The following is a 60,948-nucleotide window of genomic DNA, read 5'->3' on the forward strand; positions in this document are numbered from 1 at the left end:
CATGGTGCACACGGATGCACAACATAATTTGCCTATGTATATAAAGCCTTATTGCATGGTTTCTTCATAAATGATATATAGGACATTGAGATTATATTCCTCCAATTAGTAATGATAGGACATTGAGATTTTTGAGAGCCCAATCATAATTGGAATTATGTCTACAGGATGGGCAATTATTATATGTGAATCATGGTTTATATTATAAAGTGGACCAATAATATATTAGTTCATTTTATTATATTAGCAAAAAAATAATAATAATAACATTCAATAACCACAAAGCATGGTTGGTTGCTCAGGCATTAATGTTTTAAGTCGAACAATTGTACGTGCAGGCCAAAGTCTCAAGGATGTGGGAGTTATGCAAGTACATTACACGATGGCATAGCCGAGAGGTCATGTTCCTTGGCATGCAATATACTAGGATAGTATTAAAGTAGCTCATACAAAACCATTAAGTAAAAACACCATTATTGACATGATGATGAAGACAATACATGCAACGTACGTCAATATTGGTAAAATTATTCTTTTCAACTGTTTGGTAAAATAGTTAGCATATAAATCAATTTTGACTTATTTGACCACTATTAATTATTTGACTTGGTTTAAAAATCAATATAAGTGTTTGATTAATTAGCTTTTTGTACACCAAAATGCTAAAATTTAAAAAGCTACTCAAAACAACTTTTTCAATTAGCTTTTTGAGAAAAGAAATTATACCAAACAGCTATCAGCTAACAGCTAATTTACCAAACACCTTTCTACAATCAACTAATGTTATTAACAAGTTATACCCTCTAATTAACCCAATCAACTAACAGTCATTTACCAAACATGACCTATATTACTTTCATAGGCTTGTACGAGTTAATTTCTTCACGAAGCAGATTTTCCCATAAGCACAAACATCAAAGCTTGTTGAGCATATAATATATAAATAGGGTTAATTTCACCAAAAGTCCCTTGTTTTTTGTGACAATTTCAAATTTAGTCTTAGACTATTGTTTTTGTCATTTAACATCCTAGACTATTATTTTTTGGACACTTATAGTCCTTCTCATAATTTTTTCTATTTTTAGTAAGGACATTTTTGTATTTTCATTGGTTATTTTTTCGGTTTTAATCGGTTTAATTGTTTTAGAACTTTTACTAAAAACGGTTGAAAAATATAGTTACTAAAAATCAGAGGTTACCTAAAGTTCTAAACCGGTTGAAACCTAAAAAATAACAAAAGAAAAATATGAAAAGACAAAAATGTCCTTACTAAAAATAGGAAAAGTCATGAGAATGACTAAAAGTGTCCAAAAAATAATAGTCTGGGATGTTAAATGGCAAAAACGATACTCTGGGACTAAATTTGGAATTGCCACCAAAGACAAGAGACCTCTGGTAGAATTAACTCTATATAAATATAAATGTGCAATTTAACTATCAGCTTAGACTTTTAGTTGAGATGGAGCACATGCTTCAATTTGGTATCAGAGCCAACTCCATTCCAACGTCCAGACTGGATAGTATGATCATCAGGGTGCCAGACTGGATAGTATGTTCATCAGGGTGCTGAACTATTTGGTTGTATTTAATTAAAGGGAAAATGGTCAAATAGGCCCTCGAACTTTAGCTTAAAATTCAATTAGGCCTCTAAACTTTTTAACGGTGCAATTACACCCCTCAACAATTCATTTAAGTGCAATGAAGTCCAAAAACAAATTAATGACCTGCTATCACAAGTCATTAGGGTTCAGGCCACCTTCCGGCGAATTTTCCGACAAAAAAAAAAAAAAAAAGTGACCGGCGAAATTTTCAACAAATCTGGGTCGGTTGCTGGTCACTTTTTTTTTTTTTCCGGAAAATTCGCCGGAAGGTGGCCTGAACGCTAATGACCTGGGATAGCAGGTTATTAACTTGTTTTTGGGCTTCATTGCACCTAAATGAATTGTTGATGAGTGTAATTACACTTTTAAAAAGTTTAGGGGCCTAATTGACTTTTAAGCTAAAGTTCGATGACCTATTTGACCATTTTCCCTTAATTAAATGTTGTATGTTTTACCTAATGTTTGAAAGGTTTCGATCTCAAGCTGATAATGGATTTTAAAATTTTTTCAGAGATCAGTTTAATCAACACAAAAAAGTGTTGGAAAATGTTATAATGATGTCCGCCATGTGGTATTACTGCGTGGAAGGGCACTGTAGCCTTTTCCCTTAAATAAAGGGAGGCGAGGGGATGAGGGCATTTAGAAACAGGGCATATAAGGTGTATTCTACCACCTAACAAAAACCATGTGGTGTGGTATCACTGAAATCAAATGTCTTTTCTGGTTGCATTCATTGGCTTCTGAAATTGAAATTTTGTTCAGATTTATGGCTTATCAAGCACAAATCCATTGTCAGTTCATCACATGTCTCCCTAACTTGGCAGTCTAGGGAATACAATGGTGTGGGGTTATCTCATGTCAGCACCAGGTCCTCATATGGTACAATATCATAGACCTAATGTTAGTGGAGTAATCACATACGGGATTACTACAGCAATGCAAATACCATATCATTCAGGTATTGTAGCTAGCTAGCATCGGTGCTTCATTTTTCCTTCCATCTTCATTTCCACTTACATAGGGTTTTGAGCATTGAAATAATGAGTGGTGGGTCAGGTATTGTGATGCCATCTCCGGGTCAATCACAAATTGCAGTTCGCTCACATTTACCCAGTTCCCTCAGGGTAGTGCCTCTAATCAAATGTCATGTTGAATTGCTGCGGGAGATGCACCATATCTTCTTCATCTTCAACATGTAAGCTTCATCCCTCTCCCCCTCCATGTTTATGTTGGTTTTGCCTAATCTAATCTTCACATGTATTATTAATATGGTACTATACCTACCTCCTTTTGATTTTCGACTAATCCTACCTTTATTGATGGTCCTTGTGGTGGATACAGGAAATCGCTGATACAAAATTTCCCCAAAACCCTAGCCCATGTTTTTTTTTCCAAAGACTTACCTAAAAACCACGGAATTTTCTTGTTTATTGTTTCAAGAAGCATGACGTCTTTGTTGTCTCTTAGCTGGAAACTAAAGAAGTTATTGGAAGAATATCAATCACTTTTTCGAGATAGTCACCGATCTCTTCTTAGAGGACATAGGAGTCCGCGACCGGGTGGACTCCCTCTTTGACGCCGCCATGGAGTAGTATATAGTTGTTCTCGTCACTAGACTCTTATTTACTATCAAGAGGAGCACCGAAAAACAAATAAGAGTTCGTTGTTTTACTTTGCTAAAATGTCTTCTTGGAGTAAAATGACCCCACATCCACCCTTCATTCCAAGAAATGTGCAAAGACATTTTTAATTTAGCTACTCTAGTGGGAAGATGGGTGAGATCTTATCAAAGTGTAGTGTGAATGCCTGTCCAACATTACCTCTCAGTATTTATGTCCAGAATTGATAGATATGATATGTTAATTGTTATCTCCCAATAACAAAACACTAACTAAATCCGTTGCAGGTATTTTGTTTTTCCAAATTATTTCAAAATGTTGTGAGGCTTTTAGACCAGTTGCGGGTTGGTGGTAAAATATCATAGCCTAGGTTTGTTTCTGTTTTGGTCTACTTTGTGTTACAAAGTGGTATGAAAGCCTAAGTTAGGCCCTTGACTTAGCGAGTTTAAGTTGCGAAATCTTGGGCATAAGAAATAGAATTTTTAGGCTCTGATACAAAATGGTATCAGAGCGGTACGAACCTTTGCAATATAAGAATCGTTATGCTATGGACCCGTGTCCAGCATACATTGTGGACACAGAACGGTGCCGTAAGTGGCACCGTTATCTTCCACCATTTTTTTTTTTAATTTCAGACCGCTTCGTTATTGGAGCATATGTTCATAATTTTATCACTATATGTTATAATTGTAAGTTCATAATGTTAGAGCTCTGTGTTCATAATTCCATAATTGTACATTCATAATTTCATAACTGTACATTCATAATTCCGTAACTATACATTCATAATTCAATAACTGTAAGTTCATAATTTTCGAAGATCTATGTTCACAATTTTAGAGTTCTATGTTCATAATTTTATCACTATAAATTCATAATTGTAAGTTCATAACATCAGAGCTCTGTGTTCATAATTCCATAAATGTACATTCATAATTCAATAACTGTACATTCATAATTCTGTAACTGTACATTCATAATTCTGTAACTGTACATTCATAATTCAATAACTGTACATTCATAATTTTCGAAACTCTATGTTCACAATTTTAGAGCTCTATGTTCACCCCTCGTTGGGATAGAGATCGAATTTCCTCATCGAGATCGAATTAAATTGACATTCATAACCCTTATATATCCCATTATTAGTTTTCAAATATGTGTGATATTTTTTTTATTCTTTTTTTTTTTTGAATATAATGATTCAAAACAATTTATAATTCAAATTCATATATATATGATAATACTTTTTGAGGGATCATTTTATGAACGAAGTCTTATTAGAACTTACTTAGATTAATCTTATTTTGTGAGATGCAAGTAATATTATAAAATAATAATGAAATGAAAAAAAAAAAAAAAAAAGTTGACTATTCAAACTCTAAGCTACTAGTCGAATTATGCACGTATGTAGGCATATGTAGCAATCGTGACAGCTATCCTTATGTACCGTAGCTATACTTATAGCTACAGTACCCCTTTGCTGGCAATGGAATTGGATGTATGCATATGCTCAATTTAAATTAAGAGTTTTAACTAAACAAACACATAAAATGATTTCTTTTAAATTTTTAGTGCTCGGGAGATGGTGAAAAATTGAAGTTTACGAAAATAATTTTTGGTTAAATAAAAAATAGTTTAATATTTTTTATTTTGAAAAAGAGTTAATTTCATATTTGGTCTTAGATTTATAAGTGACCGTCCATTTTTTAATTCTTTTTTTATTAGAACATTTTATTTTGGTCCTAGTATTATTGTGATATGACCAATTTTGGTCCTCTATCAACAAAATCGTTGAAATTTCGTTAAATTGAATGACATTTTGATCTTTTTAATTCAAATTGCATTAATCCGTTATATTTTTTATGTTTATTTTTTGAAAAAATCATAATTGAAGAGCTAAATGGCCTTGTGTTTAACGAAATTTCAACGATTTTTTTGATAAATGACTAAAATTGGTCATTTTACAATAATACTAGAAACAAAAAGAGATGTTTTGATAATAAAAAAAAAAAGAATTAAAAGTGAACTGTCATATATAAATCTAGGATCAAAAATAGAATAAATTCTTTTGAAGAAGTTAATTTTTTAGGGGAAGTTATTTTCGAATCCAACTACTTCTTCTTCATGACTCTTTTTAAAAATACTTCCTCGACTTTCTTCCACCATCGTCCACTTTTTACCTAAAACAGGATTAAAATAACGTCTTAATCACTTTCTCAAAAACATCATTAAAAAATCGTAGGAAGAAACAAGTGAGTCTCCTCTTTTACGGATTAATGAGAAAACATTGATCGCTGTCTACTGCTTAAATGTTCTGTCCGATGTACACAACCCTCAAAAATTGGGCACGTTAGTACTTAATCCCCAATCTTTTTAATTTTTTTTGGTGAGTAATCCCCAATCTTTTTGCCCCACACGCCAAGTTACATCATCTTCAAAAAGCCGCCTTGATTTTTCAAACAACATTGTTTGAAAAATCAACGCCTTTTGAAGATTATGTAACTTATATATCGTTCAGATAAGAACAGATGTTTATAGGACAAAATTGAAAATCAGTCATAACTATCTACGTGTCAAGATTTAATAGATTAGACGTAATTTTTTTTAAAAAGATGCAGTGATATTTTTGTAAATAACTCAAACATTGATGTAAGTAATATGTGATAAAAGTGCAAGTAAATGGTGCAAGTAAAATTACTTAAAAGTGCAAGTAATTTACTTTTTTAACTTTGATGCACTTAATGATAACGTTAGGTGCACTTAATATTGATACTCAATGTACATTATTTGTTACACTTTTAATACATTTTACTTGCATTTAGGTGTACTATATGAAACCGTTACTTGCACTTCAAAGTTCAATTATTTATGAAAATGTCATCGCGTTTTTTTAAATAGTATTTCTGATCCGTTAGATCTGGACATGTGGACGACTGCGATTGATTCTTAATTCTTTCCTGAGCATGTGGTTCTCACCTGAACCGTCTCATATATATATATATATATATATATATATATATATATATATATATATATATATATATAACACTGTTAGTCCACTTAATTATAAGATAAATATAGTTTTCATCCTTAACTAATTAATATTCATATAAAGTTGTAATAGTGTTACCTAATTAATCACTAAGGTAGTTTATTTAGTTTGAATGGATATTGTTATTTTGGATGGAAATTAATGGTGGAAACAGGACATATCGAGATAAACCTCAACAAATTAACATTGAGCATGTTATAGAATCTAAGGCCTAAGCCGATAAGTAGCAATCATTATTGTATGGACCATGGTCCACACAAGTTGTAAGGACCATATTTTGTCTACTGTAAAATAATGTACACTCAGTACAAAAATAATGTATATTCAATACAAAAATAATGTACATTGTATTCAGGGGATGTACATTATTTTTGTTCTGAGTGTACATTATATTGTATAATATACATTCAATACAAAAATAATGTACATTTAGCATATTAAAAATGTATTTTTTATTATAGTCCACATAACATTGTGTGGACCATGGTCCACACAATAATTTGCCGATAAGTAGGTATTTTAGGGTTAAATCTGAACTTTTTAAAGGCCGACTCAATATATGGGCTATTTAAAAAGTATTGGAGCGTTATGTTCTGTGTGCACCATGCAAGGTGCACACAGAATTGAATCCATAATTTCTATACTATAGATCCATAATTTCTATATTATAAATTCATAATTTTTATACTATAAATTCATAATTTCTGTACTATAAATTCATAATTTCTAAACTGTATAGTTATCAAATTATGAATATATAGTTCAGGAATTTGTGAATACAGAGTCCAACAATTGGAAATATGAACATTGAAAATTATGAACATAGAGTTTTGTAATTGTGAATATAGGGTTCAATAATTATGAATTTATAGTATAGAAATTATGGATCTATAATATAGAAGTTATGGATCCAATTCTGTGTGCATCATGCATGGTGCACACGGTTGCACAACATAATTTGCCAAAAGCCATCGTTATGCTGTAGAACCGTGTATACCTTGCAAGGTGGACACGATTCTATATTCATAATTACTGAATTATATGTTCATAATTATAAAATTATATATTCATAATTTTTGAACTTCATATTCATAATTATTGAATTTTATATTTACAATTACAGAACTCTATGTTCATAATTACTGAACTATATGTTCCTAATTATAAAACTATATATTCATAATTTTTGAACTTCATATTCACAATTATTGAATCTCTATATTCATAATTACAGAACTATATGTTCATAATTATGTTCACAACTCTATGTTCATAAATATAGAACTACATATTCGTAATTATGAACAGTTTTGAAACCGTGTCCACAGCATAATTTGCCCCTTTTAACGGGAAATTATGATGTGCATGGTGCACACGGTTGCAAAAATGGCGCCGTTTTACTTTTAAAAAAAAAATCATTTTCAATTGCCGTTAGTTACGTAAATATATGTTCATAATTTTATAATTTCACATTCTGAATGTATAGTTATGAAGTTATGGATGTGTAGTTATGCATGCAATTTTGAATGTATAGTTATGAAGTTATAATTTCACATTCTGAATGTATAGTTATGAAGTTATGGATGTGTAGTTATGCAATTCTGAATGTATAGTTATGAAGTCATGGATGTGTAGTTATGCAATTCTGAATGTATAGTTATGAAGTTATAATTTCACATTCTGAATGTATAGTTATGAAGTTATGGATGTGTAGTTATGCAATTCTGAATGTATAGTTATGAAGTTATGCAATTCTGAATGTATAGTTATGAAGTTATGGATGTGTAGTTATGTAATTCTGAATGTATAGTTATGAAGTTATGGATGTGTAGTTATACAATTATGAATATATAGTTATAAAGTTATGGATATAGTTCAAATTATGCACAACATAACGCTGCTAACGGCAATCAAAACTATTTTAAAAAAAAATTAGACATCAAAATAACGTCATTTTTGTAACTGGTACACACGATTGCACAACATAACGCTCCCCTTTTTACTTAACAGGCATAGTCAAGAGAGGCCCAAACTCAGCCAAGTCGTGGGCCCCTTGATAGGGCCCAACCTATTTCCATTCCCTATTGGATACCTAATAACACTAATATAAAAATGACAAAAATTGTATTTTCAAGTAAAAGTTTATTCTTTATTGATTGTAACTCAAATTAGAGATTGTCATTTTAACTATGCATCCTCCATTTTTGTAATTCAATATTATTTTAGTTGATCTAGGGACTACTATTGTATTTTCCATACTTCTAATCGATTGCAAAAATACAAAATTTTCATTGTACAAACTCACACATATACATATAAGTAATTTGCCTAGATATAATCAGTTGCAAAATTGAAAAATATAATATCAATCCTTGTATCAAATAAGAAAGTACTACCCTTCAAAAAAAAATTACTAAGGGTCTGTTTGGAATTATGGTGTTTGACTAGACTGAAAATTGAGAAGTCAAAAGAAAATGGGGTCTGGTCAAATGAAAAATGATCTCATTTTTTCGGAAAATGACTTCCCTTTTTTTTGGGAGAAGTCATTTTCCATCTCCTTAGACACGCTCTTCACTCCCTTCGGCCTTCCCCTTCAACATTCAACAGACAAAACTCAACCAACACCTCCTCCTCCAACAATCCAACAACCACAAAAGCTTCACCAATAGATCTCTACCAACACTAGAAAAGCTACAGAAATCCTTTTCCAGTTTGATTTTTTTTTTCTCAGAATTTCATAGATCTAAAAAAAGTGTGTTATTTTCCAGAGAAAGTTCCAGTGTTCGTCACTGATTTCCTCGCCCGGAAACCAGGTCCGGCTGAGGAAACCAGTGCGAACTGGTTTCCGCTGCGAAACCAGTGAATTGGTTTCCGCGAAAACCAGTTCACTGGTTTCGCATCAGAAACCAGTGCAGAGTGACTCTGCACTGGTTTCCGACTGTGGAAATCATTGGTGTTTTCCGATTGGTTCAACTTCTCATTGTTTATGCTTGCTATGCAGTTTTTATTAGTATTAATGATGTGAATTTTATTGGTATAACAATTAAAATATTTAATTATACTATTTTTCTCATTTTTCAATTCATTTTCTGTAAAATGAACTAAACACCAAAAGACAGTTTTCCATTATGCAGCTAAATACAGGAAAGAAAAATGACTTCTGGAAAATAACTCATTTTCCAAAAGTCACTTTCCTACTTTCCAAACAGACCCTAAATTACATAAGAGTGATGCTACAAATCCCTTCTAAATTGATAACAAAAATGACATGTTAACATCATTGGAAGAAGTACAAATTGTATTATTTCAGAATAAAACATATCTTGTGACTATAGATTATATATAATTGGTAAATGATCACAAGAAATAAACCAGCTTTATTAATTCATGCATATTATATTCTTAATTTCTTATATATAGTTCTTTCATTGGATCCAAATTTCATAACCCCCATCCACTTCAAAAGCATAATTGGGGAAAAAAAAATGAAGTTTTGCTTAGTGTTAGCATTGTTTTCGATCGTGATATTAGCATCCCAAGCACAAGAGCAATGTGGGCACCAAGCCGGCGGAGCATTATGCCCAGGCGGACTATGTTGCAGCCAATACGGCTTTTGTGGCGACGAGCCTGAATACTGTTCGCCAAGTTCCGGCTGCCAGAGCCAGTGTTCCTCCTCCTCCGGCGGCGGCGGCGGCGGCGGCGATGTTAGTAGCATAATCAGCCAGGCTATTTTCGATGACATGCTCAAGTATCGCGACGATTCACGCTGCCACGCCCCATGGTTTTACACCTACGACGCCTTCATCGCCGCCGCGAAATCCTTCGGAGAATTTGCGACGACTGGGGATTTGGATACTAGGAAGAGAGAAGTTGCCGCTTTCTTGGGCCAAACCTCCCATGAGACTACTGGTTAGTTTCATTTTACTTTTCTTCCTTATTAATTATTGATTGTTACAATTAGAGCTTTCAAAATGGTTTGGCCCTCACCTGTCCCGTCATATAATAAGGGTAGGTTAAGTTAAGAATTTAATAATTTATGATAACATTAATTGTTTTGTACAGTTGTCAATTTTGATAGGTTAGTCGGTAAAATAAGTTATGAGTGTTGTAATAATACTTGTAACCCTTGTTACATAACGTTTTGGTATGTTTTGTAAAGGTGGGTGGGATGCTGCACCAGATGGTCGGTATGCATGGGGATATTGCTTTTTACGAGAGGGCACAGATGATCCTTATTGCAATGTAACTCAAGAGTGGTCATGTGCTCCCGGCCAGAAATATTTTGGACGTGGTCCTATCCAAATTTCTTAGTAAGTATATAATATATAATTAATGTTCGAATCATATATATTCACTTATTTTTGCAATTCAAATAACACCAATATTTCATTTTGCAACTTTTTAGCAACTACAACTATGGTGCCGCCGGGAAAGCTCTTGGATATGATTTGATAAGTAACCCGGACCTTGTAGCGACGGACCCAACGGTTTCTTTCAAGACAGCATTCTGGTTCTGGATGACACCTCAGGGAGCCAAGCCATCTTGCCACGACGTGATCACCGGAAAATGGAGTCCGTCGCCGCCTGACACGGCGGCGGGGCGTGTTCCGGGGTACGGACTGGTCACCAACATCATCAACGGTGGGGTTGAGTGTGGGCCGGCGGGCGAGCATGATAAAGAAGCGGACCGGATTGGGTTCTACAAGCGCTATTGCGACATATTTAGTGTAGGCTATGGTGACAATTTGGACTGCTCCACTCAAACTCCTTATAGTCCATAGGAGTTATTAGTGACTTTATAAAGAAATAAAATCATCTCTATGTCTTGAAAAAAAAAAAAAAGTAGTGGGGGTATTAATATTCCAGTAAGAATATTTAAAATAATATACAGAGTATATATTTTGCGTATACTTATGATATTATATAGTTGGTATTTCTATATTGTATTTTCACGTTTTATATCATGATTTGCTGAAACTTATTAATAATACTAGTTTTTATTTTCTTTTATACGTCCATTGCGCGACAGCTTTAATGTTCAATGTTTGTATTTAAATAAATAATTCAAAGTATATCAATGCAATATTATACATGAGAAGTTCATTATAGCTGACATTAAAATTAATGTTTACTCTTTCCTCAAAAAATTATCTAAATAATTATTGTAGTTAGTATAGTATTAAGAATTTTGTTCGATAAAAAAAAAAAAAAAAAAAAAAAAAGAGAAAATGGTCAAATAGACCATCGAACTTTAGCTGAAAAATCAATTAACCCCCTCAACTTTTTAAAGGTGCAATTACACCCATCAGCAATTCATTTTGATGCAATGAAGCCCAAAAACCAGTAGTGACCTGCTATCACAGGTCATTAGGGATCCGGTTACCCTCCGACAAAATTTTCAGGAAAAAAAGTGACCGGCGACCGACAATCACAGAGAAGGAGATCAAGGTCGCCTTCTCCGTAGAGAAGAAGACCACTGGGCAATGTTAAAAAAAAACGATGTCGTTCTGGAGAATAACCTTAAAAAAATAATAATAATAAAATCCCGGGGATGCCTAGACCGCCTAGGCAGCCAGCCGCGGAAGAGGCCGATTTCGGCATTTCTCAACGCGATCGGGCGCCGCCTAGCGCCTAGGCACGATTTTTACAACCATGCCACTGGGTTGCCTTCTCCGGTTGAGAAGGCGACCCCTTCTCCACCCTTTAACCATTTTTTTTTGAACACATCCTTTAACCATTTAATTATTAGCTTTTAGTCATTTTAGCTCCTAGCTATCTAATGGTTTTATAAAACCCTCATTGGAGTTGGGCTGGCCTTTTTGGAACAAAAGTATCGAGTATAATTATACATGTATAGTATGCTTGTTTGTACCAACCTACCAAGTAATGTGGGGATTAGGTATCAAGTACAAATTTTATATATGTACAGTATGCTTGTTTGTACTAGCCTACCAGGTAATATGGGGATTAGATATCATACAAACTATATATAGTATGCTTGTTTGCAGGAACAAGTTAAGGGCTCAAGTACAATCATGCATAGTATACTTGTTAATATGAACAGTGCCATTACTATCACACTTTAGACTAAACTTAGTAATTCGGAATTGTCAGAATTTTTTCTTTTAAAAGCAATTTTAACCATTTAATTATTAGCTTTTAGCTATTTTAGCTCCTAAGCTAGTTATCAAATGGTTTTATCAGGACCAAGTCCACCACAAATCGGGTACGAATGCATAAAATCGGGATAATAAAATAATAATATTATTGCTTGGGGCGCTAGGCCTAGAAAAGTATGTATAATGCCAAAAATAACCACCTAAAGAATAAATAAATAACAAATATTATAGCCCCGATGCTTAACTTCGGAGTTAGGACCACAAGCCACTGGGTTAAAAGTATTGTAAGGATCAGAGAATGATATCCAAATGAGAGACAAGAGTGTCATTTTTATAGTACTGAAACCCTTTCATGGTTTAACAAATGTTTTGTCTTCATTGGCCTCTCATCTTAGCTATATACATGTATCCCATCTTCACTCAACTCCCACTACTTTAATTTGCTGCTAGCACCCATCAACTGAAATACTAAATATGTATAACATGCTAATTTATTAACCCAGACGGAGCTTCTTCAATTCAATTCAAATTGTTAGCAATACAATTGCTCATTCATAATAATTAAAAGTTAAAATGACTAAATGCTAACATACATCAATAAAGGACTAAAATCACACTTTTTTCAACCAAAAAAAGGGGACAACTAGTTAATATAGCTTGGCAATTGAGACAATAAATAGATCATTTCCCTCAACTTGATTAGGCTAGAAGGAAATTAAACATACTATGTTACAGACTACTAGATTACTAGACCACTGAACACAACATTTTTTTTATTAAAACATGATTTAAACCTCCTAATTAAATAGATCGAGATATAATTTATCACCAAATTACACCCCGACCTCCATAATTAACACAAATATAATGCTGTACAGATTATGTGCTTTAACTACGTACCCCCATCCAATTTGACAGCACCTAATCTAACAACAATTCGTTTAGTCCGTCCAACAGCTTTATGAAAATTAGTGAACGTGGGTCCGACCGTACGATGGTCGGAATTATCTCAGTACATGGCAAACAGGCTCCAATTGTCCCGGTCCCGGTCCCGGACTTGATGAAATAGGTTTCCCAGCGAGCCCACTACTTCCTCTGACAATACATCCTCCTCCTGCTGCACAAAACCGTGTTTGGCACACATTTTTTGGGTATTGGATTCTTGATCCGATGAGAATATTGTGGGGACGTGGAAAAACGTTGACCCAAAGTCCTTTTGTGGGACCTCGTACCCCAGTCTGTCGCCCCCTGACGCGGGACTGGGATAGGCGGCGCCCGCGTATCCTTGTTCTTCCTTCAGGGACTTTTGTTCCAATTCTTTGAAGGAGGTTGCCTTCCTGTACACTTTGCACAGTACCACATCCTCCTACAATAACAGTATTGTTAATAAAGATTCGAATCCATAACCTTTGGTCTGACTCTGATATCAAATTGAAGTATGTGTTTCATTTCAATTAAATGCCTAAGTTGATAATTGGATTGCACATTAATAGTTATATGGAGTTGGATGTACTATACCTTGAGTAAGGTGCAAGTAGTATCAGAGAGTCTGAACTCATTCATGACCCAATCTGTTCTGCGCCCTCTTGGAGCTCTTCCTTGGTAGAACACCAGAGTCTTCCTCATCCCCAACACCTTATTCTTCCCTTCCGACGGCGAGTTGCTTCGAATTGGCCGGTCCGAGCCCGTCGCCTTCCAGAACCCGTTTCCGGTCGTCCGGTTCGCCTTCCCGCCGCCGTGCTTCCTGTCCCGAGCCACAAAAAAATACCATTCCCGCTCCCCCTGCCCTTCGCTCGCTTTCCCTGCACCCATATTCAAATTAATTTCTCACTTTACAGGCCGCCCGGACAATTCAAAAAACCTTAAATATACTAAGAACACGTAGAAATTAGTTTGAGGATGGAATTATTGGAAGTACCTGGGAGGTCCCAAGGGTCATGCTGATAGATGTTGAGGAATCCGATGATGTCGGAACGGAGCTTTTTGGCATTCACAGCACCCCGGAGATAGAAATTCAGAAGCTCTTGTTCCGTCGGGTGGAAACGGAACCCCGGCAGCTGCACTTCCATGTCGGAATTTTGATCCGATAATGTTTTTTTTTTTTTTTCTGTGTTTTGGGTGGTGGTTTAATTCTCAGAATCTATACTATTTTCTGCCCACTGTAGTATATAGGCCACAAAGTGGTGATGATATTGATGAACTATAAATGGTTTCCATCGTTTTCGTTCCATGTCCCCTTTAAATAACGGAATATTTGTGAAATAACTCTCATTTTCTGCCCATTACTTGTTAGTTGACTTGACTTGACTGACTTTTCAAAAAGGAATTTTCCATCAAATTATTTATTAAGCTAATAACAACTTGGGCATTTTTTAATAGTTTAACTTTAATTTAATTATCATGGTGCATAAAAATGTAAATATACCGGTATGATGCAATTTTAGCTATTTTTGCTATTAAAGGAGGTATAGCCATTAGCGAACATGATTCAAACTTCCAACCTCAACTCTTCAAGCATGGTAATACAAGCCCCAGTACACTAAGTTACTTTATATCTCATACACTACTTGTGAAGCATCTAGAGGGGTTTTCAACGCTATATAAGAGTATCATGTTTCACCTTTAGACATCATTTTTAGTTCATTATAATTCTCATAACTTGATGGTCACTTGTCCTAATTTTATACAAAAATATGATTTTGACCCTATAGCACATGCATATTATTTATTTATTTATTTTTTATTATTATTATTCTTCGTGTCGCCAGTTTGAACCTGATGTGGTATATACTCTTGAGTATACAGATACAAGTATAAATTACAGATACGAGAAGAAATTATAACATAGCAGCTCGGGGTAGTTAGGATCGATGATCGAGGGTTAGAGGGTCTCGAGCTTATAAGGATTTTGGAGAGAAAAATACTTAAAAGTCCATTCTCAAAGCATTCAATGCATTATTTATAGGAGTGCTATGGGAATACATGCCGGATGGTCGACATATGCGCCACGTGTGACACATGGACAAGGGGAAGGGGAGGGGAGGGGGGGGGGGGGGGGGAGGGAGGAGACATTGCTGCTACCTCCATGTGTGCAAAAGTTCCTAATGTTCGCATTCTCTTTGTGATCGGGTTGACATTGAGAAATAAGGCTCATCTCTCTAAGTGGCCTGGCTCCGGATAATCGTCTCGACTTGCAGGGTCGGTTTCGATCCCAAGGTTGGGTGAAAGGTATACACTAATTAGTATACTTGCTCAGCCTATGCATGGTGGTCGGGGTCGGTCTATGGAACATGATCGATTCTAGTCAGAAATTTCTTTCTGCACCTTAAAGAGTACATACCGAGTAAGTATAGGACCATACGTCCAAAAATATATTCTTTATCAGGATCGTTATTCAGGTATTTATAGTAAATTCGGTCCTAATAAAACAACCGATAATATAATCACTTTTATAAATTCTTAATCACTTACGCATATATAACATAGAGAATTATTGTTAAGTCTATAGTAGTGTCCTCTGTGGATCGACTGTGGTACAAAAAATTATTTCACATTTTGATTTCCTTTCCCATTATGGTACGCGACTACGCGGTTCCACACCTTTTTAATTTACTTTTTACTTTTTAAGCTTTGCAAAATGCAATAATGAATCACAAATTGACTTAAAAATCATTTTTTATTCACATATGGTTGAATAGTTTTTTACCTAAATTTATTATTACTGTGTAAATTAACTTTACTTTTTAGGTAAAAGGGTCAAATAGGCCCTCAAACTTTAACTTAAAAAGTCAATTAGGCCCTTAAACTTTTTAAATGTGCAATTACACACATTAACAATTTATTTAAGTGCAATGAAGCCAAAAAATAAATTAATGACCTGCTATCACAGGTCATTAGGGTTCAGGCCACCTTCTGGCGAATTTTCTGGCCAAAAAAAAAAATGACCGGTGAAATTTCCGGCAAAAAATTGACCGGCGAAATTTTTGGCAAATCTGGGTCGGTTGCTGGTCACTTTTTTTGTCGGAAAATTCGCCGGAAGGTGGCGTCAACCCTAATGACCTGTGATAGCAGGTCATTAACTTATTTTTGGTCTTCATTGCACCTAAATGAATTGTTGATGGGTGTAATTGCACCTTTAAAAAGTTTAGGGGCTTAATTGACTTTTAAGCTAAAATTCGAGGGCCTATTTGACCATTTTCCCTACTTTTTATTCTAGAGTTGATTTCATTTTAGTTCTAGTCCTAGATTTATCATTGTCAATTATTTTTAGTCATTTGTTTTTCCAAAACATCTCTGTTTAATTTTAGACTATGTTTGGCAAATCTAGTTGAAAGGTGAAAAACTATAAATTAGAAGCTAAAAACTGAAGAGATGTTAACTAGCGCTTAAAAGTATTTGGTAAAATTAGTTTTTTTGATAAGCTGATAAATGTAAAAAATACTAAAAAGGACATTTTTCTAAAATTTAAATGATGTGATTATTATATCGTTTTTAAAAAATTGTTAATTGCTAAGGGTAAATGATATCATTCTTCCAATAAAGGCACCCCGGCCCGACAGAGCATGCAACATCGTTTTTAAAAAGTTGTTATCATTCTTCCAAGGCACCCAGCCCGACAGAGCATGCAACTGAACATGAACTACAGATGCTAGACCGGTGCTCACTGCGCACAAGGAGCCCCACACTGCCGCTGGTGACACTCGAATCCTGGTCATTCTTCCAAAGTTTCACCTCTATGACCAGTTGAGCTACCCATGCGGGCGGGTAAATAATATCATTTATTTATGAACGGATGATTGCAGTTAGAAATTTAAGGAATTGCTGGGTGGTAAAGAGTTGCGGAAAAGGATGAATAAAAATATAGGAGAAGAAAAAAAGGCCAAAAAGATTTTAATTGGAAAGGGTAAAAGATGTCATTTATTTAAAATAGTAAAGATAAAGATAGAAAAAAAATTAGAAAGTTCCTAATTTATTTTTGAAACGTTACCTAAGATAACTCTTCTGAAATAAGCTCTTATTTTAAACTACCAACTTATTTTGAGAACATTACCAAATAGAACTTATAGTTTATTAGTAATTTAAAATAAGTTATAAGTTCTTAAAAAAACTCTACCAAACACAGCCTTATATTATTGTGGCATGACCATTATAATTTTATCTAACATGCTCATTGTAATTTGTTTTAACACATGATTCCAGAATATTCCATGGGTGTATGTCTCACGCCTTCGCACAATTTCAAGCGTAATTTCAAGATGATTTCCTACTAGCAAATAAAAAAAGTGTGTGTATATACAATTATTACATTATATAAAAGTATTAAGTCTTTTACCAATAAATCTTATAAATAAGTAAAAATAAAATATCTCCAAACAGTTCAAAGTAATTAAAATATCATAGATAACATTATTTTCAATAAAGTTAAAATTTCAAAAAAAAAAAAAAAAAAAAAAAAAACTACCCAATTATTGGTGATGGAGAAATATAGTTATTAGCATTTATCAGCCTTTTAACTGGCAATAATGGTAAGATGCGACAGGTTCACCTTTAAAAAAAAAATTATAAATACACGAAAATTAATTTCAAAATTTTACATAAATCATTCGACTATTGGAAGTTGACAAGTTCAAATTACTTGTTTGTCGTCATTAATGCATCTAATTCCGTTATATCAGGAAGCACAATTATGAGCGTGGAAATGCACGTTGTAACCCAAAAGGACTTTCGAGGATTTCTATTCGTTCACAATTATTATTAAGTTTAAGAATCATACATTTAAGAAGCTGGTGTGGTTGGGTGAGAGGGACTCATCCATCTTTAATTAAAGGTCAAGAGTTCGATGGTATATATGGAGCAGTCTTAAATTTCTAAGCCAGTTGTCCACCCAAAATAGATGCTTACAATTCGGCAAATTATATCATGGATCAGGGTTGATATAGCATTATAGACTCTGGATTGAAACAATGAGGTACAAAATTTCATAACACAGACACATAGCATACCCGATTGGATTAAAAATACGAGGTACATAATTTCATAACACATGACAAAAAATCATAACACATACACATTATATATTTACTTAATTATTTTTCAAATATGACTTAAGTACATAATTTGTGTTCATAGACACAGAATTTCATAACACAAGACACAGAAATTCATAACATAAGACACAATTACTAATTTGTTCCAGGTACAGAATTCATACGCCTAAGGTATAAAATTTTATAACGCAAGACAGAATTCATTCTTAAAGTACAGAATTTCATCATGTAAGACACAAAAAGTCACAACATAAAACACATGCACATAAACCAGGATCCATAGTGCAGTGTGAACCTTGGTCCATGGTATAAGGATTGCTACAATTCAGCGGGGAATTAGTCGTTGTGTCAGACAGTGAAAACCCTGGATAAACAAAAAATCAAAAAAAAAAAAAAGAATCAGAGCATATACTTAATATTCTTTTTTTTTTTCTTTTTTTTTTTTCGAAAACATATACTTAATACTCTTGGTCCATGGTGCAGTGTGAACCTTGGTCCATGGTATAAGAATTGCTACAATTCAGCGGGGAATTAGTCGTTGTGTCAGACAGTGAAAACCCTGGATAAACAAAAAAACAAAAAAAAAAAAAAAAAAACAAAAAAGAATCAGAGCATATACTTAATACTCTTTTTTTTTTCTTTTTTTTTTCCCGAAAACATATACTTAATACTCTACGACTATTAACAAAATAAAATTTATTAACTTATTTTGAATTAATTGACTAGTTAAATAGAATACGTTTCGAGAACTATATATACAGACAATTATTGTTGATATTATTAGAAGATGAGAAATTTTGACTTGGGGTCAACCCAGAAGACTCCAATACATGACTATCATGCTTATTCATACCCCTTTCCTCATCTTGAATTAATGCTGCACACTTGTTTTAAATTTATTCTACAGCCCTGCCCTACACATCTCTTGCTTTGATTTTTTCTAAATAATTTGGTCTCTAATCGAAAATGATAGACCATGACATTACAGCTTCTGGTTTATATTATCACATTATTATTTTGTCTTATTAGTAGAAAGACTTCAGCTTTTATGGGTCGCCAGAATTATATTTATACTTTTACGGCTTAATAATAATTTAATTAATAAGAGAATGCCAAATAAGCTCCTAAATTATTTAAGAAAAGTTAATTGTATATTTGAACAACAAAAAATTTTATATTAGCCATTAAATTCTTTAAAAAGTAGAATTAGAATCTTTTTACCTGTAAGTTACTTGCTATTGCATGTTATGTTGATGTGACTTTCACGTCTAATTTTCTTTGTATCATGTGGGAATTATATCTAATTATTGTTATATCTAAACCTAACAGGGCGTTTGGTTGCAATAAGGGAATTAAGGGGAAAAAGAATTGCAATTTCTTGAGAGAGGCCAGAAATTAATGATGTGGAATAAAATAGAAATCAAATTCTATTATTTGGGTTGTAGGAACACAATTGCTAGGAATTCATATTCTAATGTTTAGTTTACATGTGAATTGAAAATGAATAAGTATAGTAAGACCAAAATGTCGAAATTGCAATTCCTTCTTCCAAAAAGTTAAATCCCTAATCCCAAGGGTCCCCACACCGACCCGACATATATAGCATTTGGGAAGATGTAAATCACGGTGACTTAATGGCTCAACAGACATGGCCAAATGACGGTGCACACAAGAGATCTACTCACTTTGATTATAATCCTCACGCTGTTGCTACCGAAGTTCCAACATTAGTCAACGAAATTGCAATTCCTAGATGAGGATGTGGGATTACTAACGAGGGATAATTTAGTCCTCACAACCTAACATTTGTTCCCACATACCATGAAGTTGAAATTCCTAGCTAGGAGAGGTAGGATTTGCAATTCTTCAAAATTGAGGAATTGCAATCCCTTTCCACCAAAGTATGAAATTGTTCATTTTTTGAAATTAAGTGAAAAATGAATTGTAATTTTTCTCTATCAAATACGCTGAAAAAGTTTAGATATAACTGTTATATCTATAATTAGATATATGATTGTTACACTATACAAAATTATAGTATTAAATTGCCAACTTTAAGAGGTGACAAGGGATAGTTTGGTTTGAGATTTTTGGAGGATCCACTAATGGGATTAAGTCGCTTTTAGCAACTAATTTGCGAGTGTGGTTCGTCCCTGCTTTATTTAAGTTTGTTGTTTAATTATTTCTTTTCCCACTGTATGAAAAAAGAATGTCAAAATTTAAGAAGTTTGGATATAATTATTGTAAGCCATAAAATTAGTTTTTGTTTTCCCAGTAATAAGCCTTCCAATTTTATATTCGCACTATTGAATTGGTAAATAGCTATTAGTTGATTGAGTTAATTAAATTGTATAACTAATTGATAATATTAGCTGATTGTATAAAGGTGTTTGGTAAATTAACTGTTAACTGATAGATGTTTGGTATAATTTTTTATTTTATTTTTTTTCAAAAGGTTAATTGAAAAAGTTACTTGAGTAACTTTTTAAATTTTAGCATTTCGGAATTACAAAAAGCTAATTAATTAACTAAACACTTGTATTAATTTTTAACTAAGTCAAACAATTAATAGTGATCAAATAAGTTAAAATTGACTGATAGGTTAACTATTTTACCAAACGGTGCCATTATTTAAGAATTTCCAAGAATGAGATTCCAAATTACCTTCAAGACACTCAGTACCTGTGGAAACCAAGTTGTACAAGTTATGGCATTATTTTAGTGATGTAAGATTTCTAAGAACATAATGTGAACCTAATGCAATTAATTTAATTTTGCATGGTTATATCATTGATTAGGATTTACGTACCATGCGTATGGTGAATCTTATTCAGATTATATATTTGCAGTTAATAATATATATATATATATATATATATATATATATATATATATATATGATATATTTTGTCCTTTCAATTTATTTATAAATATATAATTGTTAATTAAAAGTAGATAATATGTTAACAGCGCGCAGACATACAATTTGGACTAGGATTTACTATTCGCATGCGTATAGTGAGTCTTATCCATATTTTACACTTGCAGTTAACATATATGTATATATAATTGATATATTATGTCCCTTCAATTTATTTACAAATACATAATTGTTAATTAAAGGTAGATAATATGTTAACAGTTAATAACTTAATATATAATTTGGACTAGGGTTTACTATTGGCATGGACAACTGTGGTCCATGATATAATCTCCCTTTTTGTGAATCATTCATATTTGCATGTAAAACTTGATTGACAAGCTAAGGTGTGTATGTATTGCAAGTATGGTTGTTGTGTTTATATTTCATGAGGAATGGAGAACCAGTCAGACCGGACCAGACTTGGGCAAAGGACCAATTGTATGACTCAAAATGTTGAACAACTTTAATTTACAATACTTCACTTTGTTTCTCAAAGGAATTGAACATATATATTCAACAAAACTGACTTCAAAACTGCGTGTAAATTATTGGGAAGCTAGCTATGGCAATAGTTTGAACATACATATGAAAAGGTTGAACCCAACTCGAAATGTCGATCAGTCTATTATCCCATTCTTAGGGTTAAGTTTTGTGTACAGAAAAAAAAATCGCAGTATATGTGTCTCAGTGAGTAATAATTGAGAAGTTTGCTGAGATTTATCTTAGTTTTTTAATTAAATATGTGTTTCATTATAAAAACAGTTGTTGAATTAATTAAGTTGAAGGATTAGACGAAGTGTATTATATTGAATGTGGCTTGGTGTATAATGTATAGTAGCAATTGAGTCTTGTAGACTTGTAAGTTGGTTCATTGGATTCTAGATTTGGTATGTAAGAGAAGATCTAGATTAATAGACTACTAGAAAAAAACAAAGAACCATATATATGACAATGATATATCATACATGTGATTGTACAATAAAGATAAATGGTGTAATTGATATTATCGATCAAATGCATAGATCAAAATGTTTACAAGAATTTGAATAGTGATACAAGAGTATGAGGGTAAAGTGTTACATAATTTTTTTTTTTTTTTAAAACAACTATTAAGATAATCTTACTAGTGTTTTATACATTATTGAATGACAAAATAACAAATGTTATATGTTTTAAGCAAATGAAGTGTGTTAATGTATTCTCTAATCGCTTTTTGGTTTCCCCTTTCCCTAGCTTCTTGATAAGTGTTTAAATACACTTATTTCTAATACCCTATTAATAATGTTTTTGCTTGTATCTCATTTAGTTTGATGGATTATGCAATGATACTTAATTCATTACTACTTGGTTTTCAAACAAAAAAAAAAAAAAGAAAAAAAAAAAGAAGCAAATATGGCCAAACATACACTTTGTAACATGATGAGGCTATTCTGGTTGTATATCTATCGTACGAAGTTCAATACAAGTGGTTCAAGTTTTATGGAAAGTTAAGACATTCCTTTAAAATTTTCATGTTAATAGTTTTTTAGGATAGATCATGGTAAAAAAACAAGTGGACAAATTTTGATAGGCCTAGTGACACAGTTCTTTAACAAGTAGATAGTATTTGGTCATCTTTTTTTTTTTTTTTTTTTTTTTTTTTTTAATCCAATATAATTGAGGTAATTCAAGTGTTCATGGAAAGCTAAGATAGTCCTCTCTATAATTTTCATGTTCAAAGTTTTAAGAGATGACTTGACCTAAATTATGGAAAAGAACCCAGAGAGATTTTGACACGACCGTGTTGCAAGGTATGTGCCGATTGTTACAACTCTATTTAAATAGTGATTTCAACACTTTTGAGGAATTTTTTGACTTAAACTTCAAGGAAATGATCCAAGGAACTTTTAGGGCTTCAACCACTCTTTGGAAGACGCTTTTACTCCTCGGAAAAGTTTGGACACAAGATTTCTTCACGAAATAAAGGGATGTTGCAAAAATTCCGCCTATGCGCTGGCCGGCTGCCAAGCCTATCACCATAATCGGTGGTCTAAGCGGCCGACTAGGTCACCTAGTCAGTCGATTATCTATTGTTCCTTTTTTTTTTAAATGAGTTATTTCACTCAAATCGACATCGTTTTGAGCGAAATAACCCTAAATTGTTCAAACTTTAAATTTTTTTAGGTTAATATTTAATATTTTAATATTTTAATATTAAACACTAAAGTATTAAATAGTTTATAATCATCAAGTCTTAAAAATTAAAAATTTTTAAAAAAGAAAAAAGAAAATAAAATATACACAGGCGCCCGAGAAGCACCTAGCGATATATATGTTGGAAAAAATAGCTTAAAATGGCATGTGTGCACGGGGGGGGGGGGGGGGAGGTGGAGGTGCAAATCAAATTCCAACTAGAAGAGATTGAAGAAGGCTTGATTCAAGCTCGAGTGCGCGGGCACGAATATCGTCCGGAAATTGATGCCAAACTTTAGAACTGTGCTCTCGGCCTAAGACGCCGAGACGAGCCACACTGCCAGTGCTCTCGGCCTAAAACGCCGAGATGAGGAAAGGCACTAAGGCCGAAACTGGAAACTGCCACACTGCCAGTGCTCTCGGCCTAAAACGCCGAGATGAGGAAAGGCACTAAGGCCGAAACTGGAAACTGAAAGTCTCGGCCTACACGAACCTGTGCAGTCTGTGATCGTTGGGTGTTCAATTCTATCGTTACATTGGTAATGGCGTTGGGTGTTCAATTCTATCGTTACATTGGTAATGGCTGCTGTTACCAGGGGGGGGGGGGGTGGAGGTGCAAATCAAATTCCAACTAGAAGAGATTGAAGAAGGCTTGATTCAAGCTCGAGCTCGTGTGCGCGGGCACGAATATCGTCCGGAAATTGATGCCAAACTTTAGAACTGTGCTCTCGGCCTAAGACGCCGAGACGAGCCACACTGCCAGTGCTCTCGGCCTAAAACGCCGAGATGAGGAAAGGCACTAAGGCCGAAACTGGAAACTGAAAGTCTCGGCCTACACGAACCTGTGCAGTCTGTGATCGTTGGGTGTTCAATTCTATCGTTACATTGGTAATGGCGTTGGGTGTTCAATTCTATCGTTACATTGGTAATGGCTGCTGTTACCAGGTGTAGTGGGGGGGTGCCTTAAAGTGCCCTATTAAAAGCTATTGACTCCTCCACCCCTATATAAGAGAGGCAATGAGAAGCAAATTTTTATACACAAGAGCACAAGCACTCTACACGAAACTTAGAGTTTTTCAAGCCTCAAAATTTCTGCCTCTACTCCTTCTCTTTCTAAGCCTACTGTGTTCAAAACCTTGTCTTGCTCGCCAGATTCCTTGTTTGAATGCTCAAACATTGAATCATAGCAAGTTTTATCCTGAGAAGCCTAGGCCACAACGCTCCTAGCATCTTTGGGAGGTGGCAAATAAGGTTTTAAGGAAAGAGTGCTCACTTGACTCTTGCAAAAACCCAACACCAAACACTAGCCAATTTTTTTTCCTTCCCTTCTTTCCAGAAAATAATAATCTTATTTTTATTTGATTATTATTTGGTTTTCTACCAACGGTACCAACAAAATATATATATATATATATATATATATATATATATATATATATATATATACACACACACATATATACGGAGTATTTTTTTTTTCAACCATGAAAAGAGTGAATTGCAACCCTAGCAATAAGATGACATTAATCCTCTATGTTCGAATCAAATAATTTAGTAGAACTCACAAATCTTTAATGTAATATTTGGATGTTTTAATATGGAAAAGATTTTGATTAATCAACCTAGGGATTAGTGTTGGAAAAATAGCTTAAAATGGCATAAAATGACATAATAAATGTCTATGTTGTGGTGCAATTATTAGTGAGGTCCAGTTCCGATTTGGGTCGGGCGAAGTGGATTCGGGTTCTTCATATTAAGGCGGAGAGATTGATATATTATATTGTACGCTCAAAACGGATAATGAGTGAATGAGAAATTGATTCTCAAAGTAGACCCATTTGAGTTGGAAAAATGAAGGGAAAAAGCTTTAAAGTAGCATTTGTCCCACATTCATTTGGGAAGTGGGTTTGCACCACTATTTATACAAGAGTATTTCTAGAACTTATTAAATTCTATAGCATAGAAGTTCTCTTTTGCGCGCAGGGGGTGCAAATAGTACGTTTTATCCTGAGGGACCGTTTTCTACTAGTGTTCATCCCAAAGCTCTATCTTGGGGAACCTAGGCCGTAACGCACCCTTGGGGGACGGCAAATAAGGTTTTAAGGAGAGAGTGCAACTCGACTCGTACTTACAACCTACCCTTAAAATCCCTTTGTCCTCATGGTTACTTTCTTCCCAGAAATTTTCAGTTTTTTCTCAGAAAATAATAATCTTTTTTTTTTTGTATGACTATTGTTGTTTTTCGTGTATTTTGTACAACAATTAGTTATTATACTCTTGAAAAAGATATTAGGATTAATTAGGTCTTGTAGTTACAAACATGAGCAATTGTTTTAGACATTTACGGAGTATTATTTAGTGTGGTCGGTGATGTCGTAGGGGACGGGAATCAAAGGTTCAAGTACCCTTTATTCATTAGTTCATTTTCTTAATTGTGTTTTAGATTCTCTTTGCTCTTCTTGGTCGTTAATTAGTTATTTATTTTATTATTTTTGTTATTACACCGATCCCTCAATATATATCTACGACTTGATAATAAAATCGTAGTTAGTATTAGTATCCTATGAGATACAATACCCGTTACTCACTTTTCAAACTAAAAAAATAAAAATAAAAATTATAAGTATACTTGCCTAATTGAATTTGTATAATTGCAAGTTGAGTATTACTGCTACAATACTTTTGTTGGATTTTAGACCCGAGGTATAAACAATAATGATGTAATTAAGATGATAAAAGAAAATAATACAACATAATAAGAAGGGGTTAGGAGCCATGGTTTACTTTAATTTGTCCAAGCTACCAGACTACCATGGAAACACACTTAAGAGCTTCTGGGAAGAAGAGTTTGGGGCAGAGGAAGGCCAGAACCCCCCCCCCCCCTCCCCACCCCCTATCCTTATTTCTTAATACCTCCCCATTAAAGAATAATAGAATATATTTCATTTTAATTAAATCTTAAGATAATAGTTAGACTGTACATTTATTATTTATTTATATTAGAGAAACGTTTACTTTTCGCTCCTAAATTATAGTGTGAGTGTAGAATTTATCTACGAGTGTTAATCATACTCAATTTTTGTTCCTAAGTTATAATTGACCTTGCACTTTTTGCCCCTTTGTGCTCACTTTTTGTCCTTTGAGTTATACTAAAATTGTAAATTTTATCCCAAATATTTTATTAATAAAGGGATGAAAATTATAATGTGACTTCATGACCAATAAATTCGGTATCACATAGCCTTATAAATCATTTCACACTGTAATCTAACTATATATAGATCAGAAGACAAAATAGGTCAAGCATGATTGATAAAAAAATATGATCAAGAGTGGAAATCTTATGGATAACACAATAAAAGGCAAGCAAACTACATGTTACTGCTAACTGGTTGGTATTTTTTTCCGCAAGCGTACAAATCAAAGTCAATTTTACAAGAAAAAAGAAAAGAAGAAAAATTAACCTCAAGACAATCTCTATCCTCCACTTGCCAATAGAGACAAAGAAAGATTTGCCTGCATAGGCTTAGCTCAATCGTTTGGTAGGTAATATTTAAAAGAAGAAATCAAAATTCGAACTTTGACAATGTGAGGATTATGCTTAAAGTGGACATATCCTTTGTATGTGCACCGGCACTTGGTGAACAATTGAGTCACCGTGATTGACATCCTTCCAAATGTTCTGTTGGGTTGGGGTTGGAGATTCAACATTTTGGGAGTGGAAGACAGAAAGATTTTGAATGTATATATTTTAAAGATAGTTTTTTTTTTTTTTAAATTAAGGTATTTTAAAGATAGTTAAGGTCAAGGTTTCATACTTTAATCTTTGCTTAAAACTAACCATTAATTATGAACTAACCTTCCATTCTTTAATTGTCCTACTCATCTTTCTTCAAGCAACTAATAATAAGATTGTGCCTAGTGTAGTCACATAAACATCATTTATATTTCTATCCTAAAATTTGTATTTTGTTAATCTGGACCAGAGTCTATAGTGTCTATGGTAAATTCCACAATATAATTTGCATCTAGATAGTATGTTCGATTAAATACGCTTTGAATTATCACTTCTATACTATATAAATTCAATTCTCAACTGCGACTGAACAAGTGAACCAATTTTACGACTTGAATTTGCCTAACTTAGACCTAAAATCAACATTATTTTGACGAAATGACCTTAATTATATTATTATACAATTAAAGTAATCTCAGCTCAAAACAATTCCAATTCAAACAAAAGAAACATTGAAAATTACAACCCATGTTACTCCAGTCTGGTCGGAAATGATAGATTGAGACATCTCCCCCAATTAGGGCCACTAAACAGGGTTTTGAATTGGATATTCGCTATTTTGGAAGTTGGAACCAAGTTGGTCTTCTTTAGCCTTTAGGGACAGTTGATTTCTATCACAATATTTGAACATATATAGGTGATGAAAATAATTAAAAAGAGGTTCGTTTTCATTATTTTTTGTTGGTTTGTTTCTTTCTATAATAACAAATTAATGACTGTGTTGTAAGAATAGATCAGAACATGTATGTTATCCCTTACTAGGCAACGCAAATAATATTCGTACAAAGTTTCTAATAACTTTTAGGCAATAGCCAAGAGAAACGGGCTAATGAGTGATAAGTAAGTGGACATTAATCATTTAACATCCCTTCATATTAAGTCACAATTGAATCGAGCAAATATTGAACTCGATCGACCTGGCGTACGCCAACATTGACCCCGTATTCCCAAACAAAATTGTTGTTGACTCGTGAGCACACATGATGAGCTCAATGGCTAAGCTCCCTCCCTCGACTAGGCTTTGTGGCCAAATTGACTTCAGTTATGGGTTGGGATCATTCAGCTTCTCAAGCTCATTGGTCTAAAATCTCCACTTTACCATTACACTTTTCTTAGGGTTCATTATTGACACCGTATTTTTACATGGATCTCAAAAAATCGAGATGACCTCGTTAAGGTCAATTGGCCAAGGTCACCCAAACTAGCAAGGTGACATCGCTAAGATGAACTTATTCACTCCAAGCCATATCAGGACACCAAGATAACCTTGATGAGCGCAGCTAAGGTCATCCGTCTCAAGCCTTTCACCCTAGAATGACTTCACCATTTTAAGGTCTTCCAAGCCTAGTCTCATTAAGGATGAGCTCATCATTTGATTAAAGTCATTTGACTCAAGTCATTAAAAAATGGGCCATTGATCTAATTACTCCCCCAATAGGAAAATACTTGCACTTAAGTGTTATAATCACACTTCTAAAACATATTTATCCTGTTGAGCAAACTGGAAAACCTCCTAATAGAAGAACCTAAAACTAAGATTATTAAAGATGCTAATAAGGTTTATCATTAAGTTTTTGGCTACCACATAAAGATCTTAGAGACAAGATACATTAATGCGATTATAGTAGATACTACTCGTATTAAGAGGACGTATCTCTATAGTTCGTGTTCATTGTTTCTTTGAGTATACTTGCACCAAGTGGGAGAATGTAACGTTTTCCATTTGAAAACGTAATGAATGGTGCAAGTTTATGGTCATTAAGTAGGAGCCAACTAAGTGTTGTAACGGAAACCGTTACAAAGTCTATATTGATGGCATATAAACTATAAAAGGACAGGTCCCCTGGCCCACTGCACGATTACTATCATTTTGATTTTTTTTTGACATTCTATACTCCATCTTTTGAATTTGTGAGAAAGTGGGAAACACTCTACTGAACAACTACAGCAACAACCAAGGCAATTCACAGCAATACAAGACAATCTACTGAAAAATAACTATGGCTGGAGGTTAATTTACGTTTAAATATTCTTACCATGATTGCATATGAAATTGCAACACAATTACATAATGCTCTCCCATGATGTTCCTCTACCTTTTATGGTCAACAGTCTACAGACAACTAGACAAGCCACTGCACGTACATTTTCAAGTGGCCAAGTTGCAGAAATGTCGAGATGGTGAATCCAAATTCCAATACTAACTTTTTTTTAAAAAAAATAAATGTTTAAGTAAATTGTAGTTCAATAACGATTCTCTTAAATTGGAGATCACAAATTCAAATTTTAATTGAGATATAATTCTCAAATACTATATTATAATAGAGTTTTTTTATCTACTTAAGGCATGTTTTTAAGAATCTTAGAGATCATATAGTGTACTCTTTTGTACAATTTGGATGGTTTTCTCTCTTAAGTTGCGCATATATATATATATATATATATTATTTTGAGAAACATCCCTTAAGGTGCCAAGAATAAACATTAGGTTTGTTCATAAAGGATTTAAGTTGGAGAATCAAATCAAAATGCATGTGATCATAAAAGATATTACTCACTTGTTTTGTTCATGTGTTTTGTTCTTTGATGAGAATTGTGCTAATACTTGCACCAAGTAGACTTTCCTATACGGGCCTTAATTATGTGGTGCAAGTGGACTAGGCCCATTAAGTAATTAATTTTTGAGTTATATCTGAAGAAATTACCATTACCAATTTTGATAATAGCATAGTATTTCTCACGCGCGTGCACACACACATTATGAGTTAGACTAGTTTTTTTTTTTTAAAGGATGAGTTAGACTAGTTAATTGATTGTATTTAATCTTTTAGTGTGATTTGATCCATGTGTATTATAGTCCACTTAAATAAATTTGTTTAATTACTTTGTATTCAGCCAATTATCTACCATGACATCATCTTGACCCAATGTTAAATTATAACAGAGTCTTGCTTAACCAAAGGTGTGACAGTCTCACCGGGCTTGGTGCAGGAAAGCACATGGCTACCACATTAATCTGAGCCTTCCATGTTCCATTACCTGTATGTCTCGTCTCCCATCAAAATTGTTTCTTCTATGGTGGAAGTGGTCACAACAGATTATAAAACTCATTAAATATTCCAATGCAGATATAATTAAGGCGTGTACACGTGTGTGTGGTTACACCAGAAAACGTGTTCGTGGGAAATGATGATCTTCCTATATTTCTTTAACCACAGCATCTACGAAGTCTTGTGCTGGCAAAACCACCGATTCTGGCCAACCATGCCTGCACATAGCGTAGGATTTCTTCTCTTCACTCGTGCAATTTTGGGTTGGCACAGAATCAATAAATCTACAGAATGAAACAAATTTGTCATGATGATTATTTTCCTCTTCTGTTATGATGGGTATAAACTTTCTGGGTAACAAGCTGTTTGGTAAATAGCTGTAAGTTGATTGTGTTAGTAGGTTTGACTAGTTGATAACATTAGTTAATTGTAGAAATATGTTTGGTAAATTAGCTGTTAGTTGATAGTTGATTGCATACAAAATGACTTTCTCAAAAAGTTTATCGAAAAAATTGCTTTGAACAGCTTTTTGAATGTTAGTGTTTTGGAGCAATAAGCTATTACAAAAAGTTAATTAATCAAACACTCATATTGGTTGTTTAATCAAGTCAAACTGCTAATAGTGGTCATACAAGCCAAAATTGGTTGATAGACTAATTATTTTACCAAATCGGGCCAACACCTACTAATCATTTTGTAATTTTTTTTTGAATGATGGTGAAAACCTACAGTCACTATTTAAAAGTGTGTATATTGAGTAAATCCTGCCTTGTAATCCTAGCCTGCAAAGAATCACAAGGAGGTAAACCGATCTTGATTTTTCATTGCTGATCGGTTCAAACTAAGAAGCCAATAGGCCATCCACTCCTGCTAAGAATCGAATTTGTAACCTTGTGGACTTGTGGCTACTAAGTCAATAGCATGATCAACTTAGTTGGTGTTGCAACTTTGAGGATTAAAAAAATGGGGGAAACTGTATTATTGTGTTGTTTATGAAACTAAAACGCAGAACTTATTTCCTAAAGTCAAAGAAATTTGTTTGCTGATCTGATTCTTACAACTAGGCTAATTACAGCCATGCATGTCTCCTTCTATATAGTCCATGGTGTAGAACAGATAAATTAATCACAACCCACATGAATGCATTAATGATTGAGAGGTTTTATATTACAAATTTGTTTAGAAATGTTCTTAATATGCTATCTGTTTTCAAGTTGATGAAGCGAAACAGAGGGAATAAGCTAGCCAAACTAATGAGAAAAAAAGGAATCCAATCCAGGCAGGATGCATCTTGGAAAATTGACAAAAGATGTAATTATTGAGAGTAATGGCACATTGTTGGGAAGCAAGAAGAAACAGCTAACCTTTTGTTAATGCAATTGAAGGGAGATCCACAGCATTTGTTCCAAGCCTGGGAGGAATAAAGAATTGTAAATGATTCGAGTTTGTTGGCAAAGTAAATAACAGGTTGGCTAAGTTCAAGAAAAGGCACATTGCAGTTCTTATCTCCATGCCTTCCAATCTGCCAATATATAACCAAGTCTAGAGCTTATTCTAGCCAACACAGACTTGAGTTTACTTTCCTGCAGAAAATACAACAATGGCAAAATCCAACCATGTCCGATCTATTAGCATTCCCAGCAGATCACATCCGAGCATTCAAAAGGTGGAAGAAGAGCTGACCAAGCTCAAAACATTACAAGTATCAGCCACGCCAGAAGCAGCTACAATCAGCACTGGTCTTCTTGGATTAGAAGAGCTTTACAGGTGCATGGATGATCTTCTTAACTTGCCACAAACCCTTCAAGCCCTCTCCCAAAATCAAAATCAGAAATGGGTTGATGGCATATTGGAGAAATCAGTGAGGCTTCTTGATATTTGTGGTCTAGCAAGAGACTGCATCTCTCAGTTGAAGGAACATTTGAGAGATCTCCAATCCTCCCTAAGGAGAAGAAAGGGAGATTCAAGTACTGAAGCCACCATCACCAGATACACTTCATTCATAAAGAAGATGAACAAGGATGCAAAAAAGTCAATTGCAGCAATAAAGAAAATCGATGATGAGATCGATGGATCAACACCCTTAGATGTGCATCATGACATCTCAGCAGTGATCAGAGCACTAAGAGAAGCAAGTGCAGTGAGCACTTCTATTTTCCAGTCTGTCCTGCTTTTCTTGTCTGTGCCAGTTTTGAAGCCTAAGCCATCTAGGTGGTCACTGGTTTCAAAATTGGTACAAAGTGGAAGAGTAGCATGCGAATACCAGCATGACAACACTTGCAATCTGGAGACATTGGAAGCTCAACTTGAGGCCATTGAGAATCAAATGGAAAGCATATTTAGGTGCATCATTAAATTAAGGAGCTCTCTCCTTAACATCATCTCTTGCTAAGCAATTGTATAGCAATACTTGTATTATCAATTTTGTAGTTACTTGAGACAAATACAATACAGAAGTGATAGTTTATACTCCAACTTGCATCTATCTTCTCTCTTAATCTCTTACTTGAAATCAAGCCCTCCCAGTAACTGCGAAAGATCAGTTAAAACAGTATCATTTGCAACACATCAAGATACTGAGCCATCCATGCACTTTAATACAAATCTTATCATCATACCAAGCTTTAACCAGCTAATCTGTATTAGTAATAAGATATCAGTATTTCAGCATAGCATGCATGATTCATGTTTTGGGTGGTCATGCAAAGGATCTATCATATTTTCTGATTAGCTTTATTCTGTTGTGAGATTTTTCCAAACATCAGAAGCATAAATTTTCCTAGATTTAATTTAGATATCATTCCTCTTGCCTGTGTTAACCACTCCTTGTGAACAAAAGGAAAAATTACAACCCAGAACAGTGCAGGTTAACTAGGATGAAAGTGACAAGACCTGTCACTACCCTTGGCTCTTTTCTTGTCCTTCGATCCCCAAATCTCAATCAAAGTAGATATAATATCTTACAACTGTTTCATAACATTGTATATGCAACACAAAAGCTGAGTATTGAAGGAAACTCCTAGGTTTTTATTACAATTACTTTGTGCATGTGTATTAAGGTAATGTATAAACAAGCTAAGTCACATATGTTTTCAAGAATCAAAGGGGCAGAAATGGTGAGATGCCTGGTCCAAATTCCAAGACAACTAAAGAAATGATTATCAACACAAATTGCAGATGGCAATTACAGTTTTTGCTAACCAAAGGTGTGACCATCTAACCAGACTTCAGCAGGAAAGCACATGACTATCACATTGATCTGAAGCATCCTATTACGTGTCTTGTCTCCCATCAACATTGTTTGTTCCAAGGAAGTCACAAGAGATTATTAAAGTCAATTTTGCAATGCAGATATAAGTTGTGTACATGTGTGTGTGGTTTTCCCAATACCTCAAACATGTCCTGGAAAATGGTGATCTTCATATATTTCTTTAATCACATCATCTCTGACGTCTTGCATTTGGCAAAACCACCGATTCTGACCAGCCAAACGTGCATATAATATAGGATTTCATCCGTTCAGTCGTGCAAAGTTATGGGATGGTGGAGAATAAAAAAATCTACTGATCTACCGAAACAAAATTGTCATCATGATTATGTTCCCTTTCTGTTATGAATGGAGCAAAGTTGCTATGGGGTAAAAATCTTCTGGTGCCTGGCAGGTAGGAGAAAGCATAATCTTCACGAACTAAACAATGATAGTATTATAGTTAACACCTATTATTCATTTTAAAACTTGGAGAATTGAAAAATAGGAAACTGTATTATGAGTATTGTTGGTCAAACTAAAATTGAGAACATATTTCTTTTTTTTTTTTTTAAACCGCAAACTGATCTGGTTCTTACAACTAGGCTAATGACAGCCATGTTTGCTTCTATATAGCCTATAGAGAATAAAGTAGAAGGAAAAAACAAAAACAGCCAAGAAACAAGGCATGCATGTAATACAGATAAAATAATCACAACCCACATGAATGCATTAATGATTGAGGGGTTTTATATTACAACTTTGTTATGAAATGTTTTTAATACGCTTCTGTTTTCAAGTTAGTGCATGCGGTTCATGCAGCGAAACAGACGGAATAAGCAAGCCACATGTTTCTAAACTAATGAGAAATAAAAAGGAATCAAATCCACGCACTATGCATCTTGGATAATTGACAAGAGATGTAGTTGACAGAAATGGCACACTAGTTGGGAGGCAAGAAGAAGCAGCTAACCTTTATTAATGCATTTGAAGGGAGATCCACATCATTTGTTCCAAGCCTGTAAGAAATAAAGAATTGTAAATCATTAGAGTTTGTTGGCAAAATAAGTAACAGGTTGGCTAAGTTCAAGGAATGGCACATTGCACCACATGCAGATAACAATACTACATCCTAGTGCTAATTCTATGTCCATACCTTCCCATCTACCAATATATAACCAAGTCTAGAGCTTATTCTAGCCAACACAAAGGTTGAGTTTACTTTCGAGAAAATACAACAATGGCAAAATCCAACCACATCCGATCTATTAGCTTTCCTAGCAGATCACATTCAAGCATTCAAAAGGTGGAAGAAGAGCTGACCAAGCTCAAAACATTACAAGTATCAACCACTCCCGAAGCAGCTACAATCAGCAGTGGTCTTCTTGGACTAGAACAGCTTTACAAGTGCATGGATGATCTTCTTAACTTGCCACAAGCCCTTCAAGCCTTCTCCCAAAATCAAAATCAGAAATGGGTTGATGGCTTATTGGAGAAATCAGTGAGGCTTCTTGATATTTGCGGTCTAGCAAGAGACTGCATCTCTCAGTTGAAAGAACATTTGAGAGATCTCCAATACAACCTAAGGAGAAGAAAGGGAGATTCAAGTACTGAAGCCACCATCACCAGATACACTTCATTCATAAAGAAGATGAACAAGGATGCAAAAAAGTCAATTGCAGCAATAAAGAAAATCGATGATGAGATCGATGGATCAACACCCTTAGATGTGCATCATGACATCTCAGCAGTGATCAGAGCACTAAGAGAAGCAAGTGCAGTGAGCACTTCTATTTTCCAGTCTGTCCTGCTTTTCTTGTCTGTGCCAGTTTTGAAGCCTAAGCCATCTAGGTGGTCACTGGTTTCAAAATTGGTACAAAGTGGAAGAGTAGCATGCGAATACCAGCATGACAACACTTGCAATCTGGAGACATTGGAAGCTCAACTTGAGGCCATTGAGAATCAAATGGAAAGCATATTTAGGTGCATCATTAAATTAAGGAGCTCTCTCCTTAACATCATCTCTTGCTAAGCAATTGTATAGCAATACTTGTATATAATCAATTTTGTAGTTACTTGAGACAAATACAATACAGAAGTGATAGTTTATACTCCAACTTGCATCTATCTTCTCTCTTAATCTCTTACTTGAAATCAAGCCCTCCCAGTAACTGCGAAAGATCAGTTAAAACAGTATCATTTGCAACACATCAAGATACTGAGCCATCCATGCACTTTAATACAAATCTTATCATCATACCAAGCTTTAACCAGCTAATCTGTATTAGTAATAAGATATCAGTATTTCAGCATAGCATGCATGATTCATGTTTTGGGTGGTCATGCAAAGGATCTATCATATTTTCTGATTAGCTTTATTCTGTTGTGAGATTTTTCCAAACATCAGAAGCATAAATTTTCCTAGATTTAATTTAGATATCATTCCTCTTGCCTGTGTTAACCACTCCTTGTGAACAAAAGGAAAAATTACAACCCAGAACAGTGCAGGTTAACTAGGATGAAAGTGACAAGACCTGTCACTACCCTCGGCTCTTTTCTTGTCCTTGGATCCCCAAATCTCAATCTAAGTAGATATAATATCTTACAACTGTTTCAAAACCTTGTATGTAAAACACAAAAGCTGAGTATTGAAGGAAATTCCTAGGTTATTATTACAATTACTTTGTGTAGGTTGTATTAAGGTAATGTATAAATTAAACAAGCTAAGTCACATATGTTTTCAAGAATCAAAGGGCCAGAAATGGTGAGATGCCTAGTCCAAATTCCAAGACAACTAAAGAAATGATTAACAACACAAATTGCAGATGGCAATTACAGTTTTTGTTAACCAAAGGTGTGACCATCTAACCAGACTTCAGCAGGAAAGCACATGGCTATCAAATTGATCTGAACCATCCTATTACGTGTCTTGTCTCCCATCAAGATTGTTTGTTCCAAGGAAGTCACGAGAGATTATTAAAGTCAATTTTGCAATGCAGATATAAGTTGTGTACATGTGTGTGTGGTTTTCCCAATACCTCAAACATGTCCTGGAAAATGATGATCTTCATATATTTCTTTAATCACATCATATCTGACGTCTTGCACTTGGCAAAACCACCGATTCTGACCAGCCATACGTGCACATAATATAGGATTTCATCCGTTCAATCGTGCAAAGTTATGGGTTGGTGGAGAATAAAAATATCTACTGATCTACAAAAACAAAATTGTCATCATGATTATATTCCCCTTCTGTTATGAATGGAGCAAAGTTGCTATGGGGTAAAAATCTTCTGGTGCCTGGCAGGTAGGAGAAAGCATAATCTTCACCAACTCAACAATGATAGTATTATAGTTAACACCTATTATTCATTTTGAAACTTTGTGAATTGAAAAATAGGAAACTGTATTATGAGTCTTGTTGGTCAAACTAAAATGAAGAACATATTTCCTTTTTTTTTTTTTTTTTTTTTTTTCTAAAGGATACTAAAACCGCAAACTGATCTGGTTCTTACAACTAGGCTAATGACAGCCATGTCTGCTTCTATATATAGCCTATAGAGAATAAAGTAGAAGGAAAAAACAAAAACAGCCAAGAAACAAGGCATGCATGTAATACAGATAAAATAAGCACACAACCCACATGAATGCATTAATTATTGAGGGGTTTTATATTACAACTTTGTTTTGAAATGTTTTTAATACGCTTTCTATTTTCAAGTTAATGCATGAGGCTCATGCAGCGAAACAGACGGAATAAGCAAGCCACATGTTTCTAAACTAATGAGAAATAAAAAGGAATCAAATCCACGCACTATGCATCTTGGATAATTGACAAGAGATGTAGTTGACAGTAATGGCACACTAGTTGGGAGGCAAGAAGAAGCAGCTAACCTTTATTAATGCATTTGAAGGGAGATCCACATCATTTGTTCCAAGCCTGTAAGAAATAAAGAATTGTAAATCATTAGAGTTTGTTGGCAAAATAAGTAACAGGTTGGCTAAGTTCAAGGAATGGCACATTGCACCACATGCAGATAACAATACTACATCCTAGTGCTAATTCTATGTCCATACCTTCCCATCTACCAATATATAACCAAGTCTAGAGCTTATTCTAGCAAACCACAAACAAAGTTTGAGTTTACTTTCCTGTTACACACAGAAAATACAACAATGGCAAAATCCAACCACATCCGATCTATTAGCTTTCCTAGCAGATCACATTCAAGCATTCAAATGGTGGAAGAAGAGCTGACCAAGCTCAAAACATTACAAGTATCAACCACTCCCGAAGCAGCTACAATCAGCAGTGGTCTTCTTGGACTAGAGCAGCTTTACAAGTGCATGGATGATCTTCTTAACTTGCCACAAGCCCTTCAAGCCTTCTCCCAAAATCAAAATCAGAAATGGGTTGATGGCTTATTGGAGAAATCAGTGAGGCTTCTTGATATTTGCGGTCTAGCAAGAGACTGCATCTCTCAGTTGAAGGAACATTTGAGAGATCTCCAATCTTCCCTAAGGAGAAGAAAGGGAGATTCAAGTACTGAAGCCAGCACCACCAGATACACTTCATTCATAAAGAAGATGAACAAGGATGCAAAAAAGGCAATTGCAGCTATAAAGAAAATGGATGATGAGATCGGTGGATCAACACCCTTAGATGTGCATCATGACATCTCACCAGTGATCAGAGCACTAAGAGAAGCAAGCGCAGTGAACACTTCTATTTTCCAGTTTGTCTTGATTTTCTTGTCTGTGCCAGTTTTGAAGCCTAAGCCATCTAGGTGGTCACTTGTTTCAAAATTGGTACAAAGTGGAAGAGTAGCAAGCGAGTATCAACATGACAACACTTGCAATCTGGAGACATTGGAAGCTCAACTTGAGGCCATTGAGAATCAAATGGAAAGCATTTTTAGGTGCTTGATTAAATTAAGGAGCTCTCTCCTGAACATCATCTCTTGCTAAGCAATTGTAAAGCCATACTTGTATATAATCAATTTTGTAGTTACTCGAGAAATACAATACAGAAGTGATAGTTTATACTCCAACTTGCATCTTCTTCCCTCTTAATCTCTTATGTGTATCAAGCCCTCCCCAGTAACTGCAAAAGATCTGTTAACAAATAACAATATCATTTGCAACACATCAACATAATGAGCCATTCATGCACTTTTATATAAATCTTCATAACATGTTTTAACCAGCTAATCTGCATTAGTAACCATATACCAGTAATTCAATATATCATGATTCATGTTTTGGGTGATCATGCAAAGGATCTATCATACTTTCTGATTAGCTTTATTCTCTAGTGATATTTTTCCAAACTTCAGAAGCATAAATTTTCCTAGATTTAATTCAGATATCATTCCTCTTGGCTCTGCAAAGAGTTACTCCTTGTGTACATGTTAAATTACAAGCCGGAATAGTGCTGATTAACAAGGATGAAAGTGACAAGACTTGTCACTACCCTCAACTCTTTTCTTGACCATGGATCCCCAAATCCCAATCTAAGCAGATACAATTTCTTACAACTGTTTCATTACCTTGTATGTGCAACACAAAACTGTGTATTGAAGGAAATTCCTAGGTTTTTATGAGAATTACTGCGTATGTATATTAAGGTAATGTATAAACCAGCTAAGCCACATATGTTTTCAAGAGTCGAAGGGGCATAAATGGTGAGATGCCTGGATCCAAATTCCAAGGCAACTAAAGAAATGATTATTAACACAAATTGCATATGGCAAGAAGAGTTTTTGTTAACAAAAGGTGTGACAGTCTAACCAGACTTTCAGCAGGAAAGCACATGGCTATCACATTGATCTGAACCATCCTATTACCTGTCTCGTCTCCCATCAAGATTGTTTGTTCCAAGGAAGTCACAAGAGATTATTAAAGTCAATTTTGCAATGCAGATATAAGTTGTGTACATGTGTGTGGTTTTCCCAATACCTCAAACATGTCCTGGAAAATGATGATCTTCATATATTTCTTTAATCACATCATCTCTGGCGTCTTGCACTTGGAAAAACCACCGATTCTGACCAGCCATTCGTGCACATAATATAGGATTTCATCCCTTCAATCGTGCAAAGTTAAGGGTTGGTGGAGAATAAAAATATCTACCGATCTACCGAAACAAAATCATCATCATGATTATGTTCCACTTCTGTTATGAATGGAGCAAAGTTGCTATGGCGTAAAAATCTTCTGGTGCCTGGACGGTAGGAGAAATCATAATCTTCACCAACTCAACAATGATAGTATTTTAGACTTATAGTTAACACCTATTATTTGTTTTGCAACTTTGGGGATTGAAAAACAGGAAACTGTATTATGAGTCTTGTTGGTCAAACTAAAATGAAAAAAAAAAAAAAAAATAGAGAGAGAGGATACTGCAACCACATACAGACCTGTTTCTTACAACTAGGCTAATGACAGCCATGTCTGCTTCTATATAACCTATAGAGAATAAAGTAAAAGTAAAAAAAAAAAAAAAAAAAAAAAAAAAAAGCCAAGAAACAAGGCATGCATGTAGTACAGAAAAATAATCACAACTCACTTGAATGCATAAATGATTAAGAGGTTTTGTATTACAACTTCGTTTCGTAACGTCTTTACTATGATCTCTGTTTTCAAGTTGATCCATGAGGTTCATGCAGCGAAACAGAGGAATAAGCTAGCCACATGTTTCAGAACTAATACGAAAAAAAGGAATCCAAGCCACGCAGTATGCATCTTGGAATCTCCTGATTAGCTTATGTGTGTTAGTAATCAGATCCAATCAGTGTATCATGTTCTGGGTGATCATGCAATGGAGCTATGACATTTTCTGATTAGCTTTATTCTCTTGTGAGATTTTCCTAGGCATCAGAAGCATAAATTTTCCTAGATTTATATCAGATATAATTCCCATTGCCTCTGCATAGCTTTAACCACTCCACCTGATCAAAAGGTAAAATAATAAGCCTGGAGCAATGCTGGTTTAACTAGGATGAATGGCGACCACCCTCTGCTCTTTTCATGACCTTAGATCCCCAAATCTAAACCTGAGTAAATAGAATTTTCCTGTAATTGTTGCTTGTCCTTGTATGTGCTACCCAAAAGCTGAGTATTGAAGGAAATTCCTAGATTTCCACATTGATCTGAGCCTTCCATTACCTGTCTCGTCTCCCATCAAAATTGTTTCTTCTATGGTGGTCACAACAGATTATTAAACTCAATTTTGTAATGCAGATATAATTAAGTCATGTACACGTGTGTGTGGGTTTCCCAATACCTATATGTTAAAGCAGAAAACGTGTTCGTGGGAAATGACGATCTTCTTATATTTCTTTAGCCACAGCATCTCCGAAGTCTTGTGCTGGCAAAACCACCGATTCTGACCAGCCATACGTGCACATAAGAAAGGATTTCTTCTCTTCCCTCGTGCAAAATTTTGGGTTGGCAGAGAACCAATATATCTACAGATTGAAACAAAATTGTCATGATAATTATGTTCCTCTTCTGTTATGATGGGGTATAAACCTTCTGGTGCCTGGCAGGTAGGAGGAAGCACAATCTTCACCAGCTCAACAATGATAGTATTTTATAGTTAACACCTAGGGTAAACCTTGCCTTGTGACTCTAGCCGGAAAAAGACAACAAAGAGGTAAACCAGCCTAGATTTTCCATAGTTGACCGGCTCAAACCAAGAAGACCAATGACCAATAGGCCACTCCTGCTAGGAGTCAAACATGTAACCATGTGGTTACTAAATCAATAGCCTGACCAACTTGGTTGGTGTTGCAACTTTGAGGATTAACAAAATGGGAAACTGTATTAATGTATTGTTTATGAAACTAAAATGCAGAAACCATTTCCTAAAATCAAAGATATTTGCATGCTGATACCACATTCTGATCTGATTCTTACAGCCAGGCTAATGGCAGCCATGTCTCCTTCTATATAGCCTATGGTGAATAAAATAGTAGGGGAAACAGCCAACAAGGCATGCGTGTAGTACAGATAAATTAATCACAACCCACATGAATGCATTAATAATTAAGAGTTTTTATAATGCAACTTTGTTTTGAAATGTTTTTAATATCTTTTCTGTTTTCAAGTTGATACATGAGGTTCATGCAGCGAAACAGACGGAATAAGCTAGCCACATGTTTTTGAACTAATGAGAAAAAAAGGAATCCAATCCAGGCAGTATGCATCTTGGATAATTGACATGAGATGTAATTGACAGTAATGGCACGCTGGTTGGGAGGCAGGAAGAAACAGCTAACCTTTTATTAATGCAGTTGAAGGGAGATCCACAGCATTTGTTCCAAGCCTGGGAGGAATAAAGAATTGTAAATGATTAGAGTTTGTTGGCAAAGTAAATAACAGGTTGGCTAAGTTCAAGGAATGGCACATTGCTGTTCTTATCTCCATGCCTTCCAATATGCCAATAATCCCAATATATAACCAAGTCTAGAGCTTATTCTAGCCAACACAAGCTTGAGTTTACTTTCCTGTTACACACAGAAAATACAACAATGGCAAAATCCAACCACGTCCGATCTATTAGCTTTCCTAGCAGATCACATCCAAGCATTCAAAAGGTGGAAGAAGAGCTGACCAAGCTCAAAACATTACAAGTATCAGCCACGCCAGAAGCAGCTACAGTCAGCAGTGGTCTTCTTGGATTAGAAGAGCTTTACAGGTGCATGGATGATCTTCTTAACTTGCCACAAACCCTCTCCCAAAATCAAAATCAGAAATGGGTTGATGGCTTATTGGAGAAATCAGTGAGGCTTCTTGATATTTGTGGTCTAGCAAGAGACTGCATCTCTCAGTTGAAAGAACATTCGAGAGATCTCCAATCTTCCCAAAGGAGAAGAAAGGGAGATTCAATTACTGAAGCCAGCATCACCAGATACACTTCAATCATAAAGAAGATGAACAAGGATGCAAAAAAGTCAATTGCAGCAATAAAGAAAATCGATAATGAGATCGATGGATTAACACCCTTAGATGTGCATCATGACATCTCAGCAGTGATTAAAGCATTAAGAGAAGCAACTACAGTGAGCCTTTCTATTTTCCAGTTTGTCATGCTTTTCTTGTCTGTGCCAGTTTTGAAGCCTAAGCCATCTAGGTGGTCACTTGTTTCAAAATTGGTACAAAGTGGAAGAGTAGCAAGTGAGTACCAACATGACAACACTTGCAATCTGGAGACATTCGAAGCTCAACTTGAGGCCATTGAGAATCAAATGGAAAGCATCTTTAGGTGCTTGATTAAATTACGGAGCTCTCTCCTGAACATCATCTCTTGCTAAACAATTGTAAAGCCATACTTGTATATAATCAATTTTGTAGTTGCTCGAGAAATACAATACAGAAGTGATAGTTTATACTCCAACTTGCATCTATCTTCCCTCTTAATCTATTATGTGTATCAAGCCCTCCCCAGTTAGGCCCAGTTACTGCAAAAAGATCTGTTAACAGTATAGATTTGCATAAATACAAATCAAAGAGGGCATCAAGATAATGACCCAGCCATTCATGAACTTTTAATACAAATCATATCTTCATAATGTACGTTAACCAGCTTATGTGTATTAGTAATCAGATCCAATCAGTGTAGCTTGATTCATGTTCTGGGTGATCATGCAATGGAGCTATGATATTTTCTGATTAGCTTTATTCTCTTGTGAGATTTTCCTATACAACAGAAGCATAAATTTTCCTAGATTTATATCAGATATCATTCCCATTGCCTCTGCAAAGCTTTAACCACTCAACCTGATCAAAAGGTAAAAAGTGGAGCAGTGCTGGTTTAACTAGGATGAATGTCACCACCCCCTGCTATTTTCATGACCTTGGATCCCCAAATCTAAATCTGGGTAGATATAAGTTTCCTGTAATTGTTTATTGTCAATAGTTGTCATTGTATGTGCTACCAAAAGCTGAGTATTGAAGGAAATTCCTAGATTTTTTATGAGGATTACTATGTGATGTGTATGTGTATTAGGGTCTTCTAACCATGAATGTTATAGAGACAAGCCATGTACATTTTCAAGTGGTGAAGTGGCAAAAAATGACGAGGTGCCTGGATCCAAGACGAGTAAAGAAATGTTTATCTACACAAAAATTGCAGATGAGGATTACAATTTTGTGTTAGCCAAAGGTGTGACAGTCTCACCAGACTTGCTGCAGGAATGCACATAGCTATCACACTGATCTGAGCCATTCCATTACATGTCTTGTCTCTCTGAAAAATCATGTGTTCTATGGAGGCCACAACAGATTATTAAAGTTAATTTTGTAATGCAGTATTGCAGTGTACACAGTTGCACACTGGTGGTGATTTTCCCAATACCTCAATGTTAAAGCAGAAAACGTTTCGTGGAAATCGATGATCTTTATATATTTTCAACCACAGTATCTTCAAAGTCTTGTGCTTGGCAAAACTACAGATCCTGACCAGCCATACGTGCACATAATATAGGATTTCTTCCCTAAATGATTATGGGGTATAAACCATCTGGTGCCTAGAAGGTAGGAGGAAGCATAATCTTCACCAACTAAACAATGATAAGATTATAGTTAACACCTACTAATCATTTTGCAACTTTGAGGATTAAAAAAGAGGAAACTATATTAAGAATCTTCTTGGTGAAACTAAAATGCAAAACCCATTTTTGAAAATCAAAGAAATTAGCATTCTGAAAGTGGTACAGATAAATTAAGAGGTTTTATATTAAAACTTTGTTTTCAAATGTTTTAAATACTTTCTCTGTTTTCAAGTTGATGCATGGGGTTGATGAAGAGAAACAGAGGGAATAAGCCACATGTTTCTGAGAGTAATGGCACACTGGTTGGGAGGCAGGAAGAAGCAGCTAACCTTTTATTAATGCAGTTGAAGGGAGATCCACAGCATTTGTTCCAAGCCTGGGAGGAATAAAGAATTGTAAATGATTAGAGTTTGTTTGCAAAGTAAATAACAGGTTGGCTAAGTTCAAGGAATGGCACATTGCATCACATGCTATTCCTATCTCCATACCCTCCCATCTGCCAATATATAAGCAAGCCCAGACCTTATTTTAGCCAGCACAAGGTTGAGTTTTCTTGCCTGTTAAAAAGAGAAAAAGTAGAACAATGGCGAAATCCAACCACATCAGATCTTCTAGTTTTCCCAGTATATCACATCCAAGCATCAAAAAAGTGGAAGAAGAGCTGAACAAGCTCAAGACATTACAAGTTGCATCCATTCCTGAAGCAGCTACAATCTGCACTGGTCTGTTTGGATTAGAGCAGCTTTACACATGCATCGATGATCTTCTTATCTTGCCACAAACCCTTCAAGCCATAACCCAACATCAAAACAAGAAATGGGTTGATGACTTATTGGAGAAATCAGTGAGGCTTCTGGATACTTGTAGTCTAGCAAGAGACTGCATCTCTCAGTTGAAAGAACATTTGAGAGATCTCCAGTCCTCCCTAAGGAGAAGAAAGGGAGACTCAAGTACTGAAGCCAGCACCAGGTACACTTCATTCATAAAGAAGATGAACAAGGATGCAAAAAAGTCAATTTCAGCTCTAAAGAAAATGGATGAAGAGATTGACGGATCTACAGCCTTAGATGTGCATCATGACATCTCAGCGGTGATCAGATCACTAAGGGAAGCAAGTGCAGTGAGCATTTCTATTTTCCAGTTTGTCCTGCATTTCTTGTCTGTGCCAGTTTTGAAGCCAAAGCCATCTAGGTGGTCACTGGTTTCAAAATTGGTACAAAATGGAAGAGTAGCGTGTGAATACCAACACGACAACACTTGCAACCTGGAGACTTTGGAAGCTCAACTTGAGGCCATTGAGAATAAAATGGAAAGCATATTTAGGTGCTTGATTAAACTAAGGAGCTCTCTCCTAAACATCATCTCTTGCTAAGCAATTGTATAGCCATACTTGTATATAATCAATTTTGTAGTTACTCAAGACAAACACAATACAAAAGTGAAAGTTTATACTCCAACTTGCATCTATGATCTATGTCCTCACTTATGTTTATCAAGCCCTCCCCAGTTCCTTTAAACAGATTCCTTTAACATTATGCATTTTGCATAATTATTATCATTGAGGGCATCAAGATAATGATCCATTCATGCACTTAAATAAAAAGCATATCTTCATACTGTGCTTTAAGCACCTTATCCATTTTATTAATCAGATCAAATCAGTATGGCAGGATTCATTTCCTCGGTAACCATATCCAGTAAACTGATATTTTCATGCTTTAAAAGCATTAATTTTACTAGGTTTGTTTCAGGCATCATGCCTGCCTCTTGCCTTTGCAAAGCATCCACCAATACTTGGACGCAGTAACAAAACTCACCACCACTCTCTGCTCTTTCCACGAACAGAGATCATAAAATCTCAAAACCGACTAGACAGACATGCTTTACTACAACTGTTTGGTGTGTGCTACAGAAAAAGTTGAAGGAAGTTCACAGGTTTTATGAGAATTACTAATGCAGTAGCATTGGATGTCATCCTAACATCCGTGGAATAAAAATCCGGTGGTAGGGTTCTGAACCCCCATTTTCTTGGTTGCTTCTTTGCCTCTAGGGATCGGAGTAGAATACTACGACGCATCGAGGGATTCGCTACAAACACACATATATATGTAGCATTGAATGTCATCCTAATAAAGTAATAATGTTGCATTCCCATTTTATTTCACCTCCCAGTTAGGGGTCACCACGGTTCCGGTTCCGGTTCCGGTTCCGTGGATGGTGAAACCGGAACCGGAATCTTATAGTAAGGTTCCGATTTCGGTTCCGGTTCAGAATCGGTGGTTCTGGTTGGAATCGCCGGTTCTAACCGGAATTATTAAAAATAACACTATAATATTTAATTTTTTTCGGTTTGGAACTGGAACCGCCGGTTCCGGTTCCAAGATTTTACAAACCTTAACCGAAACCGTACGGACGGTTCTGGTTCGGTTCTGGTTTGCACAGTCATGGTTCCGGTTACCTGAACCGTGGTCATCTCTACTCACAGTCTCGGTAAGGCAGTAAGTAGATTCTTTATTATACCAAACACTTTCAATCATAACAGCAAGCTTAACAACTCTTCAATTTTCAGCTCTGAGCTTATAACTTTTTAACTTTTAGCTCCTAGCTTATAGCTTTTCAGCTAGGTTTGCCAATAAGAGTCGTATTGTTTTGCATAATAATCGGTCCTGGTTGTTCACTCACCGTGTCTAGTCATGCCTGGAGGGGTCCGCTGTGGTGGGGAGGATTTTTGACTAAAATAGGAATGAGACTAGACTGATTGACAAGAATGGGAATGAAATTTTTTTTAACAAAAAGGGGAAAACAGAGTTTGGGAAACGCAGTTGAGCTGAAAACCGCATTTCCCAAACTCAGTTGTGCTTGATGGCCACGTCAATAACAGCCGCATTTCCCAAATGCGGTTGTAGTATAATATACGACAACTGCGTTTTCCAAATGCGATTGTCGTGTACACAAATACGCATTTGAAAAACGCGGTTGTCGTATATTATACTACAACCGCATTTTCCAAATGCGGATATGCTTCCCGATTTCCGGTCAGCGCCGGCAGCCAAAACGCATTTGGGAAATGCGTTTTTCGAACAAAAAAACGAAGTTGCCATAATGGAATGAAATAAAAGTAAAATATGTGATGAAGAGATATAATATGCTCTGTTTAAATTCACGAAGGCAAATGGACATATTTATACCCAAAGTTGTATAATATATCTAAAAATAATAATTTTCTATTGTACAGCCCATGTGATACCTGACCCATATGGACTATCAACTTTTATGATAACACATATATTGCATGTCAATTTGGCGTGGAGACCGAGACAACCTAAGAGACTACACATGGAGCAGTCAAACGTGCAGACAGCCCCAAATGGGGCTTTGGGGCAGTCAGTCGAGACATTTTGTCTCGGTTGACTGCCCCACAATCCGTGTGCTCACAGCCCATGTGGGGTGAGCACGCGGACTGTCACGCGTACATATATACCCCATCCGTAATAGTGTAAGTTTTAGTGGACCAATGAGCTCAACCGCATTTCTCAAATGCGGTTATGTGGCTTCGAATTTCGTGCACCACTAATGTAGTACACGGCTATAAATGATGTGGTCTCCCCAGCAAAATTACTTACTATGATCATAAAACACAAACTCGTATAATGTTAGCATCCCTATTGTTTAAAGTAGCAAAGCACAAACATAATATGTGGAAGATGTGACATATATTTCTATCTTTGGAAAAAAAAAAAAAAACAAAACAAAACAAAAAATGGTAAGAATAGTAGATATATATGTATATGTTGTAAAGTTATATAAGAGTAGGTAATATGTACATGTTGTAAATTTATATATGTATATATAGTACTCCGTAAATGTTTTTTTTTTTTTTTTTGCATAAATTTAATTTTTACACCGAATTTATTTGTGTTGGAATGTAATAACTTTCTCGTTTTGATTTGTTTGATTTACAGCTACAAACTATGTGGAGTTAGAGCTTTTGATTGACTTGCAATTAAGACTCGCGATTAGCAAACAACTTGCAATTAATTCTCGCGACATATTTTTATTCCTAAAAATACGTTGCGAGTTTTAATTGAAAAGTTTATATTATTTGAGCCTTTTGGTTGGATTTGGGTGGATTTCACACCTCTCCCACACCATCATTTTCCTTGTGGTTCTTTGCCTCCTTTCAGAGATGTCAAGAATCGCCACACACATATATATATATATATATATATATATATATATATATATATATATATAATTTCACTTCATGGTTACAAGAGCTAGTGGGTCTTCTTGACTTGGAAGCAGAAAGACTGATCCTACAGACTTTGTGTTTTTGTCCGTGAAGATTGTTGCTGCTAAAAGGGCTCTTAAAAGACAAACATCCGCGTCATCTTATGTGATTTCTGCGCACAGCAACAGAAGCGATCGTTCTAATTGTAGTTGTTGTCTGTATGAGCAAGATATATGTTATAAATTTGTAAAATATATATATATATATATATATATATATATATATATACACACACACACACACACACATATACTTAATAAAATTTATGCTTTATTATGGTGTTGATCACATTTCATTTTTAACATATTTGCTATAATAAAATCAATTACATGTATTGAAAAAGGAGAAACGACTAATAAATTCATTTTATTGAGATAGGAAAAAAAATATTTCGTGAAGTGCACATTGCTATGGCTGCACTAGCCGACTGACGTAGCCGGAATGAGACTGACGTGACCGGTCGCTGTTTGATGTGATAGTTACGTCAGTTAGACTGGCGTGACTGTCAATTGTACTGACAGTCACGTCAGTCACGATAAATTGTTTTAAAAATTTGTTTTTGTTAAATTATATGCGTTAGTAAAATATGCGGGCTCACATCTGGCGGGAATAATGCATTAATATTAATTGAAAAAAAAAACTTTGACTACGGGAATGAAAATGAAATGAACAAATATTAAAAGCATTTCACACAGTGAGAATGGTTCATTAATGTAAAATCATCTCATTGACGTCGTTAATTGGTGGATTTCGCCGTATTCATTCTTCAAAAGTCAAATATTTCATGAACCTTATGCACTGTAAATGTAATGTTACCGGGATCAAACCGTCGAGTATTTCTCCTTCCACCAAATTGATTAAATTCTCTCTTTGGACTGTAAGAGTCGACGCTAAATAAGTAACATTCGAAAATGAAGAATCCTGTATGTCGAAATAGGACAATGTCTTCAGGGTATAAATTATTTTCCGTCTTGAACTCACTAATTCCTGTTGTAAATTGCATATCTTCGATATAAACTTTTGTCCATGCGCTATGATGCCACAATATTGCTTTTGTCGTTAGGTGTTGCATTAGATGGCGGTGCATACAATTTGGAATTCTCTATTATACAAGTGTATACAGTATGTCAGAATGAAAGTAGTGTTGCAATTAGTGTTAAAATGAAAGTAAATTGATAACTAATTACCATGTGTAGGTAAGATGTAACTAGAATAGTGAACCAAGTCGTAGCATAGTAACTCACATCAGGCATATGCATTAGATCGTTGCAAGCTAGTAACAAAATGAAAAAACATAAATGAATCTTATCGGCATTATTAATTAATAAAATGCGCTAAAACTTACGTGAAGGGAAACATATTTGTTGCAGACATTCAAATATGACCAAAGCATATCGTTTTGCATCTTCTATATTTGCAAAAATCATTGATTCGGGCACGGGTAAACCTAACATCAGTAGATATCGACCCCAACCACGAGTGGGATAAGATACAAAAGTATCACAGGGTCTTCGATCTACACTTGCATACACAATTTTTCTTCCATGGATGGTTATTGCCTGATACAACAGTCGATGACAAAAGAGAAGAGTGAGTCCAAGAAGTATTTCAAAATCATCGAATAGATCCATTGTTTATCACAGAGTAGAAAGAAGGAGAGCTATAATTTCTTTTAGACGATGATGAAATCAGTAGTAGTTATATTGGGGTGGCCTTATATATATATATATATATATATATATATATATATATATATATATATACTAGTTTTTTTTTTTTTTACGCGCATTGCACGATTGGCATAATGCCCAATGTTTTTTTAAATAAGTATTTAAGTATATAAATGCAAGATTATATTGGAATTGTTCATGCATAGATAATTGAATGTTGAATTTGCGTATTTAAATAGGTAATTCTAAGTTTACAAATGCAAGATAATATAGTCAAAATTGATTATAATTTTCAATAAAATAATTGTATAGGTATGGTTGAAACCAAATACGTGACATAAGGGAGAGCAAATAAAAATTAGGGCATAAAATATTAAATATATACTAATATTGAAGAGCTAACTGCTGATTGCCAAACAAGGACATTGCGAGGTAGTTTCCCACTTCAATTTGCTGTGCGATTAGAATACTATTTTTGTCAATAAATCCCCCAAGTAGTTAATATGATTGACTTAATTATATCTTTTATTTTTTTATTTTTTCAAAACAATTATTATTATTATTATTATTATTATTATTATTATTATTATTATTATTATTATTATTATTATTATTAAATATATGTATACCCTTAGGTCATTTTACATGTTAATCTAAACAGCTATTTTTTTCAAATATTTGTTTACCAATCGTTGATATAATTCGCTGGTCAAATCCGCTAATATAATCCGCTAACCGCTAATTGCCAAACAAGGACATTGCGAGATAGTTCTTACTTTAATCTGTTGTGTGATTTGAATACTCTCTTTGTCAACAAATCTTTCAAGTAGTTAATATGATTGGCTTTATTAATTATATATTTTTTTTAATTATTTCATAGTATTAATAAAATACTTGGTAAATAAATATATAGCATTATTTTGTATTATAACTTTGATATTTAATTAAAAAAAAAATAGTGCACAATAAAGATAATAGACAATGTAGTGAATATAATAAATTGATGAATTTGAATGTAAAGAATTTTTACATTGGAGAAATATAAAGACAATATAACTAATAAAATTATTTCTCTTAATTAATTTATTGATAATGAATAAATTTTTTTAATAAAGACATTGTAGAGATAATGCAGCGAATATAATCAATTGATGAATTTGAATGTAAAGAATAGAGAAAAATAAAGACAATATAACTAATGAAATTATTTCTTATTTAATTTATTGATAATGAATAATTTTTTTGAATAAAGAAATTGTAGACACATAATTCTAAATTAAAGTAATGCATATGTATTTTTTTGTTGTTGTAGCTAGTAAATTATTATTTATACCAACTTTGATTGGGATGGGATTCGAACCTAAGACCTTTCTTATTGGAATCAATGAGTAAGTTAACGGTGAACTAACAGAAATTAACGGAAAAAATAATATTTAACAGAAAAGTTAATGGATAATCATATTCATTAAGGATAAATTAGGAAATCTTAAGGAAAAATTAAAATCTGATCAATCTGAGCCATTCATTTGATCAAAAAATTTGACCGCCATTTTTTCTACCTATTATAGGCCTAACTCTCTTGGGCTCTTATTAGTGTGTGTGTGTGTATATATATATATATATATATATATATATATATATATATATATATATATATATATATATTATAATAATAATAATAATAATAATAAGCAGGGCCGTGTGGTTTCTTGATGTCCGGACTAAACATAGAAACTCTATAATTCGGACAAATATGAGAATATAGCAAAAAAAAAAAATTGTCTGCGTTTGAGAAATGCGGTTATGTGGTGGCTTCGAAATCCGTGCTTAAGCCGGACAAACATAGACCACATCCGCAAAATAGCAAAAATGTAACTAAATCACATTTGGGAAATGCAGTTATGACGACACCCCATCCCCAAACCGCATTTGAGAAATGCGATTTTGTGTGGACTAGTTTTGTTTCGAAATCCGTGCTATAAGCATACCAGTAGTAGAGGTCTATCAATTCAGTTGTCTAAAGAAGCAAATATCAATGATAACATTTGGAAGTTTGCATATATTTCTACCTATGGGGAAAAACAAAAAGAAACGGTAAGAAGAGTAAATATATTTATATGTATGTATGTTGTAGTAGTAAATTTATGTATGTATATATAGTAAATGTTTAATTTTTATTTAATTGTTACCCAGTATTTATTTGTTTTTGAATGTAATGAATTTATCGTTTTCATTTGTTTGATTTATAGCTTCAAATTATGCGGATCTACACCTTTTGATGGTAAAAGTCATCCGATTAAGTCCCGCGATTAACAAACATCATGCGATTAAATCTTGCGACATATTTTTATTTGTAAAATATGTTGTGAAATTTAATTGAAAATTATATATTTGTATTTTCAAGTCGGGGTTGAATTAGCCAAGTATTCAACTTTAATGCCGCTGCCTAAGATCCCTACTTGTACTGGATGTAAGCTGAAATTAAGCAAGGAAGCGTTCGTTGCAGTTGCAGTTGTTGTCTGTATGAACATTGTCCCCATTGATGTCAAAAAAAAGATGGAGTTAATTCAACTCACTGAAGGAGATGATGAAACTTCTTGGATTGCTGAACCCTCAGGTATGTTTTCTATCTGCTCAGCTTATAACTTGATTCATGGACATGCCTTGTCTGTGCAGACCCCCATCTGGAATAATCTGTGGAAAACAAAAGTACCCTCTAAAATGAAGACTCTGTTATGGACTGCCCTCCATAATAAAGTCTTGGGGAATGCTGAACGAAGAAGGAGAGGTTTCACTATGAATGGTGATTGCCAACACTGCCCAAACCAGGAAGAGACGACGGAGCACATCTTCCGGACCTGTCCCAAGGCGGCGGATGTCTGGGAAACTCTACAGGAGATCCTTGGCGATTGGACGAACACCCAAGCAAATTTCAAAGATTGGGTAGCGAGCAACATCCAGCCGACTAGGAAGAGGACGGACGGGTTTAACAAGCCAACCATATTCATAGTCACAATATGGTGGATATGGAGATGGCGGAACAATAACATTTTTCGTGGTGAAGAAATTGAAACCCCGAGGAAGGCGGCATGGATCCTTGAAGCTGGGAAGGAGATTGAGCGGGCCTTTGAGCATCTCCAATCAAAAAACGACATAAGACGCAAGGGGAACGACACGAACCCCCACTGGACTCCATCGAATGTGCATGCGACAACGCTGAATGTCGACGCCAGCGTCAAACACACCACCAAAAAAGCTGGGTTTGGGGGAGTCCTTAGAACAGCTGATGGCAAGTGGTTGCGGGGCTTCATTGGTAAATCAGTCTACACTTATGCTACAATCATCGAAGCGGAGGTAATCTCGAAGGGGCTATCATGGGCTTGGAACTTGAACATCAGAGACATTGAAGTCCAGACAGATGCTGAAAGGGTGATCAACTGGGTGCATGGAGATGAAGCTTTGAGGGGTCCCATCTGTGACCACATTGAGAATATTCGCCAAATGTTGAAGAGTAATTGGAAAGTTTCCATCCGAAAGATTGTCCGAGAACATAATGAATGCGCCGATTCCCTAGCCAATATAGGCGTGATCATGAACAGAGACTGGAGCGAGCTTTCTTGGTGCCCACCTGGGCTGGAGGAGATAATTGACAACGACCGTTTGCATGCCACTTGGTCCCGAAGGGATAGGACCTAGTTTCTCTTAATTTGGGGTGTCCCCCTCCTTGTCGTTTAAATAAATAAATAAATATATATATATATATATATATATATATATATATATATATATTCTACATGTATGCATGTAACTGATGTATCAATATCCTGTGAAATTTAATTGAAAAAAGAAAGGTTGTCCCCTACTTACATGTTTGCTATTTCAAAATGAAATTCATGTACTGAGTTTTGCTGTATGATTTTTTTTTAGGGACGTGACTGTCAGTCACGTCACTGAAGCTGACTGACGTGACATGTCACGTCAGTCAGCTTCACAGTCACTTTCCGTGCCTATTTAAATCACCTTCAATCGCAACCAAATAAATGCCGTCAAGATCGTCATGGTGTTTAATAATGGCGCGGTACTTGTGGCCTTCCCTTTTCAACATCTCATCGAAAATATTACGTGGCCATTGCAACCCACCTTGTTGCATTACCAATCCAGATGTACGCCTCTCAACAAACATCAATGCAGATTTTTCGTTCGTTAGCTTTACTATCGCCGACACAAGCAAAAGACGATAACGCTTTAAACTGTTGTTGAAAGATTCCGAGCTGTTGGTCGTCATCAATCCATGTCTAAAGCCCCCATCGTGACTTAGGGACCAAAACCGTGCTGGGATTTCCATCAAGTAATTATATGTCTCTTCATCATTTGCGCAAATTAAACTCATTACAGCCTCAAACCCCCTTACATCCATAGCACAACCGGCTTGCCAAAACAATTTTTTTAATTCTTTGTTCTTAAACTTGGTCATCAAATTTGACCACAGATGTCGGCGGCAGTACCGATGCTGGACTCGCGGCTCAGCCAGTTCTGGTAATTCGCAAAATGCGACGTCGATACCACCGTGCCGATCGGAGATGATACATATGTGTTTAAGATCCCCAAACACATGTTGTGCCACCAATGTCAAGAACCAACTCCAACTATCTCCCGTTTCAACGTCAATAATTGAGTATGCAACTGGATGTATTTCTTTGTTAGCATTTATAGATAATGCTAATAGAAGGTAACCTTTGTACTTTCTGTACAAATGCGTACCATCAACCGTAAGTACGGGTAAGTAGTATTTAAACCCTTCTATAGCGGGTTTGAATGCCCAAAAAACATACTTAAACCAGAACTCATTCGGGATAGTCGTTGGCGTGCTGACAATATCAACAACAGTTTCTGGGTTTGTTTGCTGTATGGCCATTAACGTTTGTGGCAATATGTTGTAGGACTCATCCCACTTACCATACAGCGTCTCCAACACGATGACCTTTGCGTACCAAGCTTTCTTGTAATCAACACAAACACCCCATTTTGCCTTAACATCTTCGATGACGTATTTAATTTTGTATCGTAGATCCTCTACAATTTTTTGCAAAATTAGTTCCGAAATCACTTTACTGGTAAGGTTGTAGTCGTCTCCGCCCTGCGTATAATCCACACAGCATCCGTGGATATTATGAAACTTTTTTACTATCCAACCTTCGGCATTTAGAATATGCACAACACTAATCATCCACGCACATTGTTCGAGATATAAACAGGTAGCCTTCCAATATTTGCTCTTCTTGGCCGCTGTTTTGAATTGTGTATGTTGGTCAAGATTATGTTGTGTAACCATATTCTTTAACTGTCGGTAGCTGTCGAACACCATTCCAACCGCAATGGATGAACTCGCAGTTTGAAAAGCATTCCCGTATGCTGTATAATCATTGTACCATGCTGCATCATGTGTTTGTCGACCAGATGACATATCATGCATAGACGTGTTGACAGACGATTCAACCTCTTCACTTGGCACATAATCATGGTTGTCATCATCATCAGAAGGAAACAAAAATTCATCTGCGCTTGTTTTTTTTTTCGTTGTCCAAAACGGCATTATTTGCGTCACAAATAAGATGTTCCGGTTGCACCATCTGTATGTGCTCTGATTGCGTGTTTTGTACAGACCGACCAACATTACGCCTTCGTCGTTCATGTGTAATTGGAACACGGTCAATGTTGCTACCACCTTGAACAATGTTTAGATTCAATGTTGAATGGGGAGGCATTTGAAGTTTCACAAAAAGCACTAACGCCCCGAACGTGGACATCACTTCCAAAAAAAAAAAGACCACGCCTGATTATCTTTTATTGGAAATGGATAAACAACATCACCTTGAGATTGATTTGATTGAAATTTTCCCCACAATAAAATTTCGCCAACAGTATCTCCAATTTGGAGACAATTCTTTATCTCGGACACTAGCTATTCGAACGAACATGTTTCAGAGACAAACACGACATTTTGCGGAGCAATATTGAAATCAACATCATCTCTACAACCTTCATGTACTGGATGACGACATATCAACACAACAACCTGGTTACCTATAGAAAATAAAATCTTGTACATGTCACAAATATAATATAAATAATTTCATATAAATTTTAATCAATTTTTTTTTAATTCAATCATTATAAAGATGTGAAATTCATACCTGCCATTTTCCGTCAGGTAATTCCTACGAAAAAAATATACATACACAACAAAATAACAGATAAAAATTTACAAAACAAATAATGCTAATATTTACTAAGCTTTAACTAACCACCGATTGAATATGTTAACTTTTACTCTAAACTTCTTGCATCAACCATTCTAAAAAGAAAAAAAAAAAATTCTTGCAGACTCCAAGTATCCACGTTTTAACAAATTTTAAATAACATATCCAAATACATATCCCAAAATTAAATGATCTCAACGGTTAAAACACAACATTTCTTGAATATCGCAAAAACCCACATGGGCTTTCAGATTTCACTACATGCCCAACCATGCGTGACAGCCCATGTGGCTAGTACATGGCCCGCTGACAGCCCCAGGGGCTGTGGCTGTCAGCGGATTATATGGGATGTCGTAATGACAGCCCCATGTATGATAAAGCCGTTATAATTTTATTTTTTTGGATGTATTATACAACTTCGGTTATAAATTGTTCCATTTGCATTCGTGATTTCAAACACAATATTTAGTTATGAAGAATTACATGTTTTATTTTCCTGAATTTCAATATAGAAAATCCGTTTTTTTTTTCGATTTTAAAGTTTCAAAAATGTTAAAGATTTTATCGCACTCTTATACATGTGATAATAATGTTGAATGTCATGCAATTAAGTCTCGCGAATGTATTTGAACCCAAGAAGTGGAAATGTGAAGCAATTAGGAAGGGAAAAGAGTCATCTGCCATTGCTTTGCGCCTGTTGATTGGGTTTGAGGAAAGAGCAAGTGCTTGTTATTACGGTGCCGGTTACGATCACAATTGTCTGCTCTTGTTTTGCGCCTTTTTGCTGGGTTTGCGGTGAGTTCCAAACCACTTATTGCCCTTATATAATTTTTTTAATAGACCCATTGGGTCTCGACAATTTTTTGTTTGACATTATGAGACCCAATGGGTCTACCCTCGTCAAACAAAGGCCGCTGATAGCCCGCCCATGTGAGGGCTGTCAGCGGCTTTCCTAATTTCTGCACAGCCCACATGGGTTGTCACACACTCAACCACATCTACATGGGCTATCACACACTTATTTAATAAAGATGTTATTTTTTTGGTTGTTTGTCCGTATTTTTTTTCCCTATAAATTTCAACTATCCCACATCAATTTTGACATTGATCTTTACACTCAATCTGTTTTTTCTATTTTGTACAAAATATGGCGACGAAGATTTTGCTTACATTTTCTCAACTTTCTCTTAACTTCTTGTCACCATCCTTTGGTTGTCAAGGACAAGTTTATTGTCATTCGATTAAATCTCGCGCACTTGTGATTGTGCTTAGGGATTGAAAGTTTGATATTTTTTCCTAGGTTGTTACGTTGTCGAGATGCTCCTCAATCAAAGTTCCAATGACAACGAGGGGTTGTTCTTTTGTCACAATAGTAGCCTGACATTTTCAATGACATGTTCCTTCAATTCCAAATCCAAAGAGGAGATTATTCCTTCGTGGCCCAGATTTTGTAACCAGACATGGAATGCGCTCCGACATGGGCTTGCCTTTGATGGATTTGAAACTCTAATTTTTCTAAAGACTAATTTCCTAAAGAGTTTGCACTTACAAGGCATTTAGGGGATGTGCCCGGTTGGGTTGCATAAACATATTTGGATTCAAGTTAGAAGACCGCCTGTTTTATTGTAAAAACAATTGCGGGACTTAGATCAATATTTTGTCATTTATTCAAAATATTATTAAATGTGTAATTTCAAGCTATGAAAATTGTAATCCTATACTATATGACTTATATATGCCATGTACTCGACAATTTATTTATTAACAATACGCAAAATATTTTAATTAAATACTATATCATGAAATGTGCATATACAAATGTCATGTTGAATTTTTTACGGCATTCTCATAAAAAAAAACCACAAATTACAAGCAAATCTTATGTTTACAAAATTTTTGATATTGATGTTTTCTTATCTTTAGTTTTAGTTGTGTGTAGTTTCATACAACAAACATCTTTCAGTTTCTTATTTTCTTATGAATTTTGTTCTAAAATCGAAATTCATAATGTCTTGTTAAATACACACATATATTCATTCTAATCAAAGTATCAAACTCTACTCTACTTAGGTTCATAAACAATTCAATATGTAAATGTAGATTTCCGGATAACTAGACGCGCGTTGGACTTGCGAATTATACGCCACTTTGAAAAATATTATGGTCGCCGGAAACCGGGGTGAAATGGGGACATGTTTCCCGCCGACCAAGAACCATATCCGCATTTGGGAAATGTGTTTCGAAAAACGCATTTCCCAAACGTGTTTTGGCCGCCGGCGTCGGTTGGGAATCGGGAAGCATCTCCGCATTTGGGAAATGCGATTTTAGTATAATATACGACAACCGCGTTTCCCAAACTGCGTTACAAATTGTGTGTGTTACAACTTTAGTTTCGACATCACTGTGTACTGCATTTTACAAATTTCAATTGGTGTTAGAGCCAAACTGCTTAAGTTATTAGTAGGATCCTAATGGAGTTTTCCAGAGAATGACTGTCAAGCACCAGGCCCCCCTGCCCTCTTTTGTACAAATTTCTCCTACTGGAAAAGCTATAATGAAAATATATATTTTGGCACAAGGAGAAGGAGTATGGAATGCTATAGAGAACGAGAGGAAGGATCCAGTTGATAATAAAGGTAATCGAAAGCCTAAAATCAACTGGAGCAATGAAGAAAGAAGTGAATATGATTTCAACTCAAAAGCAATGAACGCCATCTATGGAGCGGTAAGTGAAGATACTTTCAAACTAATCGCTACCACTGGCATAACTAAAATTGCATGGGACATATTATGCAATCATCACGAAGGAAACACATCTGTCAGGCAATCCAAGTTACAAATGATACAAACAGAGTTCAAAAATTTAAAAATGGGAGAAGAGGAAAACATTACACAATTTAGTGCAAGAGTCTTAGAAATTGCCGGAGATGCGTTCAACTTAGGCGAACCTATTCCTGAACATAGGCTCGTCAATAAGGTTCTACGCTCTCTACCTGAGAGATTCATGATAAAAGTTACAGCCATCCAAGAAAACAAAGATCTAAACACCTACAAACTCAGTGATTTGATGGGGAATCTTCAAGCATATGAGCTTGAGATACTACAAATCAAGAAAAATAATGACAAAGAAATTGCGTTCAAATCAAAGCAGGAAGAGAGTTCAGAAATTGATACCGACACCATGGAGCAGTCAATTGCTCTTTTTAACAAAGAACTTCAACAGAGTTCTCAAGAAATTCAACAGGTTTAGGAACAAAAAACCTTTGAATAATCAAGGGAGCTTCACACCTGGATAAACCAACCTACTACAAAAAGAAGAGATAACCAAAATCCCAAAATGGTACACTGCTATGAGTGCAAAGAGTTTGGACACATTCAGTCCGAGTGTCCAACATATCTAAAAAGGAAGAATAAGACCTATGTGACAACCCTAAGTGATGACTCAGATAGTGAAGAAGATACCAACACTAATTTTGTAGCCTTCACAACAAGTCACAAAGATGATGAAGAAAACGGAGATGATCTACGTGAACTATTAGATTCTCTTATACTCAACTGCATGCAAAATGGGAACAGATCATCCTAGTAAATCTAGGTCTCAGCAAGAAAATCGGTTTCTAAAAACCGAAAACGAGAGAAAGGAAAAATTCCTCAAAGAGACTCAAGAAGAACTAATAGAAACACAAAAACGAGAGGCCAAGTTAATACAAGAAGTTAAAGTGCTCACAGAAAGGCCTAAGTCACCAGTCATAGCATCGGATGAAAGTTATACAACTAAAAATCTTGAAGTGTCACAACATCACGTTCGACATCGAAGGAGAATCAGATGCTACTACTGTCACAGGCTGGGTCACATAAAAGCATACTGTTATAAGAGGCAAAATGATCTTCAATAGAGGCAAAATTGCAGAGCTTGGGAAGACCATAATAAACATGTTAACAAGAAAGTATGGGTAAGAAAGGAACAAGCACAAGTTGTCACGTATACCTCAAAAACAAGCCAAGAACAAAGTGTTTGGTATTTTGACAGCGAATGTTCAAGACATATGACAGGAAATCCACATTATCTTGAGAACATCCAGTACAAGAATGAAGGGCATGTCACTTTTGGAGATGAAGGAAAAAGACAGATTATCGCAAGCGGTACCTTGAATGTCCATGGACTGTCCAGATTACCAAGAGTCTTTTTGGTACAAGGACTCAAAGCAAACCTTATCAGTATAAGTCAACTGTGTGATGATGAACTCAAAGTAGAATTTTCCAAAGAGAATTGTAAAGTCTACCACCAAAAACATGAATGTGTTATGATGGGAAAAGATCATCTGATAAACGCTACACATGGGATGACGATCTAACCTGTCATTAATCTACCATCAATCAAACACCACTGTGACATCAACTAAGGGAGAGAAAGACAGAGATCAAGGTTTTTGCCAAAAATTTGACAAAGGGGGAGAGTGTTGACTCAAAGTATTTTGTCAATGTTATGTGCAAAAAAAATTCCAGTTCTATAAAGGAATACCAGTCCTAAGAGGAATA

General features: G+C 35.1%; 7 protein-coding genes and 2 long non-coding RNA genes across 9 annotated transcripts in view; 5 read left to right on the plus strand and 4 right to left on the minus strand.

The window, feature by feature from the left end:
• The window catches only part of LOC109167716, a 21,124-nt gene extending 8,288 nt beyond the window's left edge, over positions 1-12,836 (minus strand). The window contains exons 1-2 of the long non-coding RNA XR_002051901.1: positions 12,826-12,836; positions 656-662 (exon numbers count right to left, since the gene is read on the minus strand). This is a non-coding gene — a long non-coding RNA (uncharacterized LOC109167716). The remainder of the gene's footprint in view (positions 1-655; positions 663-12,825) is intronic.
• LOC109167714 (chitinase 3-like) lies at positions 9,714-11,197 on the plus strand. Its single transcript, XM_019316809.1, has 3 exons — positions 9,714-10,184; positions 10,435-10,585; positions 10,681-11,197. Exons 1-3 carry the CDS (start codon positions 9,761-9,763, stop codon positions 11,054-11,056), a joined length of 951 nt encoding a protein of 316 aa, XP_019172354.1. The 5' UTR covers positions 9,714-9,760; the 3' UTR covers positions 11,057-11,197.
• A 158-nt stretch (positions 12,837-12,994) lies between the features above and the next one.
• On the minus strand, positions 12,995-14,628 carry LOC109167715 (NAC domain-containing protein 35-like). The gene is made up of 3 exons (XM_019316810.1): positions 14,313-14,628; positions 13,913-14,196; positions 12,995-13,760 (listed from the first exon to the last, which is right to left on the minus strand). The coding sequence occupies exons 1-3, from the start codon at positions 14,461-14,463 to the stop codon at positions 13,404-13,406; spliced, it is 792 nt and encodes a 263-aa protein (XP_019172355.1). The 5' UTR covers positions 14,464-14,628; the 3' UTR covers positions 12,995-13,403.
• Positions 14,629-31,982: 17,354 nt separating this feature from the next.
• LOC109167529 lies at positions 31,983-32,774 on the plus strand. Its single transcript, XM_019316550.1, has one exon. The coding sequence runs from the start codon at positions 31,983-31,985 to the stop codon at positions 32,772-32,774; it is 792 nt and encodes a 263-aa protein (XP_019172095.1).
• A 2,095-nt stretch (positions 32,775-34,869) lies between these two features.
• Positions 34,870-35,661, plus strand: LOC109167531. The gene has a single exon (XM_019316551.1). It carries the CDS (start codon positions 34,870-34,872, stop codon positions 35,659-35,661), a length of 792 nt encoding a protein of 263 aa, XP_019172096.1.
• An 884-nt stretch (positions 35,662-36,545) lies between these two features.
• Positions 36,546-42,075, minus strand: LOC109167643. Its single transcript, XR_002051887.1, has 3 exons — positions 41,915-42,075; positions 37,527-37,572; positions 36,546-36,932 (listed from the first exon to the last, which is right to left on the minus strand). It is a non-coding gene; the product is annotated as an uncharacterized LOC109167643 (long non-coding RNA).
• Positions 42,076-42,166: 91 nt separating this feature from the next.
• LOC109167532 lies at positions 42,167-44,577 on the plus strand. The gene is made up of 3 exons (XM_019316552.1): positions 42,167-42,812; positions 43,645-43,808; positions 44,443-44,577. The coding sequence occupies exons 1-3, from the start codon at positions 42,167-42,169 to the stop codon at positions 44,575-44,577; spliced, it is 945 nt and encodes a 314-aa protein (XP_019172097.1).
• Positions 44,578-44,771: 194 nt separating this feature from the next.
• Positions 44,772-45,560, plus strand: LOC109167533. The gene has a single exon (XM_019316553.1). The coding sequence runs from the start codon at positions 44,772-44,774 to the stop codon at positions 45,558-45,560; it is 789 nt and encodes a 262-aa protein (XP_019172098.1).
• Positions 45,561-54,143: 8,583 nt separating this feature from the next.
• On the minus strand, positions 54,144-55,742 carry LOC109167534. The gene has a single exon (XM_019316555.1). It carries the CDS (start codon positions 55,740-55,742, stop codon positions 54,144-54,146), a length of 1,599 nt encoding a protein of 532 aa, XP_019172100.1.
• Between the last annotated feature and the right edge of the window lie 5,206 nt (positions 55,743-60,948).

This window comes from Ipomoea nil, unplaced genomic scaffold, assembly GCF_001879475.1.
Source record: "Ipomoea nil cultivar Tokyo-kokei standard unplaced genomic scaffold, Asagao_1.1 scaffold3169, whole genome shotgun sequence".
Lineage (NCBI taxonomy): Eukaryota > Viridiplantae > Streptophyta > Magnoliopsida > Solanales > Convolvulaceae > Ipomoea > Ipomoea nil.

What these genes read in the sequence shown, in the direction of transcription:
- LOC109167714 (XM_019316809.1), top strand. Translation starts at nt 9,761, where the DNA reads ATGAAGTTTTGCTTAGTGTTAGCATTGTTTTCGATCGTGATATTAGCA. An exon ending in AACCTCCCATGAGACTACTG is followed by an intron (nt 10,185 to 10,434) that starts GTTAGTTTCATT and finishes TGTTTTGTAAAG; the next exon opens with GTGGGTGGGATGCTGCACCA. An exon ending in GGTCCTATCCAAATTTCTTA is followed by an intron (nt 10,586 to 10,680) that starts GTAAGTATATAA and finishes GCAACTTTTTAG; the next exon opens with CAACTACAACTATGGTGCCG.
- LOC109167715 (XM_019316810.1), bottom strand. Translation starts at nt 14,463, where the DNA reads ATGGAAGTGCAGCTGCCGGGGTTCCGTTTCCACCCGACGGAACAAGAG. An exon ending in TGACCCTTGGGACCTCCCAG is followed by an intron (nt 14,197 to 14,312) that starts GTACTTCCAATA and finishes ATATGGGTGCAG; the next exon opens with GGAAAGCGAGCGAAGGGCAG. An exon ending in CTACTTGCACCTTACTCAAG is followed by an intron (nt 13,761 to 13,912) that starts GTATAGTACATC and finishes CTGTTATTGTAG; the next exon opens with GAGGATGTGGTACTGTGCAA.
- LOC109167529 (XM_019316550.1), top strand. Translation starts at nt 31,983, where the DNA reads ATGGCAAAATCCAACCATGTCCGATCTATTAGCATTCCCAGCAGATCA.
- LOC109167531 (XM_019316551.1), top strand. Translation starts at nt 34,870, where the DNA reads ATGGCAAAATCCAACCACATCCGATCTATTAGCTTTCCTAGCAGATCA.
- LOC109167532 (XM_019316552.1), top strand. Translation starts at nt 42,167, where the DNA reads ATGGCAAAATCCAACCACGTCCGATCTATTAGCTTTCCTAGCAGATCA. An exon ending in ACAAAGTGGAAGAGTAGCAA is followed by an intron (nt 42,813 to 43,644) that starts GTGAGTACCAAC and finishes TATGTGTATTAG; the next exon opens with GGTCTTCTAACCATGAATGT. An exon ending in TGTTAGCCAAAGGTGTGACA is followed by an intron (nt 43,809 to 44,442) that starts GTCTCACCAGAC and finishes GGGTTGATGAAG; the next exon opens with AGAAACAGAGGGAATAAGCC.
- LOC109167533 (XM_019316553.1), top strand. Translation starts at nt 44,772, where the DNA reads ATGGCGAAATCCAACCACATCAGATCTTCTAGTTTTCCCAGTATATCA.
- LOC109167534 (XM_019316555.1), bottom strand. Translation starts at nt 55,742, where the DNA reads ATGCCGTTTTGGACAACGAAAAAAAAAACAAGCGCAGATGAATTTTTG.